General features: G+C 43.0%; 1 protein-coding gene and 2 long non-coding RNA genes across 5 annotated transcripts; 2 read left to right on the forward strand and 1 right to left on the reverse strand.

Moving 5' to 3' along the window:
* Positions 1 to 23,227: 23,227 nt before the first annotated feature.
* Positions 23,228 to 32,811, reverse strand: LOC113607299 (uncharacterized). The gene is made up of 3 exons (XR_003427867.1): positions 32,219 to 32,811; positions 29,933 to 30,101; positions 23,228 to 23,628 (listed from the first exon to the last, which is right to left on the reverse strand). It is a non-coding gene; the product is annotated as an uncharacterized LOC113607299 (long non-coding RNA).
* Positions 26,612 to 28,997, forward strand: LOC113607300 (uncharacterized). The gene is made up of 2 exons (XR_003427868.1): positions 26,612 to 27,988; positions 28,102 to 28,997. It is a non-coding gene; the product is annotated as an uncharacterized LOC113607300 (long non-coding RNA).
* Positions 32,812 to 32,931: 120 nt separating the features above from the next.
* On the forward strand, positions 32,932 to 53,589 carry CYP27C1 (cytochrome P450 family 27 subfamily C member 1). Of its 3 annotated transcripts, none has more exons than XM_027082551.1 (9): positions 32,932 to 33,228; positions 38,777 to 38,967; positions 39,717 to 39,916; positions 41,244 to 41,453; positions 42,147 to 42,310; positions 45,566 to 45,732; positions 47,433 to 47,511; positions 48,049 to 48,252; positions 52,918 to 53,589. In XM_027082551.1, exons 1-9 carry the CDS (start codon positions 32,968 to 32,970, stop codon positions 53,032 to 53,034), a joined length of 1,593 nt encoding a protein of 530 aa, XP_026938352.1. In that variant the 5' UTR covers positions 32,932 to 32,967; the 3' UTR covers positions 53,035 to 53,589. The 3 variants fall into 3 exon arrangements, with proteins under 3 accessions (XP_026938352.1, XP_026938353.1, XP_026938354.1); XM_027082552.1 differs by having other exon boundaries at positions 33,120 to 33,228; positions 38,850 to 38,967; XM_027082553.1 differs by lacking the exon at positions 32,932 to 33,228 and having other exon boundaries at positions 38,527 to 38,967; positions 39,578 to 39,916.
* Positions 53,590 to 71,784: the final 18,195 nt, after the last annotated feature.

Raw genomic sequence — 71,784 nt, forward strand, 5'->3', positions numbered from 1 at the left:
CATTGGTGGATTTGTTTATTGGTTTGGTTACTCTCTTCATTTTTTAAAAAAATTATTATTTTTTTATGTTAATAATTTATTATTATTATTTTTTCCTCCCTTTTCTTCTGAGCCATGCGGCTGACAGGGTCTTGGTGCTCCCGCCTGGTGTCAGACTTGAGTCTCTTAGGTGGGAGAGCCGAGTTCAGGACATTGGACTGCCAGAGACCTCCCAGCCCCACATAATATCAATTGGTGAGAGCTCTCCCAGAGATCTCTGTCTCAGTGCTAAGACCCAGCTCCACCCAATGGCCAGCAAGCTCCAGTGCTGGATGCCCCATGCCAAAAAACTAGCAAGACAGGAACACAACCCCAGCCATTAGCAGAGGCTGCCTAAAATCATACTAAGTTCACAGACACCCCAAAACACAACACAGGAGGTGACCCTGCCCACCAGAAAGACAAGATCCTGCCCCACCCACCAGAACAGAGGCACCAGTCCCCTCCACTAGGAAGCCTACACAAGCCACTGAACCAACATCACCAACTGGGGGCAGACACCCAAAACAATGGGAACTACGAACCTGCAGCCTGCAAAAAGGAGACCCCCAAAACAGTAAGTTAAAGAAAATGAGAAGACAGAAAAGTATGCTGCAGATGAAGGAGCAAGGTGAAAACCTACCAGACCAAACAAATGAAGAGGAAATAGGCAGTCCTTCTGAAAAAGAATTCAGAGTAATGATAGTAAAGATGATCAAATATCTTGGAAATAATAGAATGGAGAAAATAATAAGACAATTAACAAGGACCTAGAAGAACTAAAGAGCAAACAAACAATGATGAACAACAAAATAAATTAAAAATTCTCTAGACGGAATCAATATTAGAATAACTGAGTTAGAAGAAAGGAGAAGTGACCTGGAAGATAAAATAGTGGAAATAACTATCACAGAGCAGAATAAAGAAAAAAGAATGAAAAGAATTTAGGCCAGTCTCACAGACCTCTGGGACAACATTAAATGCACCAACATTCGAATTATAGGGGTCCCAGAAAAAGAAGAGATAAAGAAAGGGACTGAGAAAATATTTGAAGAGATTATAGTTGAAAACTTCCCTAACATGGGAAAGGAAATAGTCAAGTCCAGGAAGTGCAGAGAGTCCCACTCAGGATAAATCCAAGGAGAAACATACCAAGACACATATTAATCAAACTATCAAAAATTAAATATAAAGAAACAATATTAAAAGCAGCAAGGGAAAAACAAAAAATAACATAGAAAGGAATCCCCATAAGGTTAACAGCTGATCTTTCAGCAGAAACTCTGCAAACCAGAAGGGAGTGGCAGGACATATTTAAAGTGATGAAAGGGAAAAACCTACAACTAAGATTTCTCTACCCAGCAAGGATCTCATTCAGATTTGAAGGAGAAATTAAAACCTTTACAGACAAGCAAAAGTTAAGAGAATTCAGCACCACCAAACCAGCTTTACAAAAAAATGCTAAAGGAACTTCTCTAGGCAGGAAACACAAGAGAAGGAAAAGACCTACATAAACAACCCCAAAACATTTAAGAAAAAGGTAATAGTAACATACATATCAATAATTACCTTAAATGTAAATGGATTAAATGCTCCCACCAAAAAAGACATAGACTGGCTGAATGGATACAAAAACAAGACCCATATATATGCTGTCTACAGAGACCCACTTCAGACCTAGGGACAAATACAGATTGAAAGTGGGGGATGGAAAAAGATATCCCATTCAAATGGAAATCAAAAGAAAGCTGGAGTAGCAATTCTCATATCAGAAAACAGACTTTAAAATAAAGACTATTACAAAGGACAAAGGAGGATACTACATAATGACCAAAGGATCAATGCAAGAAGAAGATAAAACAATTGTAAATATTTATCACCCAACATGAAGCAAATAAGGAAACACAAGCTTTAAATGACAATTAAACAAGATGAACTTAATTAGTATTTATAGGACATTCCATCCAAAAACAACAGAATACACTTTCTTCTCAAGTGCTCATGGAACATTCTTCAGAATAGATCATATCTTGGGTCAAAAATCAAGCCTTGGTAAATTTAAGAAACTTGAAATCGTATCAATTATCTTTTCTGACCACAATGCGATGAGACTAGATATCAATTACAGGAAAAAAAAAACTGTAAGAAATACAAACACATGGACACTAAACAATATGCTAACAAATAACCAAGAGATCACTGAAGAAATCAAAGAGGAAAGCAAAAAATACCTAGAAACAAATGCCAATGAAAACACGACAACCCAAAAACCTATGGGACGCAGCAAAAGCATTTCTAAGAGGGAAGTTTATATCGATACCATCCTACCTCAAGAAAAATCTCAAATAAACAACCGAACCTTACACCTAAAGCAATTAGAGAAAGAAGAACAAAAGAAACCCCAAAGTTAGCAGGAGGAAAGAAATCATAAAGATCAGATCAGAAATAAATGAAAAACAAATGAAGGAAACAATAGAAAAGATCAATAAAACTAAAAGCTGCTTCTTTGAGAAGATAAACAAAATTGATAAACCATTAGCCAGACTCATCAAGAAAAAAAGAGAGAAGACTCAAATCAACAGAGTTAGAAATGAAAAAGGAGAAGTAACAACTGACACTGCAGAAATACAAAGGATCATGAGAGAATACGACAAGCAACTATATGCCAGTAAGATGGACGACCTGGAAGAAATGGACAAATTCTTAGAAAAGCACAACGTTCCGAGACTGAACCAGGAAGAAATAGAAAATATGAACAGACCAATCACAAGTACTGAAATTGAAACTGATTAAAAATCTTCCAACAAACAAAAGCCCAGGACCAGATGGCTTCACAGGCAAATTCTATCAAACATTTAGAGAAGAGTTAACACCTATCCTTCTCAAACTCTTCCAAAATACAACAGAGGGAGGAACACTCCAAGACTTATTCAACAAGGCTACCATCACCCTGATACCAAAACCAGAGAAAGACGTCACAAAAAAAGAAAACTACAAGGCAATATAACTGATGAACATAGATGCAAATATCCTCAACAAAATACTAGCAAACAGAATCCAGCAGCACACTAAAAGGATCCTACACCATGATCAAGTGGGATTTATCCCAGGAATGCAAGGATTCTTCAATATACTCATATCAATCAATGTGATACACTGTATTAACAAACTGAAGGATTAAAACTTTATGATAATCTCAATAGATGCAGAAAAATATTTCGACAAAATTCAACACCCATTTATGATAAAAACTCTCCAGAAAGTATGTATAGAGGAAACCTCCCTCAACATAATAAAGGCCATATATGACAAACCCACAGCCAATATCGTTCTCAATGGTGAAAAACTGAAACCATTTCCGCTAAGATAGGGAAGAAGACAAGGTTGCCCACTCTCACCACTATTATTCAACATAGTTTTGGAAGTTTTAGCCACAGCCATCAGAGAAGAAAAAGAAATGAAAAGAATCCAAATCGGAAAAGAAGAAGTAAAACTGTCACTGTTTGCAGATGACATGATACTATACATAGAGAATCCTAAAGATGCTACCAGAAAACTACTAGAGCTAATCAATGAATTTGGTAAAGTAGCAGGATACAAAATTAATGCACAGAAATCTCTGGCATTCCTATACACTAACAATGAAAAATCTGAAAGAGAAATTAAGGAAACACTCCCATTTACCATTGCAACAAAAAGAATAAAGTACCTAGGAATAAACCTACCTAAGGAGACAAAAGACCTGTATGCAGAAAACTATAAGACACTGATGAAAGAAATTAAAGATGATACAAACAGATGGAGAGATATACCATGTTCTTAGATTGGAAGAATCAACATTGTGAAAATGTACTACCCGAAGCAATCTACAGATTCAATACAATCCCTATCAAACTACCAATGGCATTTTTCACAGAACTAGAAGAAAAAGTTGCACAATTTGTATGGAAACACAAAAGACCCCGAATAGCAAAAGCAATCCTGGAAAGAAAAATACAACTGGAGGAATCAGCCTCCCTGACTTCAGACTATACTACAAAGCTACAGTAATCTAGACAGTGTGTGGTACTGGCACAAAAACTGAAATATAGATAAATGGAACAGGATAGAAAGCCCAGAGATAAACCCAGGCACATATGGTCACCTTACCTTTGATACAGGCAGCAAGAGTATACAATGGAGAGAAGACAGCCTCTTCAAAAAATGTTGCTGGGAAAACTGGACAGCTACATGTAAAAGAATGAAATTAGAACACTTCCTAACACCATATACAAAAATAAACTCAAAATGGATTTGAGACCTCGATGTAAGGCCAGAGACTATCAAACTCTTAGAGGAAAACATAGGCAGAACACTCTATGACATAAATCACAGCAAGATCCTTATTGACCCACCTCCTAGAGAAATGGAAATAAAAACAAAAGTAAACAAATAGGACCTAATGAAACTTAAAAGATTTTGCACAACAAAGGAAGCCATAAACAAGATGAAATGACATCCCTCAGAATGGGAGAAAATATTCTCAAACGAAGCAACTGACAAAGGATTAATCTCCAAAATATATAAGCAGCTCATGCAGCTTAATATCAAAAAAACAACCCAATCCAAAAATGGGCAGAAGACCTAAACAGACATTTCTTCAAAGAAGATATACAGATTGGCAACAAACACATGAAAGGATGCTCAACATCACTAATGATTAGAGAAATGCAAATCACAACTACAATGAGGTATCACCTCACAGTGGTCAGAATGGCCATCATCAAAAAATCTACCAACAATAGATGCTGGAGAGAGTGTGGAGAAAGGGAACTCTCTTGCACTATTGGTGGGAATGTAACTTGATACAGACACTGTGGAGAACAGTATGGAGGTTCCTTAAAAAACTAAAAATAGAGTTACCATATGACCCAGAAATCCCACTACTGGGCATATACCCTGAGAATACCATAATTCAAAAAGAGTCATGTACCACAGTGTTCATTGCAGCACTATTTACAATATACAGGACATGGAAGCAACCTAAATGTCCATCGACAGATGAATGGATAAAGATGTGACACATATGTACGATGGAATATTACTCAGCCATAAAAAGAAACGAAATTGTTATTCATAGTGAGGTGGATGGACCTAGAGTCTGTCATACAGAATGAAGTATGTCAGAAAGAGAAAAACAAATGCCATATGCTAACACATATATATGGAATCTAAAAATAAAAAGGTTCTGATGAACCTAGGGGCAGGACAGGAATAAAGCACAAATGTAGAGAATGGACTTGAGGACACGGGGAAGGGGAGGGTAAGCTGGGACAAAGTGAAGGAGTGTCATTGACCTGTATACTCTACCAAATGTAAAATAGATAGCTAGTGGGAAGCAGCTGCATAGCACAGGGAGATCAGCTCGGTGCTTTGTGACCACCTAGAGGGGTGGGATAGGGAGGGTGGGAGGGAGATGCAAGAGGGAGGGGATATGGGAATATATGTATATATATATAGCTGATTCACTTTGTTATACAGCAGAAACTAACACAACACTGTAAAGCAGCTATACTCCAATAAAGATGTTAAAAAAAGAAAAAAACAACATACCAAATTTGGGGAATGCAAGCAGTGGTACTTATAGAGAAATATATAGGATTAAACTATATTAGTAAATAAGAAAGGTCTGGGACTTCCCTGGTGGTCAGAGTCCACTTTCCAATGTAGCGCACGTGGGTTTGATCCCTGGTCAGGAAACTAAGATCCCACATGCCATGGGGCAACTAAGCCCACATGACACAACTAGAGAGCTGGTGTGCCACAAACTACAGAGCCCACACACTATGGAGCCCACGCACCACAACTACAGAGCCCATACATCCTGGAGCCTGCATGCCACAACTAGAGTGAGAAATCCCACACACCACAGCTAGAGAGAAGTCCATGTGCCACAACTAGAGAGAAGCCTGTGTGCCACAACTAGAAAGAAGCACACATGCCACAGTGAAGAGCCTGGGCACCACAACACAAGATGCCACATGCTGCAATGAAGATCCTGTGTGCTGCAAGTAAGACCTGATTCAGCCAAAAAAAGAAAAAAAAAAGTAATAACAAATAAATATTTAAAAAAAGAAGGAAGATCTGAAATCATTGACCTCAGCTTCCAATTTAAGAAACTACAAAAAGAAGAGCAAATAAAATACAAAGCAAGCAAAAGGAGATAAAAATCAAAACAGAAAGTCAATGGATAGAAGCAAAACAATATAGAAAACCGACAGAAACTGAAAACTGGTTCCTTGAAAAGAAAAGTAAAATTGATAAACTTTTAGCCAGACTGATCAAAAAAAAAAAGACACAAAATACCAATATCGGGAATGAAAGAGATGACATTACTACAAATCCTACAGATATTAAAAGGATAGCAAGTGAATATTATGAACAACTGTACATATTCCTTTCCCCTAAAAATACTTCTATGAAGAGAGCATTACTCTGATAATGAAAGCAGACATAGACAGTTCAGGAAAAGAAAACTACAGATGAATATCCCTCATAAATATAGATGTAAAATTTTCTTAAAATTTTAAGGAATCGAATCTGAAAATCTGTAATAAGAATAATACATGATGGCTAAGTGGATTTTACCCGAAGATTGCAGGTTGTTTTAACATTTGAAAATCAATCAATATCATTCCTCATGTTGAAAAACCATCTGATCATCTCAATAGATAAAAAGAAAACATTTGACAAAATCCAACCTCCTTTCATGATAAAACCCAGGAAACCAAGAATAGATGAAAACTTTCTCAAACTGATACAGGGCATCTACGAAAAACCTACAGTTAACAGCATACTTAACGTTGAAAGACAATGCTTTCCCACTAAGGTCAGGGACAAAGCAAGTATGTCCATTCTCACTACTTTTATTTGACACTGTACTGGAGACTAGCCAGTATAATAAGGTAAGAAAAAAAAAAAGTCATACAGTCTAGAAAGGAAGGAATAAACCTATATTTGCAGGTGACTTGATTATCTGTGTAAAAATCTCATGGAATCTACAGAAAAATTTTCTGTAGTACAAATGAGTGAGTTTAGCATGGTTGCAGTATATATCAACATATAAAACTCAATTACATTTTTATGAACTAGCAACAATCAGTTGGAAATTGAAGCAAAAGTACTGTTTATAATAGCATAGGAAATTAGAAATGCTTAGGGTTAGTCTTCTGAAAGATATCAATTCTGCCTATATTAATTTGTAAATTAAGTCTGTTTTAAATCAAATTCTTTACCAGGTTTTTCAAGGGAATTTACAAACTAATTGTTAAATAACTATAAAAACATAACACAAAACAGATCATACAGCTCAATATGGAAAAAAAGACCAAATCAAAAAAATGGGCAGAAGACCTAAATAGACATTTCTCTAAAGAAGGTATACAGGTTGCCAACAAACGTATGAAAGGATGCTCGATATTGCTGATTATTAGAGAAATGCAAATCAAAACTACAATGAGGTATCACCATACACCCCTCAGAATGGCTGTCATCAAAAGGTCTACAAATAATAAATGCTGGAGAGGGTGTGGAGAAAAGGGAACCCTCCTACACTGTTGGTGGGAATGTAGATTGATACAGCCACTATGGAAAACCGTATGGAGGTTCCTCAAAAAACTAAAAACAGTGTTGCCATATGACCCAGCAATTCCACTCCTAGGCATATACCTGAACAAACTATAATTTGAAAAGATACGTGCACCCCTATGTTCATAGCAGCACCCTTTACAGTAGCCAAGACGTGGAAACAACCTAAATGTCCATCGACAGATTAATGGATAAAGAACATGTGGTATATATACACACTGGAATACTGGAATCAGCCATAAAAAGGAATGAAATAATGCCATTTGCAGCAAAATGGATGCAACTAGAGATTATCATACTAAGTGAAGTAAGTAAGAGAAGGATAAATATATACATTACTTATATGTGGGATCTTTAAAAAATGAACTTATTTACAAAACAGAAACAGATTCACAGACATTGAAAACAAATTTATGGTTACCAAAGGGGAAAGGCGGGGGAGGAATAAATTAGGAGCTTGGAATTAACAGATACACACTACTATGTATAAAATAGATAAACAGGGACTTCCCTGGTTGTCCAGTGGTTAAGACTACGCCTTCCAATGCAGGGGTTGTGGGTTTGATCCCTGGTTGGGGAGCTAAGATCCCACATGTCTCGTGGCCACAAAACCAAAACATAAAACAGAAGCAATATTGTAACAAATTCAATAAAGGTTTTAAAAATGGTCCACATCAAAAAAAATCTAAGAAAAAGAAAAAATAGATAAACAACAAGGTTCCCTACCGTATAGCACAGGGAACTATATTCAATTATTCCATATCTTGTAATAACCTATAATGGAAAAGAAGCTAAAAAAAATATACGTATATGTTTGTGTGTGTGTATATATATATATATATAAAACTGAGTCACTTTGTACACCAGAAACTAACAACATTGTAAATCAAATATACTTCAATTAAAAAATAAACAAAAATATTAATGTGATAATTTATAAGAAGAGTGCTGTAGGCACAGGAACAGAAAAATACACCAGTTAGAATGAAATTGAGAGCCTGGAAAAGGACATTATTGAGAACTTGATCTGTGCTAGAAGTAACATTATGTGAGTATATATATACACCTTCATACATCTATATCCATTTTAATATTCATCTAATATCTCCCTTCCTTCCTCCATTCCTCCCTCCCTCCCTTCTCTCCTATCTATCTATCTATCTATCTACCTACCTACCTATCTAATCTATCTATCTATCTGTCATCTATCTCCCCATGAGTTCACATTGAAAGCTGTAATTCCAGTTCAAGGCACAGGGTTTATTTTATCGTTACTTTCATATTTACAACTCCCTTCTCTGACAGTGAGAAAACTAGCTCCCATTTACACAATATATTTTTTATTTACTCAGTCCTAGAATGTACATACAGTAGTTTTAGAGGTGTTAATTTTTGCCTCTGTGAAAAATAAGCCTACTAATTAGAGTTCAGTGCTTGTTTAGGGAAGTTTTGGGGTTTTAGCCTGAGGACATGTAGTCTTAATACTGTGTTCAAATGTTACCTGGGTTCTTTTCCCAATCTCCCTTCAGTGTGGTTATGTTATTCATTTGATATGCAGTTTGGTTCATTTGGGGGGAGGGATTGGGTTAAATTTTAGTTTTATTAAATTTTCCCCTTACTTGATGATTTTACTTATTTTCCTTTTTTGAGTATGTGAAACACTAACATGGTTCCAAAAGTCCGGATTGTACCAAAAATTATATTCAGATAAGTGTCTTTCTCCCACCCATATTTCCTCTGTCTTTTCCATCCATTTCCTGACATGCCCCATAGGTATCCAGTCTTAGCTTATAGTTTATCTTGTCTGTTTCTTTATGGTCAAGTGAGTAGACACATGTATATTTTCTTATTTTTTCCTTCTTTATTTTTATTTCTTCTTTCTTACACAATAGGTAGTATACTGTAGATAACCTTTTTTTAAAAAAAGTTTATTTATTTATTTATTGGCTTAGTTGTGGCATGCAGGATCTTTCGTTGTGGTGCGTGGGCTTCTCTGTAGTTGTGGTGCATGGGCTCCAGAGCACGTGGGCTCTGTAGTTGTGGTGTGTGGACTCCAGAGTGCATGGGCTCTGTAGTTGCAGCATGCGGGCTATCTAGTTGTAGTGTGCAGGCTTAGTTGCCCCATGGCATGTGGAATCTTAGTTCCCTGACCAGGGATCGAACCGGTGTCCCCTGCATTGCAAGACAGATTCTTAACAACTGGACCACCAGGGAAGTCCCTCTAGATAACTTTTTGCACTTTGCTTTTTTTGTTTTTGTTAAACTTAACAGTAAATTCTGGAAGTCATATCAATTCATAGAGATTTTCCTCTTTCAAAAAAATATAAAAATTTTATTTTTTATTGAGGTAACATTAGTTTATAACACTATGTTTCAGGTATGCAACATATTTCTACTTCGCTGCTCACCACCAAAAATTTAGTTTCCATCTGTCACCACACAGTTGATCCCCTTTACCCATTTCACCTTCCCCCACACCCCTTCTCCTCAGGTAACCACCACCAGAAAGAAAAATACCAAATGATTTCACTCATATGTGGAATATAAAAAAGAAACAAACAGAAACAAAAGAATCAACCAAATCCTCTGTCCTTTTTTTTTTTTAAACAACTTCCATTGTGGGAATGTACCATTGTTTATTTAGCTGCTGTTATTATGGACTGAATGTTTCTGTCCTCTCAAAACTCCTGTGTTGAAGTCCTAACCCCCATTATGATTGTATTAAGAGTTGGTGGGGTGCGCCTTGGGAGATGATTAGATTTGGATGAGGGTAGAACCCCTTTCATGGGATTAGTGCTCTTATAAGAAGAGGAAGAGACACAAGAGCTCTCTCTCCATGAGTTTGTACAGGGGAAAAGACAGGTGAGCCAGAGAGAAGGCAGCTATCTGCAAGCCAGGTAGTGGACCTTCACTAGACATCAAATCTGCTGGCACCATGATCATGGACCTCCCAACCTTCAGAACTGTGAGAAATAAATTCCTGTTGTTTAAGCCACCCAGTTTATGGTATTTTGTTATGGTAGCCAGAGCAGACTAAAACAAAGTGTGGCATTTGTATTGTTGAAAATATTCTGCAACTGCAAACAATGCTTTGATAATAAACATTACGCAATGTATTTTCTTATTTTCTGATATATCTTCAGGGTAAATTCCTAGAAATGGGATTGCTAATTCAAAAGGTAAGTGCATGGGTAGTTTTGTTAGATACTGCAAAATTACCCTTTACAAAGGTTGTACTAATTCACATTTCCTCCACCAATTTATGAGATGCTTGTTTATCCACTTCCTCACCATCAGAGTGGGTTGTCATTTTAAAAACTTGATAATGCAATAGGTGAGAAATGGTATTTTTGTGTAGTTTTAATTTGCTTTTGTCTTATGAGTGAGGTTGAAAAAATTTTCATTTTCATATATAATTTTTTGAATTACCTTTTATCTTTTGCCAGGTTTTCTTTGTTTTTATGTTTGCTTTTTCCCTCTTTCCCCCTCAATTTTTAAGTTACTTATATACTGGCATATTGGTCTTTTATCTATAATGTATGTTGCAAATATTTTCTTCCAGTCTGTCGATTGTCTTATGACTTTGTTTATGGTGATATTTGCCATGAAAAATCATTATTTTTTATTTTAATCAAATTTATCGGGAGACTTCCCTGGTGGTGCAGTGGGTAAGGCTCCGCGCTCCCAATGCAGGGGGCCCAGGTTCGATCCCTGGTCAGGGAACTAGATCCCATATGCATGCCACAACTAAGAGTTCCCATACCACAACTAAAGAGCCAGCAAGCCACAACTAAGGAGCCTGCCTGCCACAACTAAGACCCAGCACAACCAAATAAATAGATATTTTTAAAAATTAGCAATCTTTTTTCTTTTAATGCACTTAGTGAATCTGGATTTGAGTCATAGTTAGCAAGCCTTCCTCTATATGCAGATTAAAGAGAAATTCACCTAGTTTCTCCTAATGCTTATATGGATTCAGTTTAATTTTAGATCATTTGGAATTTATTCTTGAATATGGTGTGAGGTATAGCTCAATCTTATCCTTTCCCCAAATGGCTAACCAATTGTTCCAGCATCATTTATGAAAAAGTCCATTTTTTGCCCTAGTGATTTGAGTTGCTACCTTTATCATATACTAAAGTTCCATACGTGCTTGACTTAATTTCTGATTTTTCTATGATAGACGACAAGCTGTGATAATGGGCTTGTTTGTTCAAGTGCTAGCACCACACTGCTCTAGTTATAGATGTTTTATAGTATGTTTTGATGTCTTGTAGGGCTAGTCACCTTATATCTTTTCCTTTTAGAGTTTTCCTTGCTATTCTTGGATTGCATGTTTGTTTTTCCATATGAAATCTAGCACCAACTTGCTCCATTAAAAAATCTTATTGTTAGCCAAGACATGGAAACAACCTAAGTGTCCATCGACAGATGAATGGATAAAGAAGATGTGGTACATATATACAATGGAATACTACTCAGCCATGAAAAAGAATGAAATAATGCCATTTGCAGCAACATGGATACAAGTAGAGATTATCATACTAAGTGAAGTAAGTTGGAAAGAGAAAGACAAATACCATATGATATCACTTATATGTGGAATCTAAAGTATGACACAGTGAACTTATCTGTGAAGCAGAAACAGACTCACAGACATAGAGAATAGACTTGTGGTTACCTAGGGCGAGGGGGATGGGGGAGGGATTGATTGGGAGTTTGAGGTTAGTAGGTGCAAATTATTACATGTAGGATGGATGGAAAAAAAGGTCCTACTGTATAGCATAGGGAACTATGTTCAATGTCCTGGGATAAACCATAATGGAAAAGAATATAAAAAAGAATGTGTGTGTATATATATATATATATATATATAACTGAGTCACTTTGCTCTACAGCAGAAATTAACACAATGTTGTAAATCAACTATACTTCAATTTTTTAAAAAGTAAATAAAAAAATCATTGTTATTTTTATTGGATTGCATTCAATTTATAAATTAACTTAGGGAGACCTGACATTTTTATAATATTGAGTTATTTTACACAAGAACAAGAAATGTCTTTCCATTTGTTCAAAGCTACTTTTGTTTTGCTAAAGTTTTCCTCATGTATATGTTTTTAGATTTCTTATTATATTTATTCCTAAGTAATTTATCTTCTCTGTTGTCACATAGATGGGATTTTCTCTATTATATACTCTTACCGGTCATTGTTTGTATAGTCGAAGGCTGTTGATTTCTATATGATAATTTTACAGCCTGCTACTTTATTGAAATGTTAGAGTTTTTTTGTTTTTTTTTGTTTTTTGTGTGTGGTACGCGGGCCTCTCACTGTTGCGGCCCCTCCCGTTGCAGAGCACAGACTCTGGACGCGCAGGCCCAGCGACCATGGCTCACGGGCCCAGCCGCTCTGCGGCATGTGGGATCCTCCCAGACCGGGGCACAAACCCGTGTCCCCTGCATTGGCAGGCGGATTCTCAACCACTGTGCCACCAGGGAAGCCCGAAATGTTAGCTTCATCATTGATTCCCTAGAGTTTTCTGTGTACATTAATATCATTTGCAAATAGAGATAGTTTTACTTTTCTTTTCCAAATCTCATGCCTGTAATTGATTATCTTGTGTAATTGGCTAATACCTCTAGTATAATGTTGAATAGTAGTGGAGGCAGTGGGCAAACTTACCTTGTTCCTGATCTTACTGGAAAGTTCTATTTCCCCATTAAATGAAATGCTGGCTTTAAGTACAAAGGTGTGTGTGTGTGTGTGTGTGTGTACGTGTGCACATGTGTGTATTCACATGTTAAAAAATATCCATCAATTTCTATTTTCTTGAGTGTTTTTAACAGGAATCAGTAATGATTTTTGCCAAAGGCTTTTCAGCATCTGTGGAAATAAAGAGATTTTTCTCCTTAAATCTATACGTAGAGTGTGTTAGTTAATTTATTAATATTTAATCAACCTTGTATTCCTGAATAAATCCCACTTGGATATGTTGTATCATTTTTATAGTGTGGTGTTTGATTCTGTTCGTTAGTATTTTATGTAGACGTTTTCATGAATATTCATGAGTGATATTTGTAATTTTCTTTTTCTTTATCAGGTTTTTGTATTATTTCTCCTTTATAAGAAGAGTTAAGAAGTTTTCCTTCATTTTCAAAGCTCTGGAAAAAGTTGTGAAGCACTATGACTATCTGGTCTTTGAAATCTTCAAAGAAATTTTGGTGAAACCTTAGGCCTTTGTCCTTTTTTATATGGAAATTCCTTGATAAGTTTCTCTATTTCTTCTACGGAACTTAGTCTGTTTAAACTGGCTGTCTCTAATGGGGTCAATTTTGATGAACTGTATTTTATTTTTTTTAAATTTATTTTATTGAAGTATATTTGATTTACAATGTTGTGTTAATTTCTGCTGTACAACAAAGTGATTCAGTTACACACAAACACACATATATACACATTCTTTTTCATATTCTTTTCCATCATGGTTTATCACAGGATATTGAATATAGTTCCCTGTACTATACAGTAGGACCTTGCTGTTTATCCATTCTGTACATAATAGTTTGCATCTGCTAATCCCAAACTCCCAGTGCATCCCTCCCTCGCCCCCGGCCCTTGGCAACCACAAGTCTGTTCTCTATGTCTGAGAATCTGTTTCTGTTTTGTAGATAAGTTGCTTTGTGTCATATTTTAGATTTCACATATAAGAGATATCGTGTGATATTTGTCTTTCTCTTTCTGACTTAACTTCACTTAGTATGATAATCTCTATGCATCCGTGTTGCTGCAAATGGCATTATTTCATTCTTTTTTAAGGCTGAGTAATATTCTATTGTATATATGTACCACATCTTCTTTATCTATTCATCTGTTGATAGACACTTAGGTTGCTTCTGTCTCTTGGCTATTGTGAATAGTGCTGCTATGAACATTGGGGTGCATGTATCTTTTCAAATTATAGTCTTGTCCAGATATATGCCTGGGAGTGGGATTGCTGGATTGTATGCAAGTTCTACTATTAGTTTTTTAGGGAACTTACCTACTGTTTTCCATAGTGGCTGCACCAATTTACATTCTCACCAACAATGTAGGAGGGTTCCCTTTTCTCCACACCCTCCCCCGCATTTGTTATTTCTAGATTTTTAAAATTAATTTTTATTGGAGTATAGTTGCTTTACAATGTTGTGTTAGTTTCTACTGTATGGCAAAGTGAATCAACTATACATATACATATGTCCCCTCTTTTTCGGATTTCCTTCCCATTTAGGTCACTGCAGAGCACGGAGTAGAGTTCCCTGAGCTATACAGTAGGTTCTCATTAGTTATCTGTTTTATACGTAGTATCAGTTTAATGATGCCCATTCTGACTGATGTGAGGTGGTACCTCATTGTAGTTTTGATTTGCATTTCTCTAATAATTAGCAATGTTGTGCATCTTTTCATGTGCCTGTTGGCCATCTGTATGTGATGAAATATATTTTCATAGGAAGTAATCCACTTTGTACAGGTTTTCAATATTTTCATAGAAGCCTGAGAAATGGTCCCTTAGGATTTTAAAAATATCTTCTGTTTCAATGGGTATTTCCTCATTTAATATTTCTTATTTTTTATATTTGTGCTTTATTTCTTGAGTAAATATAGGTAGCAGTCTATTTTGTTAATTCTTTTCCAAAGAACTAGGGTTTCCTTTTTTTTTTTTTTTGGATGCACTGTGTGGTCTGTGGGATCTTGGTTCCCCAACCAAGGATTTTGTTTGTTTGTTTGTTCATTTTGTTTTGTTTTGCGGTACACGGGCCTCTCACTGCCGTGGCCTCTCCCGTTGCGGAGCACAGGCTTCGGACGCGCAGGCCCAGCGGCCATGGCCCACGGGCCCAGCTGCTCCATGGCACATGGGATCCTCCCGGACCGGGGCACGAACCCGCATCCCATGCATCGGCAGGCGGACCCCCAAACACTGCGCCACCAGGGAAGCCCCCCAACCAGAGATTGAACCCATGCTCTTGGCAGTGACAACATGGAGTCTTAACCACTGGACCGCTAGGAATTTCCCAAAGAAATAGGATTTTGATTTACTACTCGGAGCTATTGTTTTTTGATTCCTCAGCTCATGAATTTCTGCTTTCATTTTTATTATTTCCTTTCTCCTTTCTTAGCTTTTTGAGCTGAGAACTGAAATGCTTTCATTTTTATTGACAAAAATGTTTAAGCTACAAATTTTCCTCTGATCACGCTTTAGCTAAATTCTACAGATTATGATATGTAGTTTTCATTATAAATTTTTAAAATAAATATTGTTATTTTGGTTTGTATTTTTCCTTTTGCTCAAGGAGTTTTATAGGAGGTTATTTAATTTCCATGTGGAAGGGCCTTTTGAAAAATTATTGTTAATAATTTCTTGTTCTTTGTTCCAGTACCATTTGTTGAAAGACTTTCTCCATTTCATTGCCTTTGTTCCTCTGTCAAAGATCAATGACTGATATTTGTGTGGATCTATTTATAGGCTCTCTATTCTGTTCCATTAAAATATTTGTCTTTTCTCTCGCCAATACCACACTATCTTGATTATAGTAGCTTTATATAAGTCCTGAAGTTGGATAGTGTCACTCCTCCGACTTTGTCCTTCAATATTTCGTTGGCTATTCTGGGTCTATTGCCTTTCCATAAAACTTTAGAATCAGTTTGTCAATAGCTGCAAAATAACTTGTTGGGTTTTTGATTGAAATTGTGTTGAATCTATAGATCAACTTGGGAAGATCTGGAATATTGGCAATATTAGGTCTTCCTATCTATGTAATGGATTATCTCTCCATTTATGTAGATCTTCTTTGATTTCTTTTATCAGAATTTTGTAGTTTTCCTCATGTAGATCTTGTACATATTTTATTAGATGTATACCTCATATTTCATTTTGAGGAATGCTAAAGTAAATGTTGTTGTGTTTTAAATTTCAAATTCCAATTGTTCATTGCTAGTGTATAAGAAAACAATTGACTTTTATATATTAACCTTGTATCCTTCAACCTTACTATAATCACTTATTCATTCCAGGACTTTTTTTGTTGATCCTTTGGGATTTTCCACATGGGCAATCATGTCATCTGCAAACAAAGAAAGTTTTATTTCTTTTTTCCCAATCTGTGTATCTTTTATCCAGCCCCCTCCTGTATTTTTTACCTTATTGCATTAGCTAGGACTCCCAGTATGATGTTGAACAGGAGTGGTGAGAGTGGACATCCTTCCCTTATTCTTGTTCTTAGCAGGAAAGCACCTATTTTCTCCTCATTATGTATGATGTTAGCTGTAGGTTTTTTGGTAGATGTTCTTTATCCAGTTGAGGAAGTTCCCCTCTATTCCAGTTTGTTGAGATTTTATCGTGACTGGGTACTGGAGTTTGTCAAATGCTTTTTATGCATCTATTGATGTGATCATATGATTTTTCTTCTTTAGTCTGTTACCCTAATTGATTTTCAAATATTGAACTAGGCTTGCATACCTGGAATCATTCCCACTTGATTGTGGTAATTCTTTTTATACCTTGTTGGATTCAATTTGCTAATATTTTGTTAAGAGTTCTTGCATTCATGTTCATGAGAGATATTTAAAAATATCTTTAGTTTTCCTTTCTTGCAATGACTTTTTCCGGTTTTGATAATAAGATAATGCTGGCCTCACAGAATGAATTAAGAAGTATTCCCTCTGGTTTTCTTTTTTGGAAGAGATTGTAAATAATTGGTATTATAATTTCTTCCTTAATGTTTGGTAGAACACACCAGTGAACCTATCATGGCCTGGGGCTTTCTGTTTTGGAAGGTTATTAATTATTGATTTTAATTATTTTTAAAAAATTAATTAATTACTTTTTGGCTGCATTGGGTCTTTGTTGCTGCACTTGGGCTTTTCCTAGTTGTGGTGAGTGGGGACTGCTCTTCGTTGAGGTGTGCGGGCTTCTCATTTCAGTGGCTTCTCTTGTTGCAGAGTACAGGCTCTAGGTTCGAGGGCTTCGGTAGTTGTGGCATGTGGACTCAGTAGTTGTGGCTCGCAGGCTCTAGAGCACAGGCTCAGTAGTTGTGGCACACGGGCTTAGTTGCTCCATGGCATGTGGGGTCTTCCCGGACCAGGGCTCAAACCCCTGTCCCCTGAATTGGCAGGCGGGTTCTTAACTACTGTGCCACCAGGGAAGTCCCTGATTCTAATTCTTTGATATAGGCCTCTTTAAATTGTCTGTTTTTCCTTGTGTGAGTTTTGGTAGATTGTGTCTTTCAAGGAATTGGTCCATTTCATCCAGGTTATCAAACTTATGGGCATAGATTTATTCATAATACTGCTTTTTAATCTTTTTGATGTCCATGGCTCCTCTTCTATTTCTGATGTTAGTAAGATCTGTCTTCTTTCTGCTTATTAGTTAACATGGCTAGAGGTTCATAATTTTTATTGATCTTTTCAAAAAGTCAGCTCTTGGTTTTATTCATTTTATCTTTTGATTTCCTGTTTTCAATTGCATTGATTTCTGCTCTGGTTTTTATTATTTCTTTTCTTCTGCTTCCCTTGGATTTAATGTGCTCTTGTTTTCTAATTTGCTAAGGTGGAAACTAGATTATCTATTTTAAATCTTCTTTCTTTTCTAATATATGAATTCAATGCTATACATTTCCCATTAAGCACCACTTTCATTACATCCCACAAATTTTGATAAGTTGTATTTTTATTTTCATTTAGTTTGAAATGTTTTAAAATTTATCTTGAGACTTCTTTGATTCATGAATTATTTAGAAGTGTTTTGTTTAATCTCCAATTATCTTAGGGTTTTCTAGATATTTTTCTGTTAATGATTTCTAATTTAATTCTGTTGTGGTCTGATAGCATATTTCTATTCTTTTAAATTTGTTAAGGTGTATTTTACTGCCAAGAATGTGGTCTATCCATATATACACTAATATGTATAAAATAGATAACTAATAAGAACGTGCTGTATAAAAAATTTTTTTAAATTCCACTTTGTTGTTATTGTTGAAAATAATACTGGAAATTTTACTGTGTGTAGTCAGGGGGAAAAAAAAAGAATATGGTCTATCTTGGTGAACGTTCTGTGTGAGCTTGAGAAAAATGTGTATTCTGTTGTTGTTCAATGAAATCATAGATAGATGTCAATTAGATCCAGTTTGATTGATGGTACTGTTCATTTTAACTATATAATACTGATTTTCTGGCTGCTGGATCTGTCAATTCCTGATAAAAGGGTGTTGAAAGCTCCAACTATGATAATCAATGCATCTGTTTCTCCTTGCATTTCTATCAGTTTTTTCCTCACGTGTTTTGACACTGTTGTTAGGCACAGACACAGTAAGTATCATTTTGTCTTCTTAGAGAATGACATCTTTATTATTACCTAATGCCCCTCTCTATTCCTAATAATTTTTCCTTATTCTGAAGTCCATTTTGTCTGAAATTAATATAACTACTCCAGCTTTTTTAAAAAGTGTAAGCATGGTGTATCTTTCTCCATCTCATTTTTCCAATATATCTATATTTAAAGTGAGTTTCTTGGAGAAAACGTATAGTTGGGTCTTGTTTTTTCATCCACTTTGACAGTTTCTGTCTTCTAAGTGTTGTATTTAGACCATTGATGTATATATATTTTTATGTTGTAGGTATTCAATTGTTTTTTTTTCTTTCATTTGTTTTAACATCTTTATTGGAGTATAATTGCTTTACAATGGTGTGTATAACAAAGTGAATCAGCCATACATATACATATATCCCTATAACTCTTCCTTCTTGCGTCTGCCTCCCTCCCACCCTCCTTATCCCACCCCTCTAAGTGTAGACCATTGATATTTAAAGTGATTATTGATATGGTTGGATTGATATCTTACCATATTTGTTTACTGTTTTGTATTCCTTGCCTTTATTCTTTGTTTCTCTTGTTTTTCACTCTTTTTCTGCCTTTTCTGGTTTTAATTGAACATTTTATAGAATTTTATTTTCTCTCCTCTCAGCATATCAATAATACTTCTTTGTTTGCTTTTTTAAGTGATTGCAATATTCATTTACAACTAATTCAAGTCTTTTTTCAAATAACAGTATACTAATTCACAGGTCATGCAAGTACCTTATAACCAAGTATTCCTAAATCTTCCCTTCTGTCCCTTATAACATTGCTGTCATTTGTTTCACTGATCCATAATCTATCATCACTGGATACTTTGTAGCTATTTAAAAAAAAACAAAACTGTTATCTATTAGGTCAATTAATAATAATAAAAATAAGAGACTTTATCTTCATTTATTCTTTCTCTAAGCTTTTCCTTTCTTTATATAGCTCCAAATTTTTGACCTACATTATTTTCTTTCTTTCTGAAGAATTTTGTGTAACATTTCTTGCAAAATAGGTCAAATGGTGACACATTTCCTCATTTTTATTTGTTTAGAAAGTTTTTATTTCTCCTTCACTTTTTTTTTTTGGCCACATTGTGTAACATGCAGGATCTTAATTTCCTGACTAGGGATTGAAACTGTGCCCCTGCAGTGGAAGCACAGAGTCTTAACCACTGGGCCACCACGGAAATCCCTCTCTTTCACTTTTTAAGGATAATTTTTCTGGGTACAGAATTTTAGGTTGGTGGGGTTTTCCCCAACACCTTAAAATATTTTACACCACCCCTTTTTGCTTGTATGTTTTCTGAAGAGAAGTCTGATGTAATTATTATACTTGATCCTCAATAGGTAAGGTATGTTTTTCCTTTGGCTTCTTTCAAGCTTTTCTGTTTGTCTTTGATTTCCTGCAGTTCAAATATGATATGTCTAGGTATTGGATTTTTTTTTTTTTGGTGTTTGTACTGCTTGGTATTTTCTGAGCTTTTGGATGAGTAGTTTGGTGTCTGTCATTACTTTTGGAAAGTTCTGTCATTATTACTTCAAATATTTATTTTGTTCCTTTCTTCTTTTTTTTTGTATCACTATTATACATATGTAATACCCATTGTTCTTGGGTATTCTGTTGTCTTTTTCATTCTTATTTCTCTTTGTATTTCAATCTTAGAAATTTCTGTTGTCGTTTCCTCAAGTTCACTGATTCTTTCCTGGGTTGTGTCCAGTCTATTGATAAGCCTGTCAAAGGCATTCTTCATTTCTTTATAGTGTGTTTTGTATTTCTAGCATTTCCTTTCAGTTCTTTCTTAGTGTTTCCACCTCTCTGCTTACATTGTCCACCTATTCTTTCATGTTGTCTACTTTTTTCACTTATCATATTAATCATAGTTATTATCATAGTCTGATAATACAGACTATATACAGACTTATCATATTAATCATAGTTATTATCATAGTCTGATAATACCCACATCTCTGCCATGTCTGAGTCTGGTTCTGATGCTTGCTCTGTCTCTTCAAAGTGCTGCTTTTTAGGATGCCTTGTAATTTTTTGTTGAAAGTCTAACATGATATACTGGGTGAGAGGAACTGAGGTAAATAGGCCATCAGTGTGAGGCTTTATTTTTATCTGGCCAAGATTTAGGCTGTGTTTACTATTTTTTTTTTTTTTTTTTTTTTAGTGGTACGCAGGCCTCTCACTGTTGCGGCCTTTCCCGTTGCGGAGCACAGGCTCCGGATGCGCAGGCTCAGCGGCCATGGCTCACGGGCCCAGCCGCTCCACGGCATGTGGGATCTTCCTGGACCTGGGCACGAACCTGTGTCCCCTGCATCGGCAGGCGGACTCTCAACCACTGCGCCACCAGGGAAGCCCTGTGTTTACTATTTTTGTAGCTGTAAGTGTCAGAGGTTAAATTTCCCCTGGTTTTCTTGGGTTTGTCTCCTCTATCACACAGGAAACCTATCCATGTGCTGGTAAGATTTGGGGAAGGGGATTCTCTAATCTTATGATTAGGTCTAGTCTTTTAGTGAGACCACGCCCCTGTTCTGTGACCTTCTGAAGTGCTTCTCAGCTTTCCCCCCACTTATATAGGACAGGAAGCCCAGAGTGGGGCTGCAGTTGGGTATTTCCCTTCCTTGAGCTTGGCTGGGCTCTAGTAAAACCTCAGTCAGGCTCTGGTAAAATAGTTTCTCTTGAAAGTCTTGTTAAGAACAGAGTCATTTGGTGTATTTTCTCTCCCCCTTCTGGCAGTATGGGGGGATTTTTCTCTGATCTTCATTGAAAGAACCTGGTAGAGCTCCTGGAGGTGAAACTCAGGAAAGTGTGGGTCCTCCCTAAGGCTGAAACCCCTGGTATTTTTACAAGCTCTTCCAGATCGAGCCTCCAACAATTCATCAATTACGGTTCAAGTTTCCCTGGTACTGGTTCCCACAGAGGTTGTGCTCTTGGGCTTCATCTTTGGTAAGCTGTGATTCACTGTATCCATCTGTTGGTTTCACCAATTTATGGGACAGAAGTTTGCCTGTGACCTCAGTCCTCTGCTGGATCTAAGAAAAAAATTTTTTTCAGTTTGTTAAGCTTTTTTATTGTTGTTAGTATGGGAGCAATGACTTCTGAGCTCCTTACCTGCCAGATTGGAAACTGGAAATCTGGGTTGTCATTTCACATTCTTTTTTTTTTTAAATTTAATTAATTAACTTTATTTACTTTTAAAAATTAATTTTTATTGGAGTATGGTTGCTTTTCATTTCACATTCTTGATAGTGTCCTTTGAAACATGAAAGTTTTTAATTCTGATGAACTACAACTTACTTTTCCTTTTGTTGTTTGTGCTTTGGTGTCCTGTCTAAGAAACCATTGCCAAATCCAAGACCATGAACATTTACCCCTTAGGTTTCCTTCTAAGCATTTTATAGTTTGGCTTTACATTTTAGATGTTTGGTCTATTTTGAGTTGATTTTTGAAGTAGGAGTGTAACATTCTTTTGCACGTGGATATCCAGTTGTCTGAGCACCATTTCTTGAAAAGACTGTTTGTTCCCCATTTAACTGTATGGGCACTCTTATAAAAAAAAGCAAATTGACTCTAGATGTATGGGTTTATTTCTGGACTCTAAATTCCGTTCCATTAATGTAGATGTCTATTATTATTCCAGTAACACATCATCTTGATTACATAGTAATCCTGATTATGTAAGTTTTGAAATGAGGAAGTATGAGTCCTCCAACTTTGTTCTTCTTTTTCAAAATTGTTTTGGCTATTCTTGCATTTCCACACAAAGTTTAGCTTTAGCTCATCAATATCTGCAAAAAATGGCAGCTGAGATTTTGATAGGGACTATCAAAATCAGTAGATTAATTTGGGGATTATTGTTATCTTAATAATATTGTCTTTCCAAATCATATATATGGATGTTTTTCCATTTATTTAAGTCTTCTAAAATATCGTTCAAGAATGTTTTACAGTTTTCAGTGTCCAAGTCTTGTACTTCTTTTGTTAAATTTATTCTTAAGTATTTTATTCTTTATGATGCTATTATAAGTAGAATTGTTTTCTTAATTTCATTTTTGGATATTTCATTGCTTTTATATAGAAATACAACCATTTTGTATACTGACCTTGTGCCCTACAGTTTTGCTGAACTCATTTATTAGCTCAAATAGTTGTTTGTGTATGTGTGAATTTCTTAACTTTTCTATTATACATAAGATCATGTCATTTGCAAGCAGAGATAGTGTTACTTCTTTCTTTCCAGTGTGGATGCCTTTTTATTTCTTTTTCTTGTCCAATTGCCCTGGCTAGAACCTCCAGTGCAATGTTGAATAGAGGTGGCGAGAGCAGACATCCTTGTCTTGTTTTTGATTAGGGAGAAAGCTTTAGTCTTTCTTCATTAAATATGAAATCATTTTTTAATGGATGCCTTTTACCAGGCACCTGATTATTATCATCTCCATTGTTCAGATGAGGAAACTGGGGCTTAGAGAGGTTGACTAAGTTGTCAGATCATATAGCTGGTAACTAGAGACTCAGGATTTGAACATGTTTGGTTGTCTCCAAAGGCTTTTTCTTGGTAGTTCCCCTCTGCCTGGGAGCAGCCAGCAAGGGGAGAGAGCCCTAGAAAAGAAGGGGAGCAGTGAGGGCTCGGTGGGTAGAAGATTGAACTTTCTCCACACTACCACTGACCATTCCAATACCATGTCCACCTCCCACCCTGAGACAGTGGCACATTCACTGTGTGGCCTGCCTCTCTGCTTTTTCATCAGCCGCCATTGCTGAACACTGGCAACATTCTCTGCCATCTGAGGTAGGTCCTGCCACTGTCTCTGCCTCTTCTCCAGAGGGCTGGGGAGTCCAAGGTAAAGCGTTTGCTAGGAAATTAATATGTTGGGCGCAAAGAAATGCAGTACTGTTTCTTCTCCAGCCACACAATATTGCTTCACAAAATGCTAGGGCATTTTTCAGAGACCATTTACTCCCCAGGCTTTGCCCTCACGTTATGGAACCTCTGGGGCAGTTTCTTCATTTATAAAATAGGGATTTTTATGAGAATTAATTGAGACACTGTGTAAAGAGTTCTGTATAATGCCTGACATGCAGTAAAGGCTCAATAGATGGTAATTATTATTATTTTAACACTTTTCCTTCCACAGTTCAAAGGAGAACAGTTTAATTTTCAGTAAGCTGTTGCATGCTGAATACTGGTCAGTGTGCATTTCAGTGCCTACATTCCTCTTACTTTGGGCCCTACTCTGAATGCTGAGAAGATTTTCATGGACAGTGGGAACCTAAACAGTTCTTCCCATTGGCCTAACAAGGCCTCCATGGAGCTAGGGTGACTTTATGGAGAAATACCAATTCTTATTCTAGGTGGAGGACTCTGGATCTTTAAAAAGGATGGTAAGTAAAATACCAACAAAGCAATGGTGGGAACCGCAGGCCTGAGCCCCAGAGGATAACTGAGTTGAGAGTCAGCCGGAATGTCTGCTTCTCCTCCTATTTCCATCAGGCACCCCTGTCCCGGGAGCTCCAACACATGGAAGACCCCGAGGTCTCCTGGTCACTGCTTGGCTCCTCTGGAAGCCCTGTCCATGGGCACGTGGGGAGGGAAGGGCAGGGATGGCGGGATGCTGCCTCCTACACCAGACACCGGGCACTCCTGCGCCCTTGCCCGGATGTCAGTCAGCCTTTGTATGCTCTCTGCAGGTCAGGAGGAAGCTCAGAGATGAGCTGTGCTGCCCAGAGTCCCTGAGCCATGCCACCTCCATTCTAAGACCTAGTGCAGTGTTGCATCGTGCTGTGTGGTGCCGAGCCCAGATTCACACCACACAGGTCGGAGTTTGAAGCCAGATAAAACTCGGTTCTAGTCCCAGTTGTGTGACCTGGACAAGTAATATCTCCTCTCTGAGCCTCAGTTTTCTCCTCTGAAGAGGAGGGGACAATAAAATGTTGCTGGAGACCTTATGGAATATGGTGGTGGATGATTGGAAAATGTTACCTTGTTCTTAATTGCTTAGCCTTACTGGGCCTCAGTTTCCACGTCTGTAAAGTGGGGATCACAATTGTGCAACTGTAGACCCCACAGTAAATGACAGAGCCCAATCTAATTATGTCACAGGCAGGATATGATGGTAGAAGACAAACGGAGAGTGGGATGGAAAGAGAGGAAATGTTCTGTGGGGTGAGGTGGCCAGATGGAACTTTGCTGAGGAATGAAACTTGCGATGGAGAGTGATTCTGAGACAAGCTGGGACTTGGGACCCAGGACCCTTTGCTGCAGTGCTAGCACCTGGACAGACATCTTGAGCAACAAAATACAAAGAATCCATAAGGAACTAAAAATAACTGCATGCATGTGCAGTTGGGGCAAATTATGGACAACAAGGTACAAAAAGACCAAAAATCCCAACTGCCACTTCTGAGGATCCGGTCGCAAAAGCAGGGGGTCGGGAGCAAAAGCAGGGCACTGCACATGCCCGCTGCACACACCACCACCAAAGGGGTGGGCAAACCACCTAAGCTACCCCTCCCGCTGACCCCTGGACCCACCCCTACCCTCAGCCCATATAAGGAACCAGTTCACTCCCCACACCCCACACCCCTGGTCGGGGAGGGAGCAAGCAAGGGAACCTGTTGGTTGTTCTCGTTTCCAACCCCTGCAGCAGGGGCCCCGGTAAAGCCTGGCCTGGATTTCTTGCCTGGCCTCTTATCAATTTCTATTTATTAAGGAGCCCAAGAACCCTGGTCGGTAACAATTTAACAGGCAGAGAAGAAGCCAGACACTGCCTGTGGGGTGAGGGATGGTGCAGAGAGGCCCAGAAGGAGGAATAGTACAAGCAGAAGGAGAAGCCCTATTCTGGGATCTTCCAGCTGTACCTCGCTTCGCTGGGAATCCATGTAACCCAGCTCTATGCTGACAAACCATTGACTAAGATAAGACAAGTGCATGATAAAATCAGTCCTAAAAAGGGCAAAACAGTGTTGAGGGCATAAAAATGGACTGCAAAGCCAGCCTTCTCATTCCTATGTGCTCGTTCACACAAAACCATGTTCATGAATGTTTAGAGGGACTTTATTCATAATCGCCCCAAACTGGAAACAACTTAAGTGTCCTTCATTGATCAGAGGATGAACAAGCTATCCCTATAATGGAATACTACTCAGAAATAAAAAGGAACAAACCACTGGTAAGGAAACAGCACGTAAATCCTAAATGCATTATGCTAAGGGGAAGAAGCCTGACTCAGAAGGCTGCCTCCTGTATGGTTCCACAGATAGGATATTTTGGAAAAGGGAGTAGCTGGGGTTGACTATAAAGGAGCATAAGGGAATTTTGGGGGGTGATGAAGTGATTTGATGTCTGCACTGTGGCGACAGTTACACAACTGCATGTGTTTGTCTAGACTCATAAAACTGTGCATCAAAAAGAGTCCATTTGAGGTCTTCCCTGGTGGCCCAGTGGTTGGGAGTCTGCCTGCCGATGCAGGGGACACGGGTTCGTGCCCCGGTCCGGGAAGATCCCACATGCCGCGGAGCGGCTGGGCCCTTGAGCCATGGCCGCTGAGCCTGCGCGTCCGGAGCCTGTGCTCCGCAACGCGAGAGGCCACAACAGTGAGAGGCCCGCGTACCACAAAAAAAAAAAAAAAAAAAAAAAAGAGTCAATTTGAAATTATAGCTCAATGGATAAAGCACGTGGGAACTGGTGTCCAGGTGGATGAGTGCACATTTTAGTCAACTTTTCCTGGTATTTCCCACAGCTTCTAGCCTAGTGATCTTCACACAGGAGGAGCTCAACAATCACAGATCACAACAAATTCATTGTAGCCTCATCGAATTCTGTGGTGGATGGAATACATCATATATTTCCAGACCTAACTATGATTGCTATCAGTGCATGTAAGGAAAGAGGCAGGGCAAGAAGGTGGAGAGAGCATGCGGCTGGGAGTCGAAACTAGAAATGTCCTGGGCCCTTGCCTGCCAGATGACTTTGGGCAAATCACTCCAGTAATCTCTAGGAATCAATCACTGATCTGTCTAGCCAAAGGGTTGTTGAACGGGTCAACTGGAAGTAACATGCTGCAAACTATAAAGTATTGTACACAAATCAGATATTCGTATTGTTATTGCTATTGTACTTTCAAACAGGGAATGTGAGTGTCAGGATTTAAGTGACCCGTCCAAGAAAAGAATCCTAAAGTGAAACCCCATCCTTGGCCATATCCTCTGCGCTTCTCAAGTTAAGGGAAAAGTTGATGCTCTTAAAACACAGTAGAAAGCAAGCCTTGAACGAGCTATTCTAGGCAATTTAGAAGCCAATAATATGAAGCTTGCAAGCTACTTAACTTATGGGAGCCTCTGTTTCCTATTTGTTGTCGGGAATCCATTTGTTGGACAACAAAATGTTAATATACAAAGTACCTGCGTCCTGTGTGCCGTGGCTCGTGTGAGGCATCAGGACCCACGCAGAGCAGAGAGGAACAAGTCTGCAGAGCCTTCAGGACTGAGGCAATGGAAAGGCCATCCTAGAGGATGACAGAAGGAAGCCCCGAGGCCTTGGTGGTCTCTACCACAATCTTGTTCAGTGGGCAGCGGGGTCACAGATTCATCTGACTGCTGGGAAGTCGTCTGGCTAATGTCAAAGTCATGTTTTACCATTGCAGGAAATGTTTCCATTTGATAAGCAGGTGGTGTAGAAGCGGTGATGGGATGTCTTTATTTTGCTGCTGGAACAGAAATTTGATTGGACGTTTTTGAGTGTCACCCTATGTATTAGCTCTGTCTTCGGCTTGGGGGAATCCAACCACGAGGGGGACACAGTCCCAGCCCTCAAGGGGTTTATAGTCCTAGACTCAGGCTAGGGAGCTGTTGTATAAACAAGCCCTGTCGAGGGGTAGAAGGTTACAGGTCCACGAGGGACACCAGGCAACCTGCTGATGCTTTCATTTTCGATGGATGTCTACAGGGAGAAAACAGGCTGGTAAGGTCAATTTAAACGTTTGATACATTGAGAGTTCGCTCTCTTATTGTAAATTCATCATTTAAGTTACTCAGAATTTAATCATATTGAAAGTTCCCATTCCTGTCAATCAGGTATTCTCCTTCATGAGGCTCTGACGGAACGGAACCTCTGAATCTGTGAGACTGAGGACCGCACCCTGAGCCATGATGAATTCACCAGGTAAACGCCACTTTGTAAAGGGGAAAAAAGTGCCAACTCACCTACCTGAGAAGTTAGGAAGGGGATGATAGGTCCCTTCTGGGAAGCTGGGCTCCAGTGTCTCAAATGAGGGTGTCAGGGCTCTCCCGCCTTTGTCTGCAAAGCCCCAGTTGGGTGCCTCTGTGTGTGACAGCTGGCTCACAGGGGGTGACAGATTGCAGTCCCTAAAGAAGGCAGTGTCTGCACCGATTGCTCTAGCAAACTCCCTGGAGGGCTCTGGCCACCCTGGAGTCAGGGACTCCCCCTGCAGCCAGCCCCATCCAAACTGAGGTAGGAGATAGATGGGCCCCCCTGGGCTGAGCAGCTGGGGAGCTCGTCAAACAGAGTAAATTGGAGCTCTATTTTCACTAAACACGCCAAGGACAAAGTTAATAGCAGAAGCTGAGCTCTGCTGGAGTAAAGAGCTCGGGGGACCACATCTATGACTCCTGAGGTCAAGGAGACCTCCCCGACTGCACATGTGCAGGGAGGCTCCTCTGGGGTCAAAAGGGGAGGGAGCGCCATCCCACAGTAGGTGTTGTCAACCTCCCCGTAAGCCTCCACGCCGGAATCCATCTTGGCAAAAAGATGTGCACGCATATTGTGCGGAGGGCCCTAAAGACAGCTCGGATGTGGGAAAAGAAGCGGGCTAATTGACCAGAAGAGAACAAAGACCAGGAAGAACTGCATCACCTCTCTGGCAGGCTTCTCATTCGGGACACACACACTCTTCTCTGGGTGTGTATTTCTGCCTTGCTTTTGTCTTAAATAAACATACCGTGTCTCTGTGTGCTCTGCCACATGTGGTGCTGTGTCTCTAATAATAAACTTTGTGCCCAGTTTTGCTTCCTTGAATCAGGATTCCTGCTTTTCATCCAGGCTACTCAGGTTCAGTCTCTGGGTAGGGAGATAAGATCCTGCTTCAAGACTGCTCACTGCTGTCTCTCCGAGAACAAAACCACTTGGACCAAGCACTTTCAAGCAGGGCAGCTTTGACACGGGGAGGGGTGGCTCTACAAAGGAAAGGAGAGTGAGTGAACACCACTCACGTCCTCCTGAGGCCTTCTGGAGACAAGCAAGGAGCCTCCTGCCTTCCTTTCAGGAGGTACTACAAAGTCTCATTCTGTGTTATCTATCTACAGCATTAGGATGTGAGAAATGGTGAAAGCCACGAAGCATGTGCCCTGCTAACGCAACCAGCGCTGGCCTACTCCCGATTCTCTTCACTTACACACAAAGCAGGTGCAGTGAAAGGAAACTCCAAAGCCGATTTGGATTCCAGTGTTAACTCTGGTCCTACTAAGTCAACGCTTTTGAGCAAGTCTCTGAAGCCTGTTTCCTCATATGAAATGAGGCTAATGTGCCCATGTCACAGGGTAGTTGTGAGAATGAGGTGGATTAAGGGGTGCAGAAGTGCCTAGGATAGTGCCTGATGCTTGATACGTGTCTACTAAATATGTATTTGGCCTGTATTTAACGCGTGTATTTACATGTAAGCACATGTATTCAACAATACTACTACACATATTACCCACGTGTCTGGCAGCGGTTGATGAACCCCACTGGAGAATTCCCACATAGCTTTCTCTCTCTTTTTTTTTTTTTTTTGGCCGAAGTACACGGCTTGCGGGATCTCAGTTCCCTGACCAGGGACTGAACCCGGGCCGTGGCAGTGAAAGCCCCAAGTCCTAACCACTGGACCACCAGGGAAGTCCCCCCACATACCTTTGTAGGAAGTTTTTCCTCTTTGCCTGAACTAACAGGGATTGTTGTGGCCGGGTGTCAGCAGTGGCTTAAATAGCACCTTCTTATTCACAGGAAGGAGGATTTGAGAACTCAGTTCTGGAATAACTTTGTCTTATTTTCTTGCTGTTCTGTCTTTTTACTAACGGGTCTGGGGAAGAAACAAGATCACACCATTAATTCGTTTTTAAAAAACATCATTGATTCTTCAAATGAAAAATGAAAGCAGACAGTGGGCAAGGAATCCGAGCACAGGAAGCGAGCATGGGTGAGAGATATTTCACCCAGACGGGAGCAAGCTTGGTAAATTATTCCTACCCCACCATGACCAGCAACTTTGGGTTTTGGAATTCAGAACCTTGCTTTCTAGAATGTCTTGTACGGTAGTTATCTTTTCAGAGATCCAGTTTGATCATCCCTGTTCTATTCCAAGAATACTTCATTGAACTTTGCTTACCTAACAGCGCCCATATTCCAGTTCTGCATCCTGAGATGTGTCTGAGGTCGCCTTGATTAGAGTTTTGAGAGATGTTAAATACCATCTCTTGGTTTTACGTCCACAGATGACTAATAATTTGTGTGTTTATTTGTCTGACTTTCAGAGGGCAATCTTATTTTCCTTTTTTGTTGGGTAAAGGCAGCTCATTGTTTCCCTATGTACTGCCAACAGACTGGTTTTCTTGAGGGAAAACATCTGTACAAAGTCTGGTTTCAGGTCATACTTGGACAGATGGTGCTGTTCTGTGTACTTGAAGTTGGAGTCTCATTTCTGTTTCTCTTGCTTACTGGGGCGAGGGGGGGGGAAAGGAACAAACACATGGATGGTATTTTCCTATTCTGGAAAAAATTTTTTTCAGTTATTTTTTACTTATGTTTAAGATTGTTATAACATTCCATCCTTTATTTCCTCCCCACTAGAGTTCCCCACAGCTATGAGACTCATTTGTTTTAAATAACCTTTTTTAAAAAAAAATAAATAAAGCAATATTCATTAGAAGAAAGTTGGATAGACCAAGGTAACAGTTACTTTTACAATTATTTTTGATTAGCACACAAAAAATTCTCCCAATCTGAATGATTTAGTCTATGTCTGGGTTCAAGTATGTTTTCCACTAATAATAGTTAGCCGCAAAACAGTATCCTGTTCTATTGCAGAATTTCTGATTGGTAATTTATACCAATGTACTGGGACTCTAAAATAGCCTCTTGCTTTCTTTCACTGAGCTTGAGGCAAATATCAAGAATGGATAACTTTATTTGTATCCACAATTTTGAAACTAGCTTTAGGAGACATGAGAGCAGGGGTGCTCCGTGAAAACCTGTGTCTATGTACCATGAAATCGTTCTTCCTCCTTATCTTTCTTTATATCCTTTTCCCTAATAGAGAACTAGCTGTGTTTTAAACCATTATATACGTAAATCTATTTTGAACAGTTCCTTGTCTAGAATGGACTGAATTGCCTTTTGCATATATGGTTCTTTAATGATTTCTTTGCTCCTGAGGAGCAGTAACCCTCAGAAATACTTCAAAAAATCTCTAGGAACAAGGTGATTGTGCCATTCTTCATACTCTGCCTCTTGAATCTGAGCCCTCTCTTCAAACCTTGCCTAAAAGTCTCCTTCTTTCAGGAGGTCTCTCTCCTGCACCATCCCTTCCTACCTTATAAGTGGATGTGATCGCCCTGCCCACAAATTCCAATCATATTCTCTCCCAGTTTTCTGGCACTTATGCTAACCTGGTGTGTGTTTGTGTACTGTTTTATTCTTCTTGTGGGTTATGAGCTCCTTAAAGGCAGGTTTAATATCTCATTCTTTGAGTCCCTTGCAGCTATAGTGCCTTATAAATAAGAGTTGCTAAGTATTTATTAATCAAATTCTAGAAACGGAATAAGTCTGGTCTTCTTTGTTTCACTTACGTACTTACAAATATTTAAATGAAATGTACATTTAACAGAGTTGTAAAGGTACAAACTACTAATCAAAAAGTAACAATACTTCGTAGACTTTTTTTTTTTAACGTTTAGATGCAGGAGTAGAAACTGTTATGAAATCTTTAAATAATGTTCTCAGTTTTCAGAGTAAGTTGTTGAATTGCCAGCTCAGAATCTGGGCTCCCTTCCTGAAACCAGATGACACATTTCTTGCCCCTCCCATGCCAAGGGCCCCTCCCATGCCAAGGGCCCCTCCCTCTTTGTGGGCGGGGGCTTCCCTTCTGCAGCTTGGCACTGAGATCTAAACCTATATTGGCAAAGTCCTCTTTCTTCTCACCTTCGCGTGGAGGTGTGTTCATTTCTCTAAGCATTGTGCAACAGGACCAGTCCTTGTGGGAGACCAGAAAAAAAAAAAAGCCAAATGTTCAAAGAAAAGTCCCTCACCCCTCCCCATACTTCTCACTAGCACTTCCAATGTGTACTGCGTACTCGGATAAAATTGCGACCCATAAAATCCGTCAATAGAGACAGCATAGTTTTCATTATGGAAACTTGGGCTAAAATAATAATGTGGTCATTTTACAATACTGTGAACTACTGCAAGGTCATCTAACATTTTTGTTCTCATTTTGCGATTGAATTATAATTGTATAACTTGAAATCACAAAGAAGTGTTTTTAAAATACAAAAAGGGCAAATTAGCGTTCTTCCGTAAACTCTCTATAGTAATTTTTAAGGAGGGAAATAATTTAAAATATCCCAGTGGGCTTTTCTTTTCTTTTTTTTTTTTTTGGCCATGCTTGGAAGTGGGGTTGACCTTAAAACTTTTTGATCTCAAAGAACGCTTAATTAATCTGATGTGAAGAAAAAATAATAATCGCTTTATTTCTCTGGCAGTCTAATCACAGACCACCCCCTTTTCCCCAGCCTTAGGGGAGGGAGCGTTTAATAACGGTCTGTGTAAACTGATGCCCAGGCCGTAAGAGTTCGCAGGAGCTCTGCTCGAACAAGTTAAAACCAAGCAAAGAGCAAAGGGCGGCCCTCGAAACAAAAAACTGCTCAAACCAGCCAACGCAGAGGATCGCAATGGCTCTGCTGGCGCGGATCCTCAAAGCCCGTCTGAGCCCGGCGCCCGAGCGGGGCCCTTGGCAGCCTCGGCCCACGGACGCCAGGCTCCCGGCGAGGGCGCGGGCCGAGGACAAAGGAGTCGGGCGGCCGGGGGCGCCGCGGGCCGGGGGCCGGGCAGAGGGACCCCGGAGCCTCGCCGCCATGCCGGGGCCCCGGACCCTCGCCAACCTCGTGGAGCTCTTCTGGAAGGACGGCTTCAGCCGCATCCACGAGATCCAGGTAGCTGCGCGCGGGAGACCGGGAGCGCGAGGGGGCTCGCTCCGGCGGGAAGGCGCCGGGGACGAGGCCCGGGGAGGGAGCGCCGGGAAGGGGAACCGGGGAGAGGATCCCGGGAAGGACGCCAGAGAGGGAACCCCAGGAGGGAGCGCCGGGGAGGGCATCCGGGGAGAGGAAACCGGGGAGGGAGCGCCGGGGAGGGGACCTGGGACAGGATCCTGGGGAGGGAGCTCCGGAGAGGGGACCCGGGAGAGGAAACCAGGGAGGGAGCGCCGGGGAGGGGATCCGGGGAGAGGATCCCGGGGAGGGAGAGCCAGAGAGGGGACCCGGGAGAGGATCCCGGGGAGGCAGCGCCGGAGAGGGGATCCGGGGAGAGGAAACCCGGGAGGGAGCGCCGGGGAGGGACCCGGGGAGAGGAAACCGGGGAGGGATTCCAGGGAGGGAGAGCCGGGGAGGGGGCCCGGGGAGGCACCGGGGAGGGGCGCCGGAGGAGGGGGTCACGGGCAGGGGCCGCCCTGGAGCCGCTGCGCCCCCACGCGCCGTACGCTCCGGCGGGCTGGCCTGCGGAGTCGGGGCGCCGGGAGCCGCCACCCGGCCTCCCGGGACCGTCCCGAGGGAGGCCCGTGAGCAGCGCCTCTCCCGCGGTGGGTGACAAGCCCTGCGGGTCTTTACGCGGCCGAGGACAGGTTGCGTATGTTCCTAGTCCTTTTTGTTTGTGTTTTATAATTGAAAAAAAAAAAAAAAACAAACCTAAAAATAACAGCGAGGGGTTCGGAGGCTCCGAGTTATGTGATCTCTAAGTGATGGGAAGACAAACGAAAGTTCGTGAACCTCGGCGTCAAGCCAGGTCTGGGCAGGGACTTAGGAAGAACCCAACCGGTCCAGCAACCCCGTCGGAGTGTTGGGAGCCCGCTCGTTGTACGGTGGCTCATCTTGACCCTGAGTTTTGCCCTTCCCGTGCCCACCTCAAATCGCGTCTTTCATTGCAAGGTGATCCCCACCTTTCAGCGTCGTCAAATCCATTCGCTCCCATTTCCTATGGTAGCTGCTCGCTGCTTGCCTCCGTCATTTTCTCAGGGCTCCCACCCCAGCACCCGCTGTGATTTCTGGGACCTCGTCCAAGAACACCCTCCTTCCCCACTACTCACTTCTTTTTGTTCAGAGCTTACCCTTCAACCTTCAGAAACTTCTCAGAGGAAGCTTTTTGTAACCACCCACCTGGGTTTTGGTCATTCGTTCGTACGTTCATTCCCTCAACCCTTAACCTACATGATGGTGCAGAGGCCACAGCTACAGCTGGAGAAGCAGAAACTTACTTCATTGATAGAAAAACAAAACCAAAAACAGTGGGGCAAGAGGAACAATCTTAATTTGACTGAAATTCCAGTTGGCCCCTCCTCTCCATGCCCCACATGAACTCTACACGATTTCTTCCCAAACATGTTTCTGGGGGTCAAAAATGATTTTTTCTGTTCCATGTGGAATCTGAACATAAGCTATCAAGATGATAGTTTTCAAATACGGTAAAAAAAAAAAAATTGTTATTTATTTATTGACAAGTTCAATACAGGTTGCTGTAGACTGGAGCATTGGTTGTTTACTAGAGCTGGTTGTTCTAGTAAAACCCTCTCCCCGAGCTCTCCAGGTCACCCCTAAGGCATTTCTAAGGAGGAAGAGAATTATTCTGTTACCTCAAGTCCAGTTTCCTTTCACTCAACTTGTGATCACAGAATGCTGTCTCACAAGGGATTCATCTACAGGGTCCAGGTCTTTCACTTTACATGTGGAAAAGGCCCCAAAGTGTCGGCTGAGTGACTTGCCCACAGTCACATAGCTGGTTAGCGGCAGAGCAGACACAGCGATCAAGGTCGCCAGGTATGACAGAGCAGGAGGGTCCTGCGTTACGTAGCAGCCCTTTACAAGCACCTGTGGAATCTTGGCCAATCAGTTCTTCTCTCTGGACCACAGTTTCCTCCTCTGTGCAGCAGTCGAGCAATCCTCATCCATCTCACGGGTTATTGTGAGGTCGTGTGATCAGGGCTGTGGAAGGTCTTTGTAAACTGTAATAATAACCAACACATAAGAAGAATGAACAGTTCTGGAACTCTTTTCATGTGCCAGGCACAGTTTTAAGTCCTCCATGTGAGGTAATCTCTATTATTTCTCCATTTTGCAGGTGAGGAAACTGAGACACAGTGGAACCTAACTTCCCAAGGTCACCCAGCTAGTAAACTGTGAGCTGAGATTCCAACTCCAGAGTCTGTGCTCCAGCTGGCTACACAAACTGAGTCTGTGGCTGACTGTATCATTCCTTGGCCCTCCACCAAAAAGGGCCGTAAACTACCTGTGTCCTTCATCTCATTCTTTTTGCCCCTTGGTCAGTGGCTCCCTTGTCTGATTGTGCCCATTCAGTAGCTGGATGTGCCCGAGGAGTGGCCCATCTCCCAGTAGTTCCGGTAACAGTCATCCTATCAGAAACCTGGAGAAATACCCTTTTGGGGTCACCTGTTTGTTAGGCAGAGTGATCTCTTGGCACCTGACACTTCCCAGTTGAGTCTGAGTGTCTTCATCTCCAGGCAGCGGGACTTCAACTAGGTCCACAAAGAAGCAAACAGCAGAAGAGTGGAGAGATGACAGACCCTCTGGCCTGCCATTTCCGTGGTTGAGAGTTGGGGTGATAAGAAATGTTGGCAGATGCCAAAGAGGGATGTAGTCATTTTCCCCATGCTTAGCCCTGCCTATGTCATGCTTTTTTTTTTTGACCACACCACACAGCATGTGGGTTATTAGTTCCCTGACCAGGGATCTAACCCATGCCCCCTGCATTGGAAGCATGGATTCTTAACCACTGGACTGCCAGGAAAGTCCCCATGCCTATGTCATGCTGAGCCATGCTGGAGGGTACTTTCTCTCCTTCCTTCTTTAATTATTTAACTGGACTATTTAACCCATTTACATTTATTGTGATTTCTTTTTTTGGTAACAACTTCATTGAGGTATAATTCACATATCATACAATTCTCCCACTTAAAGTATACAACCATCACCACAATCAATTGTAGAACATTTTCATAACCTTAAAAAGAAACCCCATATTGTATTCTTTAGCAATCACTCCCCAACCCTCTCATTCCCCCAGCCTTAAGCAACCACTAATAATTTACTTTCTGTCTTTATAGATTGGCCTATTCTGGACATTTCATATACATGGAATCATATAATGTGTGGTCTTTTTTGTCTGGCTTCTTTCACTGAGCATAACGTTTTCAAGTTCGCCCATGTTGTAACATGTATTAGTACCTCATTCCTGTTTATGAACAAATAATATTCCAGTGTGTGGATAGACCACATTTTGTTTACTTATTCATCAGTTGATAGACATTTGGATTGTTTCTACCTTTTGGCTGTTATGTTTTCATTTCTTTGGGTGTATATCTAGGCGTGAAATTGCTGTGTCAAATAGTAACTCTGTGTTTAACCTTTTGAGGAATTGCTAGACTGTTCTAAAGTGGCTGCACTATTTTATATTCCAGCAACAGTGCAAGAGGGTTTTGATTTCTCCACATCCTTGCCAATACTTGTTATTATTACCTGTCCTTTTGATTATAAGCATCCTAGTATGTGGGAAGTGATATCTCATTGTGGTTTTGATTTGCATTTCCCTAATGACCAATGACATTGAGCTTCTTTTCATGTGCTTATTAGACATTTTGATATCTTCTTTGGAGAAATGTCCATTCAAATAATTGCCCAGTTTCTAATTGGGTTATTTGTTGTTGCTGTTTTTTACTCTTGGGTTGTAATAGTTTTTTTATATATTCTAGGCATATATCTCTTATCAAATACGTACTTTGCAAATATTTTCTCCATTCTAGGGATTGTCTTTCACTTTCTTTGTAATGTCCTTTGACATTACGCACATTTTAAAATTTTGATGATGTCCAATCATCTGTTTTTTTCTTTTGTTGCTTGTTCTTTTGGTATCATATCTTAAGACGCCATTGCCAAATCTAAGGTCATGAATATTTATCCCTATGTTTTCGTCCAAGAGTTTTGTGGTTTTAGCTCTTACATTTAGTCTTTGGTCCACTTTGAGGTAGTTTTTGTGTGTGGTGTGAGATAAGGGTACAAATTATTTTTTGTTTGTGGCTATCCAATTTTCCCAGCATCTTTTGTTAAAGAGGCTATTCTTTCCCATTTAATTGTCTTGGCACCCTTTTTGAAAATCCATTGACCTTAGATGTATGGGTTTATTTCTGGGGTCTCAATTCTATTCCAATGATTTAGACGTCCATCCTTATGCCAGTAGCACACTGTCTTCATTACTTTTACAGTAACCTTTGAAACAGGGAACTGTGAGTCCTTCAACTTTGTTCTTCTTTTTTAGGATTGTTTTTGCGGTTCTGAATCACTGGAATTCTGATAGGGATTATGTTGAATTTATGGATCAGGTTGAGAAATATTGCCATCTTAATAATATTAAGTCTTCCATTCCATTGACATGGAATAAATAACTTCCGTTTATGTAGGTCTTTAATTTCTTTCGATGCTCTTTTGCAGTTTTCAGAGTGTAAGTCTTACGCTTATTTTATTAAATGTATTCCCAAGTGTTTTATTCTTTATGATGCTATTGTAAATGGAATTGCTTTCTTAATTTTATCTTTGGATTGTTCATTGCTCGTGTGTGGAAATACAATTGAATTTTGTATATTGATCTTATATCCGGCAAGCTTACTGAACACGTTTTTTAGCAGATATCTTAGAATTTTCTACACGCCAGATCACGTCACATGTGAACAGAGACAGCTTTACTTCTCCCTTTCCAATCTGGGTGCCTTTCCTTTCATTTCTCTGCTGGGGGCATTTTTACAGGTTTATTACAGATTTCCTGCAGGGCGCTTTCTTCACAGGACAGGCTGGGCGGCTGCTGAGTGTCTGAATGAAAGGGGCAGGCAGACCCTGTTTGACTCAGGACAGTCAAGACCCTGCAGTTCATCTACATCCACATTCCTCTCACATTGCTTCACACAGCTAAGGCTTTTTTAAACACATATCTTTAAAGAACTAAGAAAACTTCTATGAATATGATTAATGATGTGAAAATATGTTTACCTCAGGCATACTTAAAGCAACCACTCTTTTTTTGTTTTAATTAATACTTATTGGAGTAGAGTTGATTTACCTTGTTGGGTTAGTTTCTGCTGTACAGCGAAGTGAATCAGTTATACATATACATACATCCACTCGTTTTTAGATTCTGTTCCCATGTAGGTCATTACAGAGCACTGAGTAGAGTTCCCTGTGCTAGACAGTAGGTCCTTATTAGTTATCTAGTGTGTATATGTCAGTCCCAATCTCTCAGTTTATCCCTGCCCCCTCCTCTCCCCCTTGGTAACTGTAAGTAAAGTGGCCACTCTGATTCAGTTCTGCATAATGCAGAGCTTCCCTCTGCCCCAGTTTTCTGCTCCCCTAACATCCAGGAATGTCCATGTCAAAGGTATATCATATCTGTGTATTTTTTTCCTTTTTTGATTTCTCCATGGTTTTGCAGCAGAAACACACACGGGAATATGGAAAAATCTTCAAGTCTCACTTTGGTCCTCAGTTTGTAGTATCTGTTGCAGACCGAGACCTGGTGGCTCAGGTGCTCCGGGCAGAGGGAGCCGTGCCCCAGAGAGCCAACATGGGGTCCTGGCAGGAGTACCGAGACTTACGGGGCAGATCCACCGGGCTCATCTCCGCGTGAGTATGTGAGGCCAGGCTGAGACATGAGCAGGAGCGGGGAGCCCAGGGATGCCCCCCCTCCCTGAACGCTGGGCTCCTAAAAACAGCTATTAATAAGGCACAGAACTCCCAGTGGAATAGTATCAAAAGAGCCTCACGTGTGATCTCCCCAAATCTCCTAAAACCCTCTGGGAAGAGATTTGGTGGCAGGGACAAGGTGGGGAGCCCACTAGCCGAGTGATGGAGAGGAGCCATTTTTCAAGGAACACTCTGTGGCTTTAGGTGTCCTTTCGGTGACCACTGAGGGGGCTGAAGCTCACAGAGCCCCTCTGTGGACAGGGGTGAGGGTGGTGAGCTGTTTTAGGAGACCTCCAGGAGGGGCTACGAACTTCAGCATTGATCGCCATGGGATGATGTTCCTGCCTTGTAACAGACTATGGTTATTATACACCTTTGTGTCTTCCAAGAGCGAATCGGTACAGCCTCAGGTAGGGAGGAGAAAACAGAGCATCTGCAGATCCCCTGGTCCAAATCCCTTTGGTTTAGAAATTCTATCTTTGGCTCTTTTGATATACATGTCCTTACACAGGAACTGGGGAGTAATACCATCGCTCCCCTCTCTTTGCAGTGTCTGTCCTGTCTTCATCCCATTTGGACTGGCAGATCTTGTTGACTCTTTATTGCTGGGAAATTTTTGCAGAGATACTCTGAATTCCTTCCTAGAATATCACTATAAGTAAGATTATTTGGAATTCACTTTATTCTAGGGAGGGTGAACAGTGGCTCAAGATGAGAAGTGTGTTGAGACAAAGAATTCTGAAACCGAAAGATGTGGCCATTTTTGCAGGAGAAATCAACCAAGTTATTGCTGATTTAATTAAAAGAATCTACTTCCTCAAGAGCCAGGCAGAAGATGGGGAGACTGTGACCAACATCAATGACCTTTTCTTCAAATATTCAATGGAAGGTAGGTGAACTCAGGAGGTGGGGAAGATGGAAGAATGGACATTTTACCAAAATATGGTTCTTATCACTCATTGAGCATCTCCTGTGTCCCAGACAATGTGCTAAGCCCCATACATACGTACATGTAATTGTCACAGTGCTAATGGAACCAGGTTGACTGACACTGTTTTACAAATGGGGGAACTGAAAAACTAACCCCCATTTTTAGTGGCAGAAACTTAGTTTCAAATTGACGTCTCTCTAACTCAAGAACCATGCTCCTAATTATTGTTTTAGCATAGTTTTAAAAGCAACAGGAGTCTAGAGGGCAGGTACCACAATCATTCTAACTTTTAAAATCCATGTTAGATGGGTAGCACATTCCCATGGTTCAAACATCAAACCCAAAAAGTACTCATGGAAAAGTCTCCCTCTCTCCTAACCCAGCTAGGTCACCAGCTTCTTCAAGGGATATTTTATGTACATACAAAGAAATATGACTGTGAGTATTCTTTTTACTTAAAAAAAAATTGATAGCATACCAAACATTTTTTCTGTACCTGGGTTTTTGGAGAATTCTATTAGCTTTCCCATTTTTATTTTTATTTATTTATTTATGGCTGCGTTGCGTGTGCCATGTGGAACTTCCCTGACCAGGGATGGAACCCGTGCCCCCTGCAGTGGAAGCACGGAGTCTTAACCACTGGACCACCAGGGAAGTCCAGATTTCCCTTTTAAAAAAAAAAAGTTTCTTCAAATTTAAGTTAAGTTAACTTTTTAAAGTTCTGGTATTAATGCTCTCTAAAAATAGTAACAAAATCGACAGAGAAGTGAGTTGTAAACACACTGAAAAATCCTCCCCATCCCTGGTTCACAGAGGCCCTTTCCTCTGCCCCCTTAGCTCGTCCTGGGGCTCCCGGAAGTGTGGCCAGGAGGAGCCACCTTTCAACTCCCCAAAGTTGGGCAACTGGCTGAAAGGTTGGGCGTTTTGCCTTGTGGGTCTTGAACAGACTGTTGAGCTGAGGGCGCACTGAGGCAGAGGGTTCGTCAGCATTGAACCCACAGCGCCCTGGGGGTCAGGACCTGGTAGAGAAAACCTCAGGGGTAGCACCTGGATCACTTCTTTTTTTAAGTTTTATTTTTTTGGCGAGGCTTGTGGGATCTTAGTTCCCTGACCAGGGATGGAACCCAGGCCCCCTGCAGTGCAAGCGAGGAGTCCTAACCACTGGACCGCCAGGGAAGTCCCTGGACCACTTTTGAAAGTTACATTTATGGCCGGGTATCGTATATTGATGCTGTGAATGATCTAGAAGAAGAAGAAGAAGGGTTGTAACCTCTCTCCCGCGCAGGAGTGGCCACCATTCTTTACGAGAGCCGTCTGGGCTGCCTGGAGAACAGCGTCCCGCAGGCGACGATGGACTACATCGAGGCCCTGGAGCTCATGTTCTGCACGTTCAAGACGTCCATGTACGCCGGTGCCATCCCTAGGTGGCTCCGCCCGCTCATCCCCAAACCCTGGCGGGAATTCTGCAGGTCCTGGGATGGACTCTTCAAATTCAGTAAGAGAAGAGTCAGGGCACCTTTTGTAGAATCAGATGGACCTGACTTTCGTCCTAGTTGTGTATCTAACACTCAGGCAGACAGTGGGTATTACTGTAGGGGCTTCCCCAATGGAGTTACGTGCTATTTTGACTCAAGAACTTTTAGATTGGTTTCTCGAATGAGCAAAAAGCACGTGGGTTGTGACCACAAGTAATGTGACAGATTTCTCACTTTTAAAAAAAATTAATTAATTTATTTATTATTTTTGGCTGCATTGGGTCTTTGTTGCTGCGTGTGGGCTTTCTCTAGTTCTGGCGAATGGGGGCTACTCTTTGTTGTGGTGCACAGGCTTCTCCTTGTGGTGGCCTCTCTTGTTGTGGAGCATGGGCTCTAGGCACGTGGGCTCAATAGTTGTGGCACGTGGGCTCAGTAGCTGTGGCACGCGGGCTCAGTAGTTGTGGCACGCGGGCTCAGTAGTTGTGGCATGCGGGCTCAATAGTTGTGGCTCACGGGCTCTAGAGTGCAGGCTCAGTAGTTGTGGTGCACGGGCTTAGTTGCTCTGCGGCATGTGGGCATCTTCCCGGACCAGGGCTCGAACTAGCGTCCCCTGCATTGTCGGGTGGATTCTTAACCACTGCGCCTCCAGGGAAGCCCTGAAGAGACGATTCTTAACCAAAACTTCTTTCAAAAGAAACACTGTTTTCAAACAGGCCAAATTCACGTTGACAACAAGCTGAGGGACATACAGTGCCAAATGGACCGAGGGGAGAGAGCGAGAGGGGGCCTGCTCACGTACCTCTTCCTCAGCCAGGAGCTGACACGGGAGGAAATCTACGCCAACATGACCGAGATGCTGCTGGCTGGCGTGGACACGGTGAGCTCTCAGCTTTCCTTTCTTCTCAGCAGAGCACAGTTAAAGCTGGGGGCCTTTCCGAGGAATCCGACAGATGGCAGATACTTTAAGGGGACCATGCTTGTTTGTACTAGCTGAATGTCTGCTTCACTGCTGAGGGTCTCCAGGAGAAAACTCGACCTTTTTTCTTTTCTTTAATATAAATAAAGGTGCACGATGAATTCTGTAAATAACATAACCCAATTCTATTACCACACACACAAAGTAGCAATATGTTTTAAAGTTTAAAATCATTCCTGATTTGCAAATATTTCTCAATTGTTTCATAATATCAGAAATGAAGGGACTTCCCTGGCGGTCCAGTGGTTAAGACTTCGCCTTTCAGTGCAGCGGGTGTGGGCTCGATCCCTGGTCGAGGAGCTAAGATCCCCCGTGCCTGTGGCCAAAAACCCCAAACATAAAACAGAAGCAGGGGTGTAACAAATTCAACAAAGACTTTAAAAATAGTCCGCATCAAAAAAATCTTAAAAAACAAAAAAGAAATGAAAAGGGCACAGACATTAAAAACCCTCTTACTTATCATTCAAAATATTCTGGGCTATGGAGAACTTCCCAGTTCATTTGATAAAGTCGGCATAACTTCAAAACCTGCTAAAGAAAGCATAAAGAAAGAAAAGTTTAATAAGCAGTTTGACTTATGAATATGTACATATATCAATTTTAAATCCTAGTGAATAGATTCAGTTAGTGTAGCAGATGAATCGTACACTATGACCAACGAGGGCTCAATATCAGAATGAAACAAAGCATTGCCCATTGATTTGGAGGGGATTCCATACCCTATTACTAAGTGAGAAATGAAGATGCAGAAAAGCATGTATATCCTGTGTTCCCATTAGTAAAGCAGTGGCCCCCGTCCCATCTGTCCGCGTGCACGTGTGTATCGCTAAGTGATTGCTGGACGTGGAGGAAAGTATGGAGCCTGCACCCTGGACGGTTAACATGGGTTCCTGGGCTGGGGCGGGGCTGGTACAGGGGTGTGGAATCCAAGTTCCTTCTAAAAACTTATGTATAATCTGATACCTTTACTCAAGTATAAAAAATGGTATATTTGTGGGTATATGTACAGAAAAAGTTTAAAATTTGCTAAAAGAAAGTGGTGAAATAAGAAAAAGAAGGGCCAGGCTTTTGGTAATTGGTGGAAGAAAAGTCAGCTGAGTGAAATAATTAGGATTAAGACAGTAAATGTGGTGATTTACTGTGTCTCCAACGCACATCTGTAAACACCCTTCTGTTCACACAGAATCCTCTGAGGTAGGTGTTACTGTCTTCATTTAACAGGTGGGAACATGAAACAGCTAAGCTTGCCTCAAGGTTTTTCCTTCACAGGAGTGCTTCCCGGACTTGAGGAAAGCACCAATCTCGTTTTTAGAGGTAGACAAAAACCCCACGGTTGACATTTTTATTATGAAGCCAATTAAACATGTAAAAGCAAAAAACTTCACGTAAAGTCATTATTCTTATGGATCATCGTCAACAATAAAGCAAAAAGTATATAAATTAAATACAAACGAATCAATGCGGACAATGCAAGCGATGAAAGTTCTGATTAACCGTGTGAATGTGACAGTGTGGGTTTGCTTGAGTGGAGAAGCAGTGATGGAATGAACGGCTTTGTATCTAAGCTGATTCAGATGCATGCTACTGTTGCCCCCTGGTGGTAACTAAGAGCATCACCGTGAGACGGAGGGCAGCGAGGACTCGTTCCTACGTGAAGGGAACATCTTGAAACTTCACGCTCATTTTCTAAAATGTTATTTTTAAAAGCCAACTTCATTGCAGCATAATTTATGCACGATAACCTGCATCCATTTAAATGGTACAATTCGATACAGATTGTTGACTGATACAGGAGAAGCACAGATGCAATCATTTTTGGAACCAGCGCTGCAGTTAAGATCCTGGATGTTGCTACCACCTCTGCAAGTTCCTCACCCCCATTTCAGTCCATCCCTCCCATAACCCCTGCCCCCCCCCCACACCCCCGGCAACCGCCTTCTGACACTGTGTCATAATAGTTTGCAGTTTTCTAGAAATCAGTTTGCATTTTTCTAGAAATTTATATAAATGGAATTATACGGTATGTATTTTGTGTCTGACTTCCTTCACTCAGCAAAATGATTTTGAAATTCATGGATGTTGTTGCCTGTAAAAGTAGTTTATTCTTTTTTATTACCGGACAGTATTCCATTGTATGGCTATACCACATTTGGTTTTTCCATGAATATGTGATTTTAATAGAAATTTTCTGTTCTCTTCATAGGAAGCATCTAAATTATTTCCTTATCATTTATAAGGAAGAACTTGCACATTACATTGTATATTACAAGAGAGCTTGCCCTCTAAAAATATATAATATCGATTAGAGGGAAATAACATCAATATGGCCTACTGAAGTTAGATTTTTTTTAGATGAAAGAAAGGGCACTTATACTGTGGAATTTCCTTGTTTACAAGAGAGTAAACTACAGTCACATGGGTAATAGTATTGATTTTAGTGAAAATCTTGGAATCTAGGGTATAAAATAGAATTATTTATTCTCAATAACCAGAAATGTAATTCTTCAGTTTAGGAAGTGGTATAAACAATGATACTGCTTTGTGCAAATGCCATTCAATCCTTATATGGTGCTTTGCTTGATAAGTGCATGGGAACAATGATGGACCAGTAATAGTCCTGTGACCACCACCTCCCGTCCCCCTCTCCCCCATCTTTTCTAGATTAGGGCAACCAGAGCAGCCCTTGCCCAGCCATGGGCCTGCAGGATGCAGTTCTCAGGCTGACGGGCAGCCTCAGGTCCTTTCTAGCAAAACTCAGGTGACCCTTGTAGAGAAGGTCGAAGAAAGTTCTAGGCACAACTTCCAGGCTTAACCAGCGTTGCTACGTGCTCTCAAACTCCATGGAAGAAGAGGCAGATTGCTCTTCAATGATTTTTTAAAGTTCCAAAATAGTTTTTCCTGTGGCTCTTCATTGAAAGAGCGCTTGAATCCCATCACTGATGTTACTTTCCAAAAGTCTCTGTCAGTTTTTTTCCAGGAAGAGTTAGGGGAGATCATCTTTTGCTTCAGTAAGACATAAAATGCTCCGATAGACGTATGTGGGCGTGGCTTTGCACCTGCGCTTATTCTCCCATGACTTCACGTCCGATGCTGCCTGCGCCTGAAATCCTTGATGTTACTCACCCACGTGCCTGTGTCTGCCGGTTTCTTTATTAGACATCGTTCACGTTGTCCTGGGCAGTGTATCTCCTCGCGAGGCACCCGGAAGTGCAGCAGACCCTGTACCGGGAGATAGTGAGGAATTTGGGGGAAAGGCATGTTCCCACGGCTGCAGACGTCCCCAAAGTCCCACTGGTCCGAGCTCTGCTTAAGGAAACCTTGAGGTAAAAGGCTCACCAAAATTCATGTCAAAAACCGTGTCCGTTAAGTCTCTGATTCTTTATCGCAATGAATGTGCTTTTGACTTAAAAACTGAGTCCTAAACCAATACTCCAGAGACCCTCGGTGGCAGAAATGTTTAGGAAGGAGGGACTCATGACCATTTTATTTCCTCTCTGCCCTCGACAGAGCAGCAGAAAGGCTATTCTGTTTTACAGTTAGAAATATTCATTTCTTCATAAAGATCTTTAGAGCCATCCTCGAACTTTGTACTCACTCTAGACATTTGTTTCATCAACTGTTTCCCAGTGTGTTCCTCGGGGGATAAAGCAGAACAGGACTGACTGTCAGGAAAATGTTCTGGGCTGAGTGGCCAGTTACTAGACGTGCTTACTGTGTTCCTCGTGTGAATGTCTAGTCAAGGTGGAGACACCAAGTAGTGAGGCTTGTTTACTTCCGGACAGGACTTTACTGACCCTGGGAAACGCCGGAGCATGAGGGATACGGGTGGTCTTGGGCAGGCTTGGGTGAGAGGTGGGATTAGGTGACTAGTGAAGGTTCTTCCTCCTGTGAGGCTCAGGATCGTGACCACAGCATTCCTCTGTGGAGGAAATGCCGTGACACGGAGCAAAGGTTATTTACAGAGTACACACTAAAATAATGCTTTTAAACCTGACTCGATAATGATATTTCAAGTTGGCTTGCATCTTCCATCTTCAGCATGCTGTTTAATCTCAAAAAAAAAAAAAAGAAGAGAGGGAGAAAGAAAGAAAAAAGCCGGCTGTGTGTTAACTGGTATTTGTCAATTAAAATTTATTCAGTTGGGCTTCCCTGGTGGCGCAGTGGTTGAGAGTCTGCCTGCCGATGCAGGGGACGCGGGTTCGTGCCCCGGTCCGGGAGGATCCCACATGCCGCAGAGTGGCTGGGCCTGTGAGCCATGGCTGCTGAGCCTGCGCGTCCGGAGCCTATGCTCCGCAACGGGAGAGGCCACGGCAGTGAGAGGCCCGTGTACGGCAAAAAAAAAAAAAAAAAAGTTTATTCAGAGTTTTCGTAGGATCACTTCCCAGAGAATCCAAAAACTGATGTAGCATTTCTCAGAATCTATTTCTTGGAGCCCTGAGTCCTATGAACTATTCCTTGATAAAGGGGTCCCATGCTTGCATAGATTTCAGAAATTCAGCATTATTCCTCTTGGGACTTGCCCGGTGGTGCAGTGGTTGAGAATCCGCCTGCCAATGCAGGGGACATGGGTTCGATCCCTGGTTGGGGAAGATCCCACATGCCGTGGAGCAACTGAGCCCGTGTGCCACAACTACTGGAGCCCACGCGCCTAGAGCCCGTGCTCCGCAACAAGAGAAGCCACCACAATGAGAAGCCCACGCGCTGCAACAAAGACCCAACACAGCCAATAAATAAATAAATAAATTTATTTAAAAGAAAAAAAAGAATTATTCCTCTTGGGAGCACAGTAGCATTTTAAAGGCTTTGCTTTGTGTTCTATAAATTTTTTTGACTGTGAGGCCCCAGAATGCTTCCCGGGCAAAGCTAGGGAGCCCATGAAGATCCTTGCAAGATTTCCTGGTTGAAACTGTACCATGTGTTACTTTTTAGAAGATGAAAATGGCAATATATCCAGACTTTTAAATGTTTAGTAACATATTTTGAAAGTCACCGCTGCCTTCCCGTCCCCGTTGGCTCTTTCTAGGCTGTTTCCAGTGCTGCCGGGGAATGGCCGGGTCACCCAGGAAGACCTGGTTGTTGGCGGGTATCTGATTCCCAGAGGCGTGAGTTTGGCGGACGTGGCGGGGCTGGGCTGAGCAGGGGCGGTTGGACTGGAAATTTGCTTCCACGTTTCGGATGTCCCTGTACCTAAGCAAATATCTGTAGATGTCCTTTTCTTCTGCATGTATTTTTATGATGAAGATGGGGCTTTACGAGCAAGGAGATGTGGATTGTGTGACGCTGCTCTGGCAAAAACAAAGGCAGATACTTCTGTAGCTCGCAGGCCTATTCAACCCTCCCTCCCCACCCCCACCCCCACCCCCCGCCGGAGGCCCCATGGAAGCAGCAGTTCCCTCCAGGGAGAGTTTCTGAAGGACTTGAATTGCCTTCTCTGTGGCTGCATTGATGTTCATTCCGGGTAGGGTGTGACTTGAAGGGGGACCTGCCATCCCGGGTCTGCATGGCCTCCTGGGCCCTTACATGACTCCTCCTGGCCCGAAGCATCTCTGGAGGGTCGGTCCAGCTGGGGCTGTGGCCTCTACTCTGCTTTCCCTTGATTAAGTTCTTTATTACTTTTCTGGTGAAAACGGTTTGCTCAGACCCAGCTGGCCCTCTGCCACTATGCCACCTCCTACGAGGATGAGAACTTCCCTCGGGCCAAGGAGTTCCGGCCTGAGCGCTGGCTGCGGCCAGGAAACCTGCGCAGGGTTGACAATTTCGGGTCCATCCCCTTCGGCTACGGGGCTCGAAGCTGCATCGGGCGGAGGATTGCAGAATTGGAGATCCACCTCCTTGTGATTCAGGTAGGGCCTGCGGGCTGGGCTTCAGGTGACTGGCTGGGCTCCGTTGCTGGATCAAGACTTAGGTGAAAACAATGAAACAGGATTTTGAAAACTTTCAGAGCTTCCTGTTAAATCTCTTTTATGTGTTAAAATGCCTCCCCTCCCCCTGCAGTAGCCACCTCTAGCCCCATGGCCACCTGCCTTGTTCCTTTCTTCCTTGGAGTCCCATGGGCAGAACTGGGATGTGTGTGTGTGTGTGTGTGTGTGTGTGTGTGTGTGTAGCAGGGATGGGTGGTTATAGGAGCCCAAGCACTCCCACAGGGGTTCTGCAGAAAGGCTAGTGGAAGGTGTCCAGCAAGCGGCCCTCAAACATTATGGACCATCCCGTCACCAGGAGCCCCTCGCAATCAGGTTCCTGGGCCCCAACCACAGAGAGAATCACTTGGTGGGTCTGGGGTGGGGCTCTGGGCGATTCTGATGTCAGTGGTCTAAGGAAGTGCACGTGGTGGGGCACGGGGGATCTCTACTTCTGCTGGTGGCTGCGTCTGCTGTTCAAGCCCCGGCCTCCCAGGCCTCCTTCCTTCAGAGCTTGTCACTGTCACCGTCACCATGGAGGGAGTCACGCTCACCCCCTGCCGCCCCCTCAGCACCTCGTTTTCTGTGAATCAGCCTTTTAAGCACGGAGGTGGCTCTCAAGCTTGTTTGGGTTTTGAAACATCAGGAAGGCTTGGTTTTGGTGAGAGAATACCTTCCATGCAAATCTCTAAATGCTCAAGTGTTTACTTCTGCGCTTGTCCAGTATCTGAGCTCAGGCTGCGGCAGGAACTAAATAATGTCTGAAGGAAATTTCATGAAAGAAAAGCCTGCAGTAGAGAAAATTCTATCCATTAGACTTTCCTGCAGATTTGGGGAGCCTGCCATGGAAAACCTAGGCCCAAGTTTCGGGAGCTATGACTCCAGGCTTTGGAAGCACGAGGGGATGACCTGGGGACCCATCTCCCCATTTCACCGATGAGGAAGCTGAGGCTCAGGGAGTTGGAGCCACTTGCCACGGTTGCCGCGTGGCAGGTGCAGGGCACGAGGCACGTGTCCTGTCTCCTGCCTGCATTTCCCCTCATGTTACCGAGGCGTTTCCTGCAGGCCGGCAGAGCCCAGGGCAGAGCACTCAGGGGTTGGGACCTTTACGGACGATGGCATCAGAGAGCGTAAGGGATGGGGAAGCCTGGTCGGCCTGTGGGGGATTGTGGGCATGGGAGGCAGGCTAGGGGGGCTGGAGGAGGTGAGGGGCCACGGCCAGGGAGGTGAGTGTGGAAGGGGGCGAGGAGGACACCAGCTGGGCCCACCTGGCTCTGGTGGGAAAGCTCCGGGGACCTGGTGAGACCAGCAGAAGTGGGTGCCGGCCTGTCCCTCGGTCGTCCCACCTCTGTGGGCACACGGGTGGCTGCAGTCCTCCAAGGTGAGAGGTGTCCCTTCCAGGGCAGCTGTCCCGGGCAGCGGTGGGCCCTATGGACGCTGGCCAGGCCCAGTCATGCCCAAGGTGAGAGGCATCTCTGTGTGGATGATGGACTCCAACCCCAGCTCTGCCAGTTTGTGGTTCTGACACTGCTGAGCATGTTTCCTCATCCACAAAATGGGCCAAATACCTGCCTTTTGGGTGTGTGAGGAATAAGAATAGTCTAAGCAGAGTCTGTGTTGTCTGCACACCTGCTCTCGGTGTCTGCTCACGGGGAATGTGTTTGGGAAGGTCCTGGCTCCATCAGTGCTGCTGTGTGTTCCACAACCATGTCTCTGACGGGCAGAGGCCATTTCCAGGCAGCCTTTCGGGGGGCTGACTGCTTCCTGGATGCTTCCCGCTTCTGACGGCCTGGACAACCATAGCGGATGCTGAGGGCATGAGGGCACAGATGGTGGAGTGGGAAAAGGGTCAGAAACTGGGTGTTTGGTGGTGGTGATGGGGGTTTTCTTTGTTTGCTACTGTAACATACACGGGTACCTGCTACAGTTCTTGCTTCAAGAGCCCTCATTTCTACTTGCGCAAGTATAGAGAGGGAACATCACTGTTTGTAATTGCCAAGAGGAAAAAAGAAGAAACAGAAGGCACAAATAAACAGTACTAGGAATGAGAAAGGAGACATAGCTACAAATGCAGTTGATTTTTTTTTAAATCAAGAAAATACTGCAAACAGCTTTTTTTCCCAATACATCTGAAGACTTAGATAAAATGTACAATTTACTAGAAAAGGTGTAAATTACCCAAATGGACTCAAAAGAAAGAGAACAGACCTTGAATACATTGAGTTGGTAGTAAAAATATCTACCACCAAATGTTCCAGACCTAGACAGTTTTATTGGCAAGTTTTATCAAACCTCCAATGAACGGGTGATCATCATCTTACACAAATAGAAAATAGAAAAAGGAAGTCTTGTTTTTATGAGACTTGTATAACCTTGAGAGTCACAACCCAGAATGGATAAAATAAGAAAGAAAAACTACAGGCCAATCTGATTTATGAACAAAGATGAAAAATACCTTAAATGAAAAATTGGCAAGCCAAATCCAGCAATGTATGGACCAGAAATGCACCATCACCAAATCAGGTTTGTTCAGGAATGCAAGGACGGCCCACCTCAAGACAGAATTCACCACAATGACAAATTAAGGGAGAAAAACTTTATGACCCTCTCCCAAAATAATTGATAAAATTCAACACCCATTCATGAAGAAACTCTCTTAGCACACCTGTAATGGAAGGGCTTTCCTTAAGCAAATAAAGAGTGTCTATCCCAACAAAACAGCGACTTATGCCTGTGGCCTATGGGAAGGGAAGGTTTGGCTTTAATGTTGCAATATTAATGTGTTTCCTTGAAAATAGGAACAAGACATTCATATTGCACGGAGAGTGGTTAGAGGATACACCCTTGCTCCTTGGGAACTGGAGACTTGAGGTGGAAGGGGGGTCTTGTTTTCTGGCTTTTACATCTCCTGTGTAGTTTTCATTTTTCAATGAGCATGTACTGCCACTCAGAAAGGAAAAAGGCCCTGTGGGATGTTGGCCATGGAGTGAGGAGACCTGTGTGTGATTCTTTCCTCTGCCACATGGGAACGCGCGAGCAGTCCTGTGAGGTCAGAACAAAGGGTCAGAGATTAGATGTTGAGGTGAAGGCATCTCGATGCCAGAATGTTCTAGAGTTGCCTAAATACAGGTCATTCAGCTTGGCTCTCTAACAATGACAAAGTAATGATTTTAGCCTGTGTCTTCAGTGCAGCCCTGCTCCCTGCCTGACCTCCACCCCCGGAGCCCCAGCTCACCCAGAGGACCCATCAGTGGGTCTTGCTGCTTTACCTGGGAGACCAGGCTGGAGAGTCAGGGTGGGCTGGGGCGTTTGCATCCCATGTGACAATATAGGTTCTCCAGCACTGATGCTCTCTTAGGAGGTTGGAGCAGGGGAGGGATGAATGGCCGGTCTGCTACCCTGCACCGTCCCCACCGGCCCTTGAGCAAGGCCCTGCCTCCCCTCCAGGAACCAGTGTAGTTTGACAGAGGTCCTTAGAGCAGGTTGCCTTTTGGGAGATTAGTGCTTGAGGCTGACAGATACTTAAGCGTTCTTTAAAACGTCCCAGTTTCACCCTGAGAGGTAGGGCTGCTTCTCCTTTTGAACTGCAGAAGTGAGAAATGGAATCAAAGGTGCAAATGAAGAATAGTTAAATTAAAGACAGTAATGGATAAAGTCTGACGGCTGTGCCCCTGCTGTGTCCGTACCACCACTGAAGTGACTGCAGACTCCACACCAGCAGGAACCCTGGAATTTCACTTGGTTCCTCTTTCCTCCTTGCTCCTTTGATTCCTTCTTTTTCCAGACCTACAGCGGAAGTAACACAGTTAGAACTTTGAACTAGCTAATAAAGTGTAAGTCATTTGAACATCTGTTACTGAACAAAGTTCACGTGCCCGACGCGCAGTGAGGCCAAACAAACCAACACGTCCGAGTTTCAAGCAGAGAAAGGTTTATTGCAGGGCCAAGCAAGGACATGGGTGGCTTATGCCCCCCAAACCCCGAACTCCTTGATGGTTTGTGGGGAGAAGCTTTTACAGGCAAAATTGGGGGTAAGGGCTGCAGGGCTGATTGGTTGGTGGTGAGGTAACAGGGCGGGGCTCCAGGAATCTTGTGCTCATCCTGAAGTTACCATCCTCCACCTGGTGGGGGACCTTAGTTCTGCAGAAGTGCTCAAAGATACTGTAACGTATATTTCTTGAGGAGGAACCAGAACCCAGCCCCAAGCCTGCACTGTTGTTTCTTAACTGCTCCTCCCTTGTTTCTGCATCCCCTCCCTTCCCTAGTTAGTAACTGCTCGAGTCCCCTCTTTGGAACTCAGGGAAGGTCAAGGAAGTCGTATGAAGCCTGTTTCCTCCAAGCAAGAAATGGGGACATGGAAAGGTTTTTGTGCCCAGGAGCCCCACAGGGTCCTGCTCCGTTTAAATTCTGATTGCGTATCTTTGTCCCATGGGCCTTGTTGCTCAGTGGGCATGCTGGGCTCCTGTATAGGACCTGACGCCCTGTTTCCCACATCTCTCGTTCCCTCGGCTCCCTGAAGCCGGGGCTGTCACAGGAGTATGGGCACTCCAGCAGTGCTGTGAATTTTCTGCTTCCCAATTTTGAAGTCCTTCTCTCTCTTTCTCTTCTTAGTTGCTTCAACGTTTTGAGATCAAAATATCTCCATGGACTAAAACTGTTCATGCAAAAACCCATGGGCTTCTGATGCCAGGGGAGCCCATCCACGTGCGTTTTGTTAACAGAAAGTGAGCCTGGCGTTTTCACCCAGCTGCCAGACCGACACACACCAGGTGTTCATGGGCCACAGATGATGGTGGGGGAGAAAAGGATCCCTTCTGGAGGCTGTCTTGGTTATAAATTGGCCTCCCGGTTTCTGGGAGACTTTGAAATCTTTATGCAAAGTAATGTGAGAAGATTGCTTTACTTTTGCATACCAGAGTTGCCTTTTCTTTTTTTTTTTTGGAGAAACAGCTGTTGCGAAGCCAGTGGCACTGAATTCTCATGCCTCATATGGTGTCTTACCCTTGGACTCACTATTCACTTACCCATAGTCTCCTCTGCATTTGGGCCAGGAAATGTTGGCATACATATAGATTCAGTGCTTGAATATACCTTCTCTAATACTGCATCCGGGACTGCCTGTTAGGATACAATTCCAACTTCTTGTTTTTAATTTGAAGAGGAAACATTAAGAGACCTCTGTAGAACAGACCTGTGGTGGCCAGGGGGGAGGGGAGGTGAGGGAGGGAAGGATTGGGAGTTCGGAATTAGCTCTATAGCACAGGGAACTATATTCAATATCCTGTGATAAACCATAATGGAAAAGAATATGAAAAAGAATGTATATATGTATAACTGAATCACTTTGTTACATAGCAGAAATTATCACAACACTGTAAATGAACTACAATAAAATAAATTAGAAAAAAAAAAAAAGGAATGCCTCTCTAATACCATAATTACGGGAAGAAAACACCCAGGCGACACCAAGCCCCAGATTTAGATCCTGCAGCAGGGCTCCGAATTAAAAGGACCATATTCTTATTTTTTTCTCCAAACTAATATTTCTTTTTCTAGTCATAGCTCCTAAAGAAGTTGAATATTAGTTTTTTGGTTTGAAAGAAATAAGAAATACGAAATAAAACACCTGGGGAAGTCAAGAATAATCAGATTTTCTAACCGAATCTAAGTACTCAGCAGATGTACAAGAACTGAAAATCTGAGCACGTGAAATTTCATTGCCTACATTGAGAAAAATGAATTAAACAGACACTGTAGAAAACAGTGTAACTTTAGAACATTTTTATTGCAAGGAAAAATAAATATGTAAATGGACATTCTCTAGACAAAATCATATTTTTATCTTCATAGTCTTATTTTAAATATCCAAACTGGAAATGTGATCCAGGTGTTGGTGCTGACAGAAGGCTCTGACTGAATGCCTTGGGTGCCTAGGAGCCTTCCAATGTTCTGTTGCTCAGCTCATGCCACCTGTTGGTCGCTAGTAAAAAACACAATTTTATAACATTCTCTCTGTGCCTTCATGCTTGAGACCTCTTAGTCTCAATTCCATAAGTCTCTTTACATAATCCTTACCCTCAAATCACTTTCCTACGAATATATACCATAAATCTTTCTTCCCCTCTTTAGTTGGTCATTCTGCAAAGTAATCCTTAAATAAAATAGAAATAGTATCAATTTCACATACCATTTTTGTTTGAGTATATAAAGTGCGATGACAGAATAACTTTAGTGTGAGTACTGTAAAAATATGTAGAGTTAAATATGAAATTATGTCATGAACTGAAAAAATGTTGGATTCCTTTGAGTTAGCAGTATATATATTAAATTTTATGAACTAGATACAATTTTATTCTGTTGGAGACTGAAATTTAAAAATACTGAGACACCAGGAAACTTGAGGTGAACTCTTATTCTACAAGGTGACGCTCTAGTGATGTGTGGCCCTGCCCAGGGATGGGCACAGACAGGTGGGTCGCACCTGTGCCCACCTCTTGGTCTCCACAGACAGAGAGAGAGGCAGCCAGACCGTAGGAGCCTCCTGGTGTGACCAGCAGGACGTGCATGGCACCAACTGTGAAGCATTCTTGCCAAAGAAAGTGAAATCGAATCAGTTAAGTCTCTAGATCCACCAGTTTATGGGAGATTCAGGGTATAGAGGGGCATGTTAAAATTGCATGCGGATGCAATCAGCAAAATCCAGCCCACAGCAAAGTCTACAGGACAAATAACTTATTTCCCCAACAAATAAGTGACAAGAAAAAAGAAAAAGAAGGAGGGGGAACTGTTATAGATTAAGAGATTTAAAGGATAATTAGGGAAATTTGAACAATGTGTATTTGATGATATTAAGGGATTATTGTTACATATTGTTGTTTACATTAACAAGAGAGATCTTATCTTTTGGAGGTCTTCCTTAAAGATATAAATATGCAGTGTTTATGGATGGAATGTTATGATATCCTGGATTTGCTTTAAAATAACCCAGCTTGCTGTGGAGGGTGGGTAATGTGTGTGTGTGTTGGGGGGTGGGGGGCTGGGGGAGGAAAAGATGAACCAAGATTGGCCCGATGTTGATAAGCGTAGAAGCTGGGTGATGGGTACCTGGAGGATACAGGTCTCCATTCTCTGCTTTGTGTCCATGTGAATGTTTCCATAATAAAAAGTGTCTTCAAAAACCAAAGACTTGATTGACTAATAATCTCATAGTTCATTTCTTTTTCAAACTGTTTACAAACCAGCAAAACTGACTGTAAATTAGGTTCTTCAGGGAGCTATACCTTCTCTTTCAATAATGGTTAGAAACCATCGATTTAACTACCTAAAGTACAATTGTTGTGCTCAGATTTGAGTGACCTGCCAGACAGGGGTCAGCTAGCCCTCGTAGCTGAGAAGCCAAGGCAGGGTACAATTCCAGGGGTATTAGTAAGGAAAGGGGAGCAGGGCTAGGTGCTGCCACCAGGGAGGGGTGAAGTTGGTAAAAACTGTTAGGTAGCTAGTCAGACATGAGCGGGTGCTGCCCCATCCTGGAGGGGGTCATCTCTCCCGGCCCCCCACTGGTAATCAGAGCACGGCCAGAGATCCTCCCTCTTCCAGTCAAGGACCACCGCTGAGTTTCCAGGCTTATCTGGACTAAGCAGGATAAAATCGCCAACACAGGTTGGTGCAGGGGCACCAAGACCTAAAAAGTGACTCAGAGTAACCCAGGGCCCATTCCGTATTTATAATAAATTAGCATTGCGTTTTTTGCCCCGCCCCTTCCCCCATGCTTTTCGCTTGGGTGCTCCTCGGTGGTAAGCACCTGCGCAGTAAGAGAAACGTCATATAACCTAAAACTGTCAATCAACTTGGCAGTCAAATGACGTAGGGCGTGGGGAGGGACTGCCACCACTCTAATAAGCCCAGCCCAGCCCTGACTGCAGGGCTGCTTCTGGAGAGCGTACTTATGCTCTGCTTCGTAAAACTTGCTGCCTAAACCTGCTCTCTGTCTCTTGACTGAATTCTTTCCCTTGAGAGGACAAGAACCTAGGAATCGCCGGTCGGCCGGGAATAAAACCACTGTTTGTGGGACAGTAGGGGGTGGTGAGGGCCTGCGGAGCACGCTCCCTGCAGGAAGGTTTTCAAACTCCATTTCTAAAAATGTGCTGGTCAAAACTAAAGGGGTCAGCAACTGGCCAGGCTGAGAGGCGGCCGAGGCAAGGGGTACCCCCGGAGGCCCAGGAGCCGTGCCCACGGGGACTGTGGTGCTCAAAAGCAAGAGGCAGACCCGGGGGGGACGGGAGCTGGGGCCAGTCACCGAACTGAAGGAAGAGCTGATCAGCCAGGAGCCAGGAAGCACTGTCCGAGGGCCTTGGCTGCAGGATCTCTGAGTGACCGGCATCCCAGCTGGAGGGTCCCCTTCCCCAAGGCGTTTGACTGGCTTGCCTTGTGATCCCTAGGTGCCCTGACCAAAGGAGGAGGGGGGCGGTGGGAATGCCCAGCTGGCAAAACCAGAGCTGCCAGCAGACTGGCATCCCCAGCTCCTGGCTGGGCAGAATTTTCAGGGTGAGACTGAAAACAACATACCCTCTCTCACGGCCGTCCCTTCGAACCGGTGCTGTGGTCACTTCTAGCCTCAGATGAAAGCTTGGGCAGTTTTAATACGTTTTAGATCACTCCTAGAAAAGGAAAAAACCTCCAGTTACTTTTAGCCACCGTAACACTCTCAATCACGGATGAAAACGTCCAGTCCGGTGTAAATAAACATCCCAGAACTTCGTGTAAAGTTGGGCACTTCCACTCCCCCAGCTCTGGGCAGCTCCGGCTGGGAGCCTGCCGGGGGCGGGGGTGGGGGGTGGGGGTGGGGTGGTGGTGGAAGTTGGCTTCTTCTTCCTTTTCTGCGTTGCCCCCACCCCCCACCCCGCAGCCCTCAGGCTATCTGTCTTCTCTGAGTTTGGAGCTGTCGGGAGGAAGGAGGGCGGGAAGCTTGCTCCCGTCTGATGCAGGAGACCTGGCATCAGGCTCTCCGGCCTGGGCGGGTGTCCCTCCACTCCTCTGGGGCTTCCTAAATGAAAACCTGCAGCTGCAGGGCCTCTCCTCCAGGCGGCTTCGTGACTGTCCCCTCAGCCCTGGGCATCCAGCCTGGGTCGCGTGGCCCCTCCCAGCTCTCCTCCTGGCCAGAATCTAACCCCCTGCCTGACGCCCTGTTGTCCCCACCCTAGTGGGTATCATCTCCTCCCCGTGTGTCCAGTGCTGCGTGGGCTCACTTTCAGGTGGTGGGAGCTGGCCTCAGGTCTCGGGAGCCCGCAGACTCCAGGCAAGGGGGATCAGGCTCCCTCCGAGTGTCTCTGGAAGCCCCCCTCACTCAGCTGGGGGAGGGGAATGTGGGGTCCCTGCCACCCACTGCTCTATTTGCAGCTGTTGCAACTTACCTGAAAAGAGACATTCTGGGTAGGGGGGGAAGGTCCTGGTCCCTTGGTCACTGCTCCTGTCCACAGATCTGGGGCCTGGCTTTGAGCTGAGCCAGGGATAGGACCGGCCCCCACTGGATGCCAGCCGCCAACACGGAAGTATGCGCCTGGGCTTCCTGGCTCTTGCAGACCAGGGGCAGCGCCGGTGTAGAATGGACACTGAACCCTGCCTGGAGTGGAGTAGGGTTGGGGTGGGCGGCAGTTCCTGACAGCTGCTTAGAGCCCCGTGTCTTCTAGTTCTGCAAGCTTTTCCTTTAAAGTGCTAATTTAATTGTACTGGGATCTGCATGGTGTGGGGACTTGCTCTGTGGCCTCATACAGGGTTAATTTATGAAAATGTTCCATGATGCTTGCTGGGTTCAGGGTTCCACATCTGCCTTATTATGCCAGGCTTGCTGTTGTGCTGTTGAAAACATCTGTATACTTCTTAATGTTTGCCTATCCATCACTGAAAATGGTGTCTTAAAAATTCCCACTCTGATTGTGGAGTTGTCAGTTTTTGCTTAATATAGCTTGAGTTCATGTTGTTAGATGCGTCCGAGTGTTGTTTTATCTTCCTGGTGAACTGTTCCATTTATCGTTATGTGGTAATGCTCTCGGTCCCTCCAGGTACTTTGGCCTTAAAGTCTATTTTTATCTGACAGTGATTTAGCCATCCCAACCTTATTTGTTAATATTTACGTGACATTTCTCTTCCTATTAGTTCCCATCTCCACAGTCTTTTACTTTCAATCATACAGTTTTCTTTTGTTTTAGATGTGTCTCTTGTAAACAGAGTATAGCTGGATTTTTAAAAAATCCCACTTGGTGATCTCTGTCATTTAACTCTTTTTTTAAAAAAAATTATTTTATTCAAGTATAGTTGATTTACAATGTTGTGTTAATTTCTGCTATACAGCAAAGTGATTCAGTTATACACATGTATACACTCTTTTTCATATTCTTTTCCATTATGGTTTATTGCAGGATTATCAAATACAGTTCCCTGTGCTCTACAGTAGGACCTTGTTGTTTATCCATTCTCTATGTAATAACTTGCATCTGCTAACCCCAAACTCCCACTCCATCCTTCCCCCACCCCCTGTCCTTTAACTCTTAACCTTTGTTGTGGTCACTGATACATTTGAAATTATTTTTAACTTTTTATTTTGTGCTTTCTCTTTATCTCCTCCTCCTCTTTGACTCTTTTCCTGACTTTTTGTTTTTTTATAAATTTATTTATTTATTTCTGGCTGCGTTGGGTCTTTGTTGCTGCATGCGCGCTTTCTCTAGCTGTGGCGAGCGGGGGCTACTCTTTGTTGCGGTGCACGGGCTTCTCATTGCAGTGGCTTCTCTTGTTGTGGAGCACAGGCTCTAGACACGTGGGCTTCAGTAGCTGTGGCATGCGGGCTCAGTAGTTGTGGCGCGTGGGCTTAGTTGCTCCGTGGCATGTGGGATCTTCCCGGACCAGGGCTCGAACCCATGTCCCCTGCATTGACAGGCAGATGCTTGACCACTGCACCACCAGGGAAGCCCTGACTTCTTTTTGACTGGATTGAGTTGTCTTTCCTTTACCCCGCCCTACTGACTTGGAAATTATGCATTCTATTTCTACTCTTTAATGATTACGCCTAAAATTTTAACACACATGCTTAACAAAGTCTAAAATGACTCCGTATCTCTGCTTCTTCTTGAAGGTCACCCCCTTCTGTCTTATGTTTTTGTCGTCCAGTATTTTAGTTTCACCTTTCCTATCCTCTATATTACTCATTATTGTAATTATGGTTTTATATAGTAAATACTCGTTTATTTCCTGCATCTCGGATCTTCCTTCCGGTTTTAATTTCTTTCTTCCTGAAGTACATCACTTAGAAGTTCTAGCAATAAAAATCTGTTAGTAGTAAACTCAATATTTTACTGGAAGTCTCTTTATTTTGTGCTCATTTTTGTCCTGTTTTCAAATTTTATATAAATAGTGCACACTGTATCACTCTGCAACCTGCATTTTTTCTCCTCTCAGCGTTGTTTTAAGTGAGTTATTCATGTTGTTACATGTAGCTCTGTTTCTTTCATTTTAACTCTTTATAGTATTTTATTATATTAATACAGCACAATTTATCTATCTGTTCTCTTGGAAGAAGACTTTTTTAAAATATCTTTAGAATTTTACCTTTTTCTTCTGGTACAGTGCAGAAGTTTACGATCGCAGGAAATATGTATTTATTCCCAGTTTTATAACTATCAATCATCATAGCTTGAAATTAAATTCATGCATAATCACTCACCACAAACAAATGAAGTGCAATCATCCACAATCCAACGAGATGCATCCACTTTAAATTGCATCTAAAATTGATTTATCCTTCATCAATTAAAAACGTTTTATAAATGCAATAGAAAAAAAATGTCCAGATTTGTGAAACTAAATGGGGACCAACACTCAGTAGAAGTAATTAACAGAGAGGATCATAAATTTTTAAAATCTCAGGAACAAAATGTGTAATAGAAATTTAGAAACTAGTTTACTTTTGTCAACCACATACAACATTATAAACAACAGCTGCATCTGATCCAGAAATTTCCTGTTACTTGGACTCCTATCAACAGAAGAATGCAGAATTATTCTATTATAACTGGCTGGATCATGAACTATTAGCAGTTCCAACTGGTTCATTTAGATGTTTCTTTTTAGTTATGCTCTTACAATTTCTAGTTAATATGGTATATCTAATTATAATAATTTAACTACTTGGAAAGTTAAAGTACATACCAGAGAGGAACATGCCTACAGAAATATAAACACAATTAAGAAACATAATGTTTTCAACTTGGAAGAAGACTTTCAAGAGAATTTATTTTATAATTATATAAATTATAATTATAATAGAAAATATTTATTTTATAGTAGAAAATAATTCTATTTATTTTATTTTTTGGCCACACCATGCAGCATGTGGGGTCTTAGTTCCCTATCCAGGGATTGAACCCATGTCCCCTGCATTGGAAGCGTGGAGTTTTAACCACCGGACCACCATGGAAGTCCCTCTATTTATTTTATAATTTATTTTATGATGACTGTTATTATTGTATCTTTATTGTGAAAAATTTCAAACAACCATCATAAATAGAATAATGAACCCTGATGTATCCAACCTCAACAAAAGTCAACTCATAATCAATCTGGCTTTATACATATTTCCACTCACTAGATTATTTTGAAGCAAACCCTACACATAGTATCATTACATCTGTTAATAAACCATAAGGATTATTAAAAGAAAAACCTCAGAATACCATAATAACACATACAAATTTAATGATTCATTATTATTATTAAATATCCAGTCTGTGTTCAAACTTGTAGCTGTTTCATGAGTATAATTTAAAAAAATAGTTTGAATCAATTCAGATGAGACCCAATCACTGAGACTGACTGATATGTCTCTTTTTTTTTTTTTTTTTTAAATTTATTTATTTATTTTTGCTGTGTTGGGTCTTCTTTTATGTGCGTGGGCTTTCTCTAATTGCGGCAAGTGGGGGCCACTCCTCATCACGGTGCGCGGGCCTCTCACTATCGCGGCCTCTCTTGTTGTGGAGTACAGGCTCCAGATGCGCAGGCTCAGTAATTGTGGCTCACGGGGCTAGTTGCTCCACAGCATGTGGGATCTTCCCAGACCAGGGCTCGAACCCGTGTCCCCTGCATTGGCAGGCAGATTCTCAACCACTGCGCCACCAGGGAAGCCCTGATATGTCTCTTAAGTGTCTTTTAGGGTTCTCTTTTTCTTCCTCTTTTTTCTTTCTTTTTCAAGATTTCCTTGAAATTTATTTGTTGAGGAAACCAAGGTGTTTGTCCTGTGTAATTTCCCACAATCTGAGCATTGTTGATCTCATCCTGTAGTCTCACTTAGCATGTTCTTCTGTCCTCTGTTTGTCCTGTATATTTGTAGCTAGAGCTAGGGGTCACCTCCTTCTTGAGTCATTTAGTTGAGTATAAAACTCTCTATTAATGGTTATTTTTTCTCAGCTTTTTTTTTTTTTTTTTTTTTTTTTTTTTTTTGCCGCACGCGGGCCTCTCACTGTTGTGGCCTCTCCTGTTGCGGAGCACAGGCTCTGGACGCGCAGGCTCAGCAGCCATGGCTCACGGGCCCAGCCGCTCTGTGGCATGTGGGATCTTCCCGGACCGGGGCATGAACCTGTGTCCCCTGCATCAGCAGGTGGACTCCCAACCACTGCACCACCAGGGAAGTCCCCTTTCTCAGCATTTTGAAGATATTATTCTGCTGTCTTTAGGCTTTGGTTATTGCTATTGAGAGGTCTGAGGTCAGTCTATCTGTACTTTGTAGCAATTTATCTTTTCTCTCTGGCTGTCCTTGTCCTTAAAGTTCTCCAATTTCATTATTTTTATTTCTCTTACTTACAGCTCATTTTACTCCCTAAATTAGAAGATTTATGTCCTTCATCAATTATGGAAAATTCTCAGCCATTATCTCTCTGAAAAACTGTTCTTTCTCCTCTTCTTTCCATACATTCCTTCAGGAACTTCTATTAAGCAGAAGTTGGACCTCTCATTCTGTCTTCCATGTCTCTTATCTTTTCTTGCAAAATTTCCATCTCCATCTCTCCCGAGTGGCACTCTCAGGAATTTCTTCAGACTTATTTTCCAGTTCACTATTGCCCTCTTCAGCTGACTTGTCCATTGAATTTTCCATTTCAGTAACCATTATTTTCCATCCTATAAACACTATTTGGTTCATTTTTAAGCAAGCCTAGTAATATATTTTAATAGCATCTTGCTCCTATATCATGCTCTGACTCCTTCCTTAATTCTTTGATGATCTTCAATGTAATTACTTTACAATCTGTATCTACCTGTTCTGTTGTCTCCAGTTCTTGGGAGTCTGGTTCAGGGGCTCCTCATCTCTGTTGGCTTTTGCTCACAATGGCTTGTTCCTTGCTTGCTCTGTGGGTCTGGACTGCACATGCCCGTGGGTGGGGCCTTAGCTGTAGAACACATGCAGCCCATACTGAGGAGGGGTTCCCTAAAGGAGCTCTATAGCTGCTTTTGCCAGATACCCCAGTGATGTTCACAGCACAGAGCTGCTGTTTACTTGTTTCTCAGCATTGGGTTCCTGGAAGGTCAATGCATGAGGGCGGGCCTGTGGCCGTGTATCTCCATGGGCACATTTTAAGACAATTTGAGACAAATTCTTTTGTAGCCCCCCCTTTTTTTTGCCACTGGACAGATTTTTGTGTATTCTTTGAAAGTGAAAAGCTTTAAGGCTCCTAGCTTTTTATGAGGGCGGGTGCTCAGTTCTAAATCCCCTCTGCTGTGCTCCGGCTTCTCTTGCCTTCATGGTCATTGAAATGCAAGCCCTTTGGAAACTGCTAACCTCCCCCATCCAAGGCAGCCAAAGTGTTAGCCCCCCCCCTTTTATTTTGGACTTTGGTGTTCTCCATGTGGTAGAATAATGTCCCTCACCCCAAAGATTTCTGCATCTTAATCTCCAGAATATGCTAGAGGACATGGCAAAGGGGGAATTGAGGGTGCTGACTATCTCGGAGGGCCTGGTACAAGGAATCACAGGAGCCATGTAAGTCGGGGAAGGAGGCAGAAGAGGGTCAGAGGGTGGCGTGACTACAGGAAAATGGTCAGAGGAAGGCAACGCTGGCCGTGAAGGTGAGGTCGGGCCCTGAGCCAAGGAATGCAGGTGGCCTCCAGAAACTGCAAAAGCTACAGAAGTGGATCCTCCCATAGAATGCAGCCCAGTGAGACCAGTGGTGGACTTCTCACCCTCAAAACTATAAGTACATAAATCTTAGGTCGTTTTCAGCCACTAAGTTTGGGGTCATTTGTTATGGCAGTGATAGAAAATGAACACACTCTCCAAAATGTTTGGCTCTAGGTCTTTTTACTTTTCTGTGGACCCATCCATGTATTTCAAAGGACATTTATTATGTTTCTTGCAGCATTTCTGGGTATTTCATAGCAGGGTGTTTTCGCTCTGCAGTCTATCGCATTGCCGGAAGCAGAAGCCCCTGCCTTCACTGTGGAAAGGTTCATTATATCTTTACTCCCAGGCCCATTTTGTTTGGGTCCCTGCATTGTATTCTCATTCCACAAATGTCTCCTGTCATGGGAACATAAGGCCAGGAGGAGGATTAGTCCACACTTCCGCATGGGACGCCTTTAGGAACAGACACAGATGTGGGCAGAGAAGCTGTGAACTAGAATGATCTTGACGGGTCCCAAGGTCAGCGTCACACATGACTGCTCTGGTTAAAGGCCCATCCCTGTTAAAGGGATGATTGTAGAGGGGAAGAAGATTGCAGTCACTACCGGATGCTTTGTGTTACATCAAGGCTCTAATTTAGCTCTTGGATAATAAAAACCTTCTCTAGAACTCTCTGGTTTGTTTCATCCTTGGACTCTGCAAAGGAGCCGGTTCTGCTTTGGCCATCGGGTGGGTGGAAGGCGGGAGCAGAGGTATCTGCAGAGAGAGGGAGTGAGCGCTGGTCCTCAGGGCAGGTCGTGCTGTGACTGTAATAAAACTACAAGGGCTCTTGGTACCCAGCGTGGGTTTTAACATGTCAGGCAGGTGGTAGGTGGTTCTGTTAATATTACCACACATGGATTCTAAATTACAGCCTCAGTGAGAACCTAGGATGACAGCAATCCTTGCAGAACTGCCCCCCTGCCCAGTTCCCCAGGGCCTGAGTGGGATCAGAGAGGAAATGTCCAGGGGACCCCTGCTGAGACGTGAAGTCAAGACAGCCCCCAGGGACCTCCAGGGGCTCGAAATTGCCTTCTGTGTGAAAGAAGGTAAGGCCAGAAGATTTTTCATTCAAAATTCTATTTTTAAAAAGGAAACAAAACAGTGTTTCGGCTTTTGGTAGAGATGGAGAGAAGTAACACCCTCCTCCAGGTTGTGGAAGCAATTTCCATAAATAGATGATTCGCGAGGAGCAGCATGGGGGTCCCTGAGCAAAGAATCTTGCCTCAGGGAGGGAGGCCATGGGGAGCACTGTGAGGGTGACCCATCTTAGGGAGCAGGTGGCATCCGCTGGGCTTCAGAGTTTGAGTCCCCTGTCACCTGCGTCCTGAACATCATTGCCAGATGGGCGTCCCCCAGCTTTGCTCCCATCTTCACCCCGCCCGAAGCTCCTGACCCCTGGGGCGCCTCCCAGCTTTGTTGCAGACAGAAGAAGCTTGGGTCTGCCCAGACCTCAGTGCTGTCCAGCTCTTGACCTTGGCGAGCACTCAAGGACCTTGAGGGCTTTGCATAAACACAGGGATAGGAATCGCCACTTTGCTTGGTGAGGATTGAATGAGACCGTGTCCGCAAAGCACCTGGCACGTAGCTGGACTCACTCTGCGTGTCTTTCCCTACGTTGCTTAAGGGAGAGGCCTCACAAAATCACTGCTTGATACAATTTGCAGCTGATTCCACATGAGGCTGGGGAAATAGTCGACTTCTGAGTCCCGGTTCAGCGTGGTGGCCGAGGACAGGAACACTGTGTACCATTAAGTTTGGTCCTGGGGGACTGAGCCATTACGAAGTCATGGTCCAGATGGGAAATGAGGTCCAGGAGGTGTTGGAAATCACTCGGGCTGGGCATCGGGCACATGCCTGGCTTGGTCCTGGCTGCGCTGCTGACAAGCGGCAGGACTTCGTGAAGTGACTGGATCTCCCAGGCCCAGGACTCCCCAGCTCACGGAGCTGTTCTCGGCTACTGTCTGGTCCATGGAAAGAAGATTATAAACCCCAGCTCCTTGGGTCTGCCTTTGACTGGCAGCTCCTGCAATGCAGCATCTCCGCCTTGCACCCCTCTCCCCTTGCAGTCCTGATGCTGCCCACGGCCTGTCACCTGTTGGGCATCTCTCCCCTGGGGCTGCAGCCGGCTCAGCCCTGACTCCTGCCTGAAGCTAGTTCATACCACCTGGCTCACAGGAGTTGATCGTATGTTCTTTTTTAAAAAAATTAATTTATTTTAATTTATTTATTTTTGGCTGTGTTGGGTCTTTGTTGCTGCGCGTGGGCTTTCTCTAGTTGTGGCGAGTGGGAGCTGCTCTTCGTTGCGGTGCATGGGCTTCTCACTGAGGTGGCTTCTCTTGTTGCGGAGCATGGGCTCTAGGTGCGCGGGCTTCAGTAGTTGTGGCACGCGGGCTCAGTAGTTATGGCTCACAGGCTCTGGAGTGCAAGTTCAGTAGTTGTGGCACATGGGCTTAGCTGATCTGCGACATGTGGGATCTTCCCGGACGAGGGCTCGAACCCGTGTCCCCTGCATTGGCAGGTGGATTCTTAACCACTGTGCCACCAGGGAAGCCCCGATCATATGTTCTAAGCTAACTTTAGAACCACTGCAGGAGTATTTACACAAAGGAAACTAGCAAATTCTACGGCAATGACTTCCGATGCCAGCTCCCCGGAGTTGGGCCAAACTTCCCAGGTTGAAGGCACTGTCTCCACTAGATGGCCCTCACTTCAGTCCCAGATGCAAGTTCTAGGGTCCCCAGGCCAGGCTCCCTTCTAATCAGCTGGCTACAAATGTGGAGGTTCTCACCACCCCCTCAGGTCCGGTCGTTTGCTAGAACTATTCATAGAACTCAGGAAAATGCTATACTTAGGGTTACAGTTTTTTTATGACACAGGGACCCAAATCAGAACAAAGGGAGAGATGCATTAAGGTGTCGTCCCCAGGGACACGCTATGTTCCTGGCACGTCCCTGTGTGATGATACGCAGAGTACTGCCAACCAGGGAAGCTCCCCTGAGCTTTGGTGTCGGACTTCTTATTGGGGTTTCATGAAGTAGGCAAGAATGATTGAATCGTTGCCCGTGTGATTCCATCTCCATCCCCCCTCCCCTACTCACACTCCCCAACCCCAATCATCACTGGAGGTCCCAACCCTGTAATCACATTGTTGGTTTTTCTGAGTCACCTTGTTAGCATAAACCAGCAGGTGTGGTCCAAGGGCTCCATCACCGATAACAATAACAGGTAAGGCTTGGGAAATTCCAAGGGTTTCTAAACCCTTGCTGCCCCCAGGAACTAGGGACAAAGGCCAGTCAAATTCTCTATTACTCAGCTTCAAATCAGCACCCACTCCACACGGCATCCTTCTTGGCGCCCCACTCCTGTTTCCTAGCGTGAGCACTTGGGCAGGCCAGACTCATCTTCTGCCTCCAGTCAAGGTCAAAGGTTGGTAGCAAGCCTCTGGTCAGGGGTCACTGTTCCAACCAGTGGGGCGGGGTGGGATGGGTCATAGGACGTGAACCATGACCCCCTAATCTTCGTCTTTAGCTGCAGCTACGTACAGGCCTTCACTGGGGCTCCTGGAAGCGTGGGCACCAGGATTGGAGGGTCTGCTGCGACAGGGAAGGGATGTCAGCTAAGGGACCAGGTAGGGAGGTTTTCCTTGTGGCTCCATTAAGCCCTTAACGTCACACTTTCCTCCCAGGGAGGCTGATCTTGTCTTTCCTTTTGTAAATTTCTTCCCGATGTTCTCAGGCTCACACACAGCAGCACAGCCTGGCCCATGAGGTCTCCTCCCCTCCTGTGACTCCCTGAGACCGAAGAGCCTGGATCCGTGTATTTTCAGAAATCAAGACATCGATCAACGTTTGTCCCAAAAGCAATAACTATGATGAAGTACCTACTACGTGCTAGCTCATGAGTAGGGAGAGGTGTAGAAAGCTTCAGGATAGCGCTGTTGGGTAGAAAGAAACTGTGAACCACGTAGGCAATTTAAACTTTTCTAACCGCCACACTAAAAACGTGAAAAGAAACAGGCCAAATGCATTTAAATAATGTATTTTATTTACCTCAATATACCCAAACTATTACCATTTCCACATGTAACCAATGTGAAAATTATTAATGAGATATTTCACATTTTTTCAAAATATTCAAAAAATCTAGTGACTATTTTATGCTTATAGCATGTGTCAACGAGGACCAGCCCCAATTCAAGGGCTCAGTAACCTCCTGTAGCCTGTGGCTGCATATTGGACAGCACAGCTACAAGTTTATTATATGTATAGTTTATATATTTTAAAATTATATATATTACATATTTATTTCTTTTCTTATACTCAGTATTTCATAATGACTATAAGGGAAAAGAATCTGAAAAAGAATATATATACATATATATAACTGAATCATTTTACTGTGCACCTGAAATTAACAGAACACTGTAAATCAACTATACTTCAATAAAAAATAAAATTATATAGATCACATATTTACCTCTTTGATATTATATATATGTATAAATATGATATATTTTCTTCTCTGGAGGAAAGAAATGAAAAGATGCTGGGGAAAACCGTCTTCAGGAGGCCTGGTGCCTATATCCTGGCTCCACTGTTTGCTGGTAACTTACCAGCCCTCCTGAGCCACTGTTTCCTCATCTGTGGAATGGAGCTTAATAACACCGGCACAGAATTGTTGGGAGGGTTAAGTGAGCAACTCTGTGGAATATGGTACAGAACAGGTGATTGGTTAATACATAGCTTGTTCTCTGTTCTCAAGGACTTCAAGTCATGACACAGATCCAGATATTAAGTTGGCTTCTGACCCACCTTGACCAGAATTCTAATGAAGAAATCACGTTATGTTATGTATCCAGCCAACAATGATCAGGTTTGTTGGGTAGCAGGTAGAAAGCTAGTTCTGTGGGCTGTCAGTGAGGTCCTATCAATGTATCAAAGTTATCCACGGTCAAACCCATCAGGACTTCGCAGAGCCTTAATGTATTGACAGGATGTATTGTGAATCTCTGAAAGTGGGACGTGTCCAGATTCCTTTGACCACGTAGCTTTTTCTATAGAGCCTCTCAAGGAGAGACAGGGAACACCTTGGTGGGCTCCCTGCTGTTTATATCAATTATAAGAACCAACCACATGGAGCATGCCTTAAACTCACTTTATTCCCTTGACTGCACTGGTTTGGGTTCAGAGCAATTTATGCTGGAATGGAAGGGTTGCCTAAGCGTAGGGGCTTTCCAGACAGGTTAGATAGAGCATCCAAGATTCACAGAGTGATGCAATGTTATAGCTGGAAGACTCAAGACTGCCTGCTTCCACCGCTGCCCCTCCCGGCCCCCTCCAAGCACATGGCTTGACCGCCTCTGTCCCATAGTGCTTCTGTGAACATTGGGGTGCATGTATCTTTTTGAATTAGAGTTTTAGTCTTTTCTGGATATATGCCCAAGAGTGGGATTGCTGGATCTTACGGCAACTCTAGTTTTAGTTTCTTAAGGAACCTCCATACTGTTCTCCATAGTGGCTGCACCAATTTACATTCCCACCAACAGTGTAGGAGGGTTTCCTTTTCTCCACACCCTCTCCAGCATTTGTTATTTGTGGACATTTTTTTTTTTTGGCCGTACCACGTGGCTTAGCGGGATCTTAGTTCCCTGGCCGGGGATTGAACTCGTGCCCCCTGCAATGGAAGCATGGAGTCTTAACCACTGGACCCAGGGCAGTGCCTCTATGTGGGCTTTTGAGTGATTGCTATCGCCAGTGTTGAGTGGCTCTGCTGGCATTGTGTGCTTCACAACTTTGGCAACCACAGACCTTAGGTGTGTGCGACGCACTGGCAAAAACATACGTGGACGGCTGCAGGCTCCGTGCCCCGGTGGGAACAGATCCTGCCACGTGGGGTCCCCCCTGAACTGCTCAGAGCCCCTGACTGGGCTTCGGCCCCTCCTCCCAGGCTCCCAGGCGGCCTCACTCGTGCCTGTAGACGGTTCTCAGGGTTGCTGCTCTCCTGAACCCTGTCTGGGTCGCTGACTGCTCACAAGGCGGGGCTGTTGCTGCCGCATCCCTGCCCTGGACGCCGCCTCTTTGGGGGCTGCTGAACTTGGGGGCCCGCTCGCCAACTGCCCCGCCGCACGGAGCTCGCCCAGGTTTGGTTTAGAATGGGGAGAAGGCCCCTCCCCCACTCTGAGCCCAATCTGTCGGCTCACCTTGGGCCTCTGAAAATAGGAGCCTCCCGCCTTCCTGTCTCTCCTGCCTCGGCCCCCAGCAACCCTGATAGCCGCCTCCTTAAACGCCTGGGGCGTCTCTGGCTGCATCTGCTTGAGAACAAGCACTTGGGATTTCCCAGGACCTTCGCAGTCCTTGGCTGTCTCAGTCCTCACCACAGCCCCCGGATGCTCGTTACCCCACTCCTCATATTAGAAAACGGAGGCTCAGAGATACGGCAGTGCTCGTTCAAAAATCGTAATGATGGCGAGTCCCAGGTCTGGGTTTGAATCCACCTTGTCCATGCAGTCCACAGGGATTTATTGAGCACCTACTGTGTGCCGTCTGCATCCAAAGCCCACGCTCTTCCTACACTGCCTGCTGCCTCTCAAAGTGCTGCCCAGGAGCGGGTCAGAGGAGGAGGCTTGGAGTGGGGATGGGGGGAGGTGGGTGCCAGGCCCGAGGGGAGGTGCTTGTGCCCTGTGCTACCACTAGATGGCGCTGCTGGCCCGGCCGCCCAGCCTGTGCTGGGGTAGCAGCGTCCAGCCCGACGGCCGCTTTGGGCCCCGTTGTTCATGAAAGCAGGACAGTCCTGGCCATGCTGGGAGAGCACTTTAAAGAGGCCAGCAAGCCACCCCCGAGAAGTTCTCGTTCGTGGAAAGCTGGAGCCTGAGGGGACTCTGAGACTCCCCCGCTCCTTCCTGCATTTTGGTTTCTCAGAAGTTCCAGCTGTGGAAGGTTCAGAAGGCCCAGGAAGGTGCTGGAGGATAGACCCTAAGCCCAGCTTCTGGCAGGAGGTCGATGGGGATAATCCTGGAAGCCTGGGGTTAATTTGGGGGGCATCCCCCCCCGTAAACTTAATTTAAAAACGTTTCAAGCCTACAGAAGAGTTGAAAAAATAGTACAATGGGGACTTGCCTGGTGGTCCAGTGGTTAGGACTCTGCGCTTCCACTGCAGGGGGCGTGGGTTTGATCCCTGGTGGGAGAACTAAGATCCTGCATGCTGCACGGCAGGGCCAAAAAAAAAAAAAAAAGGTACAATGAACACCCATTTCTACCTCACCTAGATCACCACTTAACATGTGGACACACCAGCTTGGTCTCTTTCTCACTTGTGCGTGGGTGTGAACCACGTGAAAGTCAGTTGTAGACAGGACACTCCTCCCCCTCCCCCCATCAGTTCACCTCAGCTTGTCTCTCCTAAAAGCAAGGCCATTCCCTCACTTAACCATGATGCTGTTCTTTGTGGTTTTACTTTTTAAGAAAAGAAAGGAAGGGAAAATGTATCTGGCTTAAGAACTTGAAAAATCTCCAGTGAGATATCGTTGCCAAGCGTGAAAACATTAAGACGCCTAATGTTTAAAAGCTTCATCCCTGGGAGTTCCCTGGTGGTCCAGTGGTTAGGATTCTGCGTGTTCACTCTGTGCCCCGGGTTCAATCACTTGCTGTACAGCAGAAATTTTTAAAAATTTCTTTTAAATTGAAGTATAGTTGATTTACCATGTTGTGTTAATTTCTGCTGTACAGCAAAGTGACTCAGTTATACATATATATACATTCTTTTTCATATTTTTTTCATTATGGTTTATCCCAGGGTATTGAATATAGTTCCCTGTGCTCTACAGTAGGACCTTGTTGTTTATCCATCTTAAACCACAAGTCTCTTCTCTATGTCTGTGAGTCTGTTTCTGTTTCATAGATAAGTTCATTTGCGCCGTATTTTAGATTCCACGTGTAAGTGATATCATGTGGTATTTGTCTTTCTCTGTCTGACTTACTTCACTTAGTATGATTATCTCTAGGTCCATCCATGTTGCTGCCAATGGCATTATTTTATTCCTTTTTATGGCTGAGTAGTATCCCATTGTGTATATGCTGTACAGCAGAAAAGAACACAACATTGTAAATCAACTATATTTCAATAAAAAAAAAGGTTCATCCCTCTTTCACTTGCTTTGAGAGAAGTTTTCAGCTTGACGGTGCACCAGGCTTGGTGTTCCTGAGGACAGGTCTGTGTCTGACCCAGCAGCAGAGGGTGAATTCACAGAAGACAGCCCCTGGGGCCCTGGCTGGGCGGGA

The sequence above is a fragment of the Aethalodelphis obliquidens genome, unplaced genomic scaffold, assembly GCF_003676395.1.
Source record: "Aethalodelphis obliquidens isolate GAN/ISIS:26980383/991018 unplaced genomic scaffold, ASM367639v1 scaffold47, whole genome shotgun sequence".
NCBI lineage: Eukaryota > Metazoa > Chordata > Mammalia > Artiodactyla > Delphinidae > Aethalodelphis > Aethalodelphis obliquidens.

What these genes read in the sequence shown, in the direction of transcription:
- CYP27C1 (XM_027082551.1), top strand. Translation starts at nt 32,968, where the DNA reads ATGGCTCTGCTGGCGCGGATCCTCAAAGCCCGTCTGAGCCCGGCGCCC. An exon ending in CTTCAAATATTCAATGGAAG is followed by an intron (nt 39,917 to 41,243) that starts GTAGGTGAACTC and finishes TCTCCCGCGCAG; the next exon opens with GAGTGGCCACCATTCTTTAC. An exon ending in CTGCTTAAGGAAACCTTGAG is followed by an intron (nt 45,733 to 47,432) that starts GTAAAAGGCTCA and finishes GGCTCTTTCTAG; the next exon opens with GCTGTTTCCAGTGCTGCCGG.